General features: G+C 47.0%; 1 protein-coding gene across 1 annotated transcript; it reads right to left on the bottom strand.

Moving 5' to 3' along the window:
* Positions 1–18,219: 18,219 nt before the first annotated feature.
* PDYN (prodynorphin) lies at positions 18,220–33,398 on the bottom strand. The gene is made up of 3 exons (XM_045883831.2): positions 32,442–33,398; positions 21,648–21,795; positions 18,220–20,331 (listed from the first exon to the last, which is right to left on the bottom strand). Exons 2-3 carry the CDS (start codon positions 21,774–21,776, stop codon positions 19,690–19,692), a joined length of 771 nt encoding a protein of 256 aa, XP_045739787.1. The 5' UTR covers positions 21,777–21,795; positions 32,442–33,398; the 3' UTR covers positions 18,220–19,689.
* Between the last annotated feature and the right edge of the window lie 25,515 nt (positions 33,399–58,913).

Below are 58,913 nucleotides of genomic sequence, written 5' to 3'. Positions count from 1 at the left end.
AAATGTATTTGTAATTAAATAAGGAGGAAATACTCAAGACAATCATAGTCCTTACTTCTGTACCTGGATCTGCTGGATCAGATGGCTCAGTGACAGCTTTTTGCTCTGGACCCCGCTCAAAACCAGCAGCTTTTCAGGTCACTCAGTAAATAGGGTGGACTAACACACTCCAGTGAAGAATATGTTGCCTCTGAAATCTGTGGAGGCCCACTGAGCATTGTGCCTCTTTCTCGGCCATAGGAGGGCCAGATGCAACAACTTTACTATCACCCTGGAAGGGATATCTTGCCACGCCCCACCCCACCGGACCTCTAGAAATTTCACGTAGTTAGAAGACACCAAGTTTTCATCAGATTTACTTCCCACTTTGTGACACACACACGTCTTACCAGTAAGTCTAGAGTAGTGGCTGCCCCCTGCTTACTGCGTCCCATCTGCATAGTGTCATCCAGGTCAGAGACCAGCGTGATGTCTTGAGGAAAGGGAAGGTGATCAAGATCCCTGCCAACCAAATCATAATGTGGGTCTGGAGAATTGATGTACCCCCAAAATAGGACAGGGAAGGTGCATTGCTCACCTTGCCCGCTGAAAGCCAACTGCTTCTGGTGGGCCCTGTGGACAAGGATGGAGGAAAAGGCATTTGCCCGATCAGGAGCTTCACACCAAGTACCGGGGGATATGTTAATTTGTTCAAAGAATGAAACCACATCTGGCACAGCAGCTGCAAGAGGAGGCATCACTTAGTTAAGCTTCTGATAATCCACCGTCATTCTCCAAGCTCCATCTCTCTTCCGTACAGGCTAAATAAGAGTGTTGAATGAGGAGATGGGACTCACCACCCCCGCATCTTTCAAGTCCTTGATGGTGGCACTGATCTCTGCAATCCAACAGGAATGCAGTATTGCTTTTGATTCACTATTTTCTGAAGCAGAGGTGGTTCTAGTGGCTTCCATATCATAATATCCCTTTCTTACCATAATATCCCTCACTCCACAGGCCAGGGAACCATTCCGCCAGCTGCTGAGTCTGCTGAGTATGCCAGTTCCGATTATACATTCTAGAACAGGAGAAATGACCACAGGTTGGGTTTGGGTACCCACTGTGAGACAGATCTTCGAAAACCCCATTGATCACCTGACCTCCATAAGCCCCCACTCTGACTGGTGGGCCACAGCAACATTTTGGGTCTCTTAGAATTAATGTCAGAGCCAGTGTCCAATATTCCCTGCATGATCTGATTCCTTTTTCCCTAATGTACAGTTACACAGGTGAAAGGCTGTAGGTCTCTTTGTAGGGAAGACTGGGAAAAGATTATCGGTATAAATTTTGGGGAGTATATCAGGTCCCCCTTCCTCAAGGGGACCTGGCCTCCCCTCCATTTAAGGGGTGTTGGGTCTGTAAACTGACTCAAGTCTGGGGATCAGTTGAGGGGCCGTGACTCCTTTGTTATGATTTCAATTAGACTCTTGTTCACTTGACCTAGAACTCTTCTGCTTATACAGATCAAGTAAGAATTTAGTAGACTTCCTATTTCACTTCTAGGAATACCATGATTAATACCATGAATACCTGTTTCACTTCTAGGAATGCCATGGGTCAACATGAGTCACACTATTCTAATTGCTGCTTGGATTCTTCTGTCCATTATGGTCATCACACCATCTTGCCTTTGATGGTTGAGTGCAGCCACATGGCTCCTACCACCCCAGGACCCCTTTGCTCTCATTGCCTAATTTAGGTTTACCAGTTGCGTGGCTTCAGTTCCCACTGTGAGGTCTGACCTACAGAGAAAAGCGATCATGAAGTTCTTCAAGGATACTGGGACTCCTCTCACAAATATATTTCTCAGAGTATTTGGTGAAAGGTATGTCTTCTGAACCCTCTTCATGTAAGCTAGATCTTAAATGACAAATCCACTCTAACATTCCAGTCTCCCTAAGCTTCTGAATCCCTATCTGTACATTAAATCAAGGGAGGTTGGGCATTTCCAATTCATTCACAGTGGGCTGACCACCTTTTGGTCCATCCTTCAGCCAGTCAACCAAACAGTTAAAGCCTTTCCTAAGCTGCCTCATTAAATGTGGAACCCTTGCTTAGTGAACCCATGTCAATAAATTCTGCCTAATCTAGCTTTCTGTTTCTTCTACCATTTTCCTACTGCCTTAGTATTCATTCTCACACATGTTCCAGGGATTTCTGTCCATAAAAATTAGAAAACTCAAGTAGTTCTTTTGGATTGTAGCTCACCTTATACCTCAAATGTTGGGACCTACTGGGATTTGAGTCTAGTTACAGGTCTGGAAACAAAGAGAGGTGGTGGTGGTGGATCCTGGGAAGAATCAGCATTGTTTTGTATGGCAATCTAGATTCATCATATGTAACAAATGTACCCTCTGGTGGGAATGTTGATAATGGGGGAGGCTGTGCATGTGTGAGAGCAGAGAGTATGTGGGAAATCTCTATACCTTCCTCTCAATTTTGCTGTGAACCTAAAACTGCTCTAAAAAATAAAGACTTTAAATATAAACAAAAAAAGTTATAGCTAATAAACCAACAAAGGAGATAGAATGGAATCATAAGAAATAGTCAATCCAAAGCAGAAAGCAGAAAAAGAGAAAGGAAACAAACAACAAATGGGACAAATAGAAAACAAATAGCAAGATGGTGGATTTAAACCCAACCATACTAATTATCACATTAAATGTAAATGCTCTAAATGTCCCAATTAAAGGAGCAAACACTGTCAGATTGGATTAAAAATCAAGACTCCAGGGGTGCCTGGTTGTCTCAGTCAGAAGAACATGCGACTCTTGATCTCACGGTAGTCGTTCAAGCCCCACATTGGCTGTAGAGATTACTAAAAAAATAAACTAAAAAAAAAAAAAAAGACTCCACAATAGTTAGGCACTTGTGTTTGCTGCCCTTGTGGCAAAGACTCAGGAAATGATAACAGCTCTTATTGAACATTCGGTTTGCCTCATAGTGTTTTAAGGGCTTGAAATGTATTATCTCATCTAATCTTCTTAATGGCCCCAGAAGGTAGGTACTAATGTCACCTTTGTGTTATGGCTGAGGTTATACTTTGAGGCCCAAAGAAGTGAGGAAATTTGCCAAGGTCACCTCCTAGTTAGAGGTGGATCCCCAGGAGTTGCGCAGTAACATCCCACTCTGCCTCCTCTTGGACATGCGGTGCCTTCCTTATAGGGCCAAAGCAGAAGGCTGGGCCATCTGTCCCGGGGGCTGAGAATGGGGAGGACTTCCCAGCATGTGCTATAGGAATGTCAGTGCAGAGCAGCATCAAGTTAGCCTGGGGAAGCAGCTGCTAGCACCTTCGGATGAATCTTCATGTGCCACCGCCTTCTTCCCAAGGGCCTTGGCTCTGATTCCAAACTTCAGCTCACTGACAGCCTGGCAGCTGTGTAGTCTCTGGGTGGCCTGTCCCACCCTCAGAACATTGTTCTGCCCATCAGCATTAGAGATAAGATCTCTCTGGGAAGACAAGCCCTTGGAAGCCAGTTCCAAATGCCAAGCAACCAGATTGTCCTAGCATTTTTTCAGACCTTTGCCAAGGTTTTCAGAGCTGCTCCAATGGCAGGATAAATGGCCAGGCTGGACACACATCTCAGAGGACCCAGGAAGAGTCATCGGTCCAATCCAGACTCAGGCATCCATAGAGATATTTTGTTCATTCATTCATTCATTCTTCTATAGATTTATTGAGCACCTTCTGCATGTCAGGCACTATTCTAGGCTCTGAGAATGCAGTGAGGACTCTGAAAAGTCTCTGCCTCCCAGGGGCTCACAGTCCAATGGAGGGAGACAGACAGTTGGGAAAAAGTCTTTGCAGTAAAGCATGATGACTGGCGAAATAGCAGCCATGACAGGTAAATGGATGTACCCATCCATGTTTTGAAGGTGAGCAGGAGTCTTCTGGGGAGACAAGATAGGGAAGGCCATTGCAGGGGAGGGCCAGTGTTGCAGAGGCAGAGGTGAATAGGAGCAGGATGTGTAGGGGAGCTCCTGGAATATACAGGTAAGGAGGTGGAGTCAGGCAAGCCTGGAGAAATGGAATGTACCAGATGGCCAGGGAGTTTGGACTTGACCCATTGGCCTGGAACAAGGTGCCCTTGAAGGGTTTTTTGCAGGTATATGACATGAGGGTATTAGAGTTTCAGGCAGAGGAATGGCCATGTGGGTAGGGGCTCCAGGAAGCCACTAGAGTCAGAGAGATGAGAGAGGGGACTGGTAAAGAGATACTGGCAAGAAATAATGGGGGGTCAAATTAGGTAAATGTCAGTCTGGCTAATAATAAAAAGGTGGATGGGGTGAAGAGGTGAAATGTCAGGGCCTAGAGAATTACCAGATATGAGGGAGGAAGCGGAAACCAGGGAGGGCTGTGCTGGAGTGATCTAGAAGATAGAACCACAGACAGAGGTGAGGGCTAAGGGTGACTCTTCACCACCAGCTGTAACAGTGATCAGGAGAGGCGGGCTTTGTCACCAAAGACATATGGGGATGCCTGGATTTCTCATAGTCCTACAGGACTGTTCTCTCAGTGCTAATGAAGACCAGAAGGGGATTAGGGCAGACAAAGCTCTAAACAAGGCCATCTTCATCATGCACAAAACCAAATATCTAAAGTCAATGCCTGGGAGAGAAGGGAGGGTGGCCCCAGGCAGTCACACTCACCTTTGCTGCCTCCCTGCCCTTCCCTCTATTTGTTTCTAAGTTCCAGGCACACTTGCAGGCCCCTGCTCTGCCTCCAAGAATACATGTAAGTTATTCCCTCTGCCTGAAATTCCTATTGCCTCCAACATGCTCCAGTTGGCTAATTCTTTCTTTAGGACTTTGCCTGGTTCTCCTCCAGGACTTCTCACACTCCAGATGACTTAAGATTCCCTCTGTGCTCTGCCAGCCCCTTGTCATGCATGATTCTAATTACAGTGAAGTGTGGCCTTTCTTCTTATTCCCCACCACTGGATGGTGAGTACAGCAGAAGTTAGAACTGAATTTTATCCACTTCTTGATTTTTAGGATCAACATGAGGCCTGAAAGAATAGAAGTGGGTGGGTGGGTGGATGGATGGATGGAGTTATGGATGGATGGAGGGATAAAAAGATATGTGAGGGATAGGTGGAAGAATGGATGGATGGAGTGATATACAGTTAAGCAAGTATATGGATTAGTGAAGAGATGAGTAAATGAGGATTAGAGAAGTGAAGAGGTAGAGCAAGAGAAAGAGCAAATAATGAACAGGCAAATAAATAAATGAATGAGTAAATGATCCTAAGAATGAATGAGCAAGTGAATTGATGAGTGAGTGAGTGGATGAATAAGTAAAGGAGGAAATAAGAGAGAATGAATGAATAGATAAGTAAACAACTTGCATGAATAAAATTAAGAACAAGTAGATTGGTGGATGAGCTAATGAACAAAAGTAGAGAATGAGGGTAATCTGGGTCACCCAAACAATCACTGCTCGGAAGATGTCTGGTGCATAGTAGGCACTCAGTAAGCATCTGTTGAATAAAGGAAGAACACACACCAAAAAAAAAAAAGAATGTTGGGGGACACCTGGGTGGCTCAGTTGGTTAAGCGACTGCCTTCGGCTCAGGTCATGATCCTGGAGTCCCGGGATCAAGTCCCACATCGGGCTCCCTGCTCGGCAGGGAGTCTGCTTCTCCCTCTGACCCTCCCCCCTCTCATGCTCTCTCTATCTCATTCTCTCTCTCAAATAAATAAATAAAATCTTTAAAAAAAAAAAAAAAAGAATGTTGGTTGACCACTTGACCCAACTCTGGCAAACACTAGGGCTGCTACTAGAAGACTTTGGTTCTAATCACAGCCCTTCAGTTTTCAATTATGTTACTTTGAGTTCATCCTTTTCCTTCTCTAAACCTCTGTTTTCCCATTGGTAAGAGGAGATGATTGCCTTTATTTGTCACGCCTGTGATAAGGATGCACTAGTAAGAGCCACGTGGCAATAACAGGGGCTCAACAAATGTTAGTTCACGCCCGCACCCCCACTTTTTTGTACTACTTGAAGTACCCTGAATATTTTTTTAATATTACAAAGCCCCTGCTAGTGTCCCCTCTCACGGAAGCACACTTGCTCACTTACACATCTGAGCAGCTGAATTCAACCCATAGTGCCTCCCAGGATTCTGGTCTGTCTGTGCTCATGAAATGCTCTTCCACGCAGGTGTTTCAGTCTTCGTGGAGAACCCTCAGCATTATTATTGTTGCTTCTATCATCATCATCATAGCTTCAGGGCCAGGTGACAAAATAAATCGGTCCTGTTTTTATCTTAATTTTAAATTTTGAGTGGAGAAAAGATGAGGCGGGTGGAGAAAGAAAAGCGCTTTGTTCTTGTTCAATTTCTGAAAGCCAATTGCCCAAGCTCACTGTCCTCCTTGCTGAGGAGAGCCACCGCAAGCCTTACTTCCTCTTCTTCGCAGTGAGGAAATTGCTTCATCATTTCCAGCCAAGGAAAAAAGACAGCCATGAAGAACAGCCTATTTTAAGAGGAAGTACAGAGCATAATTCTCATCATAATGCTCACAAGCGCCCATTTATATTAAATAGGTCCCTGCGCTCTCACCTAAATTCTCATTTTCTGTCTACAACCGCAAGGCCCCACCCCCGACCTCGGGATGGAGGGAAAACCTCCCTCAACCTGTGTTGCTCTGTCTCGGCACGAGGGGGCGCTCCCAGACCAGACACAGGTGGCTCTAAGCCACCTGCCTCGCTGCTGCCACCTCCTGTGGATGCAGCAACTTTGCAGACCTATTCGGAAGAGCGGGACCGAGGAGTTCCTGCCCCCTTAAGATCTCCACGAAGACCAGATGCAGTCCTCAAGACTGAAGCAAGGTCACTACAGAGGAACAGGATGTTGCTTGAGACTTCCCTGGATCACCACAGAAGAGACTGGGCCTCTGGAGAGGCAACGGGATCTAAATTGAAGGCCTACCGTGTGCCAGGGCTTTCCATAACTCAAGTCATTCACTCCACAAACACTGAGGGCCTTTGGTGATGGCTATCCAATATGAAGAGGAGACTGAGGGTCCAGGAGGAAGCTTGACCTTCATATGAGTCTTGTTAACAGCCAGCACCACTTCCCATAGCATGTTGCTAAGCAAGAAAGTGGTCTCAGCTGTGGACTAGTTTCAGCCCCATCCCAAGTTAGCTCTGGAGTTCGAATCGCACCCACATGAGGGAGGGGATGGCCTTTTGCAACCCCAGGCATGGGGTGGGGGTGGATAGACTTGCTGAAGAGAGGGCACCTTTCTGGAGAAGAGAGCAGTAGGGTACACCAGCCAGAAATGGGGTATGGCTCCCACAGCCTTGACTACCAAAGTCGGCGATGGTCGTTTCCAAAATGTTATTATGTCCAGGAGTCATCCCTTCCCAGGCACAGAATGAGAGCCCTTGTCTTCCAGAGCTCCCCAGAGGACCTCCGTGTCCATCCTGACATTTTCATGAGTCCTCCCTCTCTCCAAAGGAAAGTCTCCAGTGAAGGTCAATGTGTAACCCTGGGAGTTAGAGCCCAGGGAGATGGGGCAGTGGGGATCTTCCCAGGGGCACCTGCAGCCTACCTGGACTCTGAGCACACAGCCTGTGCCCGACCTGCAGGCAGATGGTTCACCGTGGCTTTTCTCTCGACACCCCTCCCCCCACCGCCCTGCCCCACCATCCAGCCAGGTGCCACATCCTGCCAGTTCCATCTCCCTAATGTTCCCCACCCAGGCTGGCACCACTGTGTGGCCAGACCATAAGCAAGGACTTCGGGTCACCCAAAAAATCCCAATTTTGCTCTTGAGTGAGCTTGGGAATATCAGTGAGGGGAAGATTTTTTTTGTGTACAGAAAAGGTTCCTTGCAAATGCTTGTTATTTAATTAATATTCAATGTATTACAGTAGCTTTAAAAAAAACCTAGTTATTCTTAAGCTTTTAAGTTCAATTTACAAACCATTATTCTGTTTCTATACAGTCACTTTCAAGAGAGTTTTTGATTAATGGTCAATCCACTCATACTCAGTTAAATGATTCATCCCATTTGCAAACTTGGTTAATTAAATTATCTTCAACATTTTACACAGGACTTACTCATTTAACACATTCAATTTCCTTTTTTAAATACTCCCATTGCCTGATCTGACAAGCAAAACTTTCCTAAGCACTTAAACCACTTTGAAAAATCTAATTTAAAAATTTTTACATACAATGAATCTCAAACTCTCTTATACATTTTGGTATTATTTATAAATTTGGTGTAAGAAGATTTGTTTGCTTCTTGACAGAAGAATCACAAGTCTAAAATTCATTACACAGTTTAAATTGGAGTCACAAGGCTAATTTGTTCATACTCTAATATGCAAAAAAAAAAAGTCTCTTCAATGTTATGAATGCTGTAAAAACCAAATACATGATGATATGGGTTTGACTTCTAAACCCTTGTGGGATTATGAGCATTTGCCTAGTGAGGGGACAGTTCCACCTCCTATGTGAATTGGGGTGACTTCCTTCCGGGCATTGTATCACCTCAGGGGTAGAATTTCATATTGTGTCAGAAACTGCTGGGTCCCCATATCCATGCTCCCCTTTCTCCTTAGAAATAGACCCTTGGATTCTGAATGGGCATTTGGCCACCTGGAATAGAGATGGTAGTTTCCCACCTCCCTTGCAGGTACATGCGGCCACATGACTAAGACCTGGCCAGTGAGATCTAAGCAGGAACGTTCTGTGGCAACCCCCAGCAACCCTTCTGGAAAGTCAGCTGGTGTTTGTGTCCTTTCCCCCATCTTTCTCGTTCATTCCCCCAGTATCCCAGCTGAGCCACAGGTGTGGTGGGCAGCATCTAGCTCTTCTCTTGGACCTGGAGGACCCAGGGCTCCACTCGAGGGATGGGGGAGCGGTGAGCTGGAAGGACCCTAGGATTCGGATGACTCCGTGGAGCAGAGCATCCATTTGAGCCTGTGAAAGAGGGTTTGGAACGATCCCTCCCAACCCGATGCCTCCTGGCAATGTGCCTTTCCTCTCTCTTCCATCAGGAGATGTGTATTTCCCTCCCCTGGATCTGGACTGGTCCTGTGACTTGCTCTGATGGGTAAAATGAGGCAGAATCGGTGTTGGGGTGACTTCCGAGGCGAGCCCATTGCCATGCAGCTTCCGCGTGCGCCCTCTGAGAGTGCCGACCTGAGACCCTAGGTGAGGAAGCCAGCTCGGCCTGCCATGGGGTGAGGGTCTCAGGCGCCAGACAGAGGCCACGTGGGAGCAGTAGCCCGGACCAGCCTCCCGCTGACTTGGGAGCCCAGAGAAAACCAAGCAGGGGCGGTGCTCCTCCATCGCATAGAAGAGGAGAAATAAATTGTTGTTTTCAGCCACTAAGTTGAGGGGCAGTTTGTTTATGCAGCAAAAGCTAAATAAAACACAGCCTGAGGCTAGCCCACCTCTGATTTTTTTCACCAGAAGGAAACTTCATCTGGTTTAAGCATCGGTGTTATGGGCCCCGATGCACCCGTGGGCCGGAGATCTTGCTGGGATGTGATACCTCAGTGTCCAGGGTGATTCTCTCTTGCTGCTGATGGACCTGCTGAACCCCACCTTTTTTTTTTTTAATTGGTTGCCATGACAACAAGGGACTCCATTTCCTCTAAAGAGGTTGGTCTCCTGGGCAATTAGATTCCGGCCATACCCATTACATAATTCCTCTGTCTGATCTGAAACCACAACCCCCCCCCCCCCCACTCCCTGCCTTGCCCACCCCTCTGCCCTGGAGGTCAAAGCCGACTTCCTCCGCTAATCTCCTTAGAGCCTAATTGAATTCCGAAGCTGTCTGCTCAGGCTGCAACTGAGAGAGAGACTCAGAGGCTTCCCTTCCGATTCTGCATGTCTCTCTTCCCAGGCTCTGGGTGGCAGCAGCCCTGGAATTGAGTTAGACGGGGATGGCGAGCCTTCTCTGGCTCAGAGCCTCAGTTTTCTGATCTGCAAATGGAGACCGTGTTCTGCCCCTGTCAGGTGCTGGGAGACCCCTGAGGTAACGTCTACAAGCACCTTGCAGTTCTCAGCCCTGCACCCCCTGCTTTAAGGCCCCGCATGACTTCCCAGAGCACTGGCAATGAAATCTTGGACACCCACTGTGGCCTGCAGGCCTGCCTAGCTCTCCACCTCCTCCAACCAGCACCGGCCACACTGGCCTCATGCTGTTCCTCACACCCCAGTGTCTTCCCACCTTAGGGCCTTTGCCCTTGCTCTTCCCTCTGCTGGGGATGCTCTCCCCTCAGCTCTACCATGCGGGCTCCTTCCCACCCTTGAGGTCTTGTTTTGAAAGTCATCTTCTCTGATCATATTATCAAAAGAGCCAGCCCCTTTCATCTTACCCTACCGATCAAAGAGCATAGAAAAAAGAAAAAAAAAAACAACTTTAATAGTTAAATTGTAACTTTAATAAAAAGTAAAATTCTTGGTTGAAAACTTTTGCCCACACAAAAACCTGAACACAGGTGTTAATAGCAGCTTTATTTAGAATTGCCAAAGCATGGAAGCAACCAAGATGTCCTTCAGTGAATGGGTAAATAAATTATGGTGCCTTCAGACAACAAAGTATTATTCAGCGCTAAAAAGAAATGATCTACCTGGCCAAGAAAAGACATTGCTAAGTGAGAGAAGCCAATCTGAAAAGGCTACATACTGTACATCATACATACTCTATATACTATATAGTATGATTGCAACTATATGACATTCTGGAAAAGGCTCAACTATGAAGACAGTAGAAGAACAGTGGGCACCAAAGGATGGAGGAGAGGACGCCAGGGAGATAACAGGTGGAGCACAGGGGACTTTTAGGGAGTGAAACTATTATTCTATATGATACTACAGTGGAGGATGCATGTCCTGACACCTTTATAAAAACCCCTAGAATGTGCAGCACAAAGAGCGAACCCAAATAATAACGTATCGGCATTTGGCTCATCGGCTACAACAAATGCAAGATAGTAATAGCAAACACCGTCGGTACTGGGGGAGGTGAGGTGGTGGATGGGAACTCTGTACTGATGCTCAATTTCCCCGTAAATTTTAAAACTAAAAATAAAGCTCATTAATGTTTTAAAAAGTAAAGCTCTTACGGCATCTAACTTCTATAAAGATAAAATGGGGATTTCCCGGGTCGCAGTTGTCTCATCCTCTGGAGCACGGAGCCCAGGAGAACGGGCAGCTGGCCTGTGCGTCCCCGTAAGGAATGAACGAGCGAGCCAGGGAGTCGGGTGACAGCTCAGGGCTCAGCACAAAGCAGCATTCGGTACACGGACAGCCAGTAAAACCGCGCCACCGTCACGCCGACAACCCGTGCGGTAGATTCTAAGCTCATTACCACGCACAAAGCCATGATCTGAGGCTACCTCGGCCCGCAGTGACTAGAGCTCCCTCAGGTGATGCTGGTCCTGCTCTGAGCCCAGCCCCGCACCGGAACCCCAGAGGGAGATGAATCAGGGACAAACATTAAATACAGGGTCGCGCCGAGAGTGTGTCTGTGACAGGTGGTGGGTGGATGTCTGAAGTTTGAGGAATGCAACCAGGTGAATTCTGAGGGTGTTTTCAGCAAGGACTGGTGGTGACCCTCTGGTTCGTTTAAGCTGATTGGCTGAAACGCACATATCACGAAGTTCTGTACAAGGGCGGTACGATAATATTAATAATAACATGAGCAACTCAAGCGTCTATCCCCTAGGAAGGGGGATCGTATAATTTCTCACTCAGGATTCTTTTAAAACTGAAAGAGTTGCAAGGATGACAGCACAGCAAAGCCACAATCTCGGGAATATTCCATGCAGATGGGGATGTTCAGTCCTTCTACCCATCGGGGAATGCTTGGGTAAATTATGGTACATCCATTTTGTGAACTATTGTGATTATGTAGATTTAGAAATGGCACTTAGGAAGGATGTATAAAAAATGCTTAAGACGGGGGCGCCTGGGTGGCTCAGACGGTTAAGCGTCTGCCTTCGGCTCAGGTCATGATCCCAGCGTCCTGGGATCGAGTCCCATATCGGGCTCCCGGCTCAGCGGGAAGCCTGCTTCTCCCTCTGACCCTCTCCCCTCTCACGCTATTTCTCTCTCGCTCACTCTCTAAAAAATAAATAAAATCTTTAAAAAAAAAATGCTTAAGACATAGAGCGTTAAATGAGGACAGCATGTCATCCAGGGTTCAGAGATAAGCAGAGAAGCTGCCCTGGCTGGAAGTACGCTAAAACAGTAATCCAGCTATTTCTAAGGAGTGGGATCCAAGGTGGTATTGTTTTCTTTGTTGTAGGTTTGTATATAAATATTTATGCCTCACCTTGTTCCAGAAAACTCTGATTCAGCACACCTGACCATGTTACTTCATTGCTTGAAAGCCTCCACTTGCTTCCCTTGTTCTTAAAATAGAGCCATTGCAATGTGGCCTACAAGTCTTGCATGATCAAGCTCCCTCTCGGTATCCCTGCACGGCCACCCTGGCTTTCCTCCAGATGCTCGCCCACACAGGGCTGCTTCCACCTCTGGACCTCTGCCCTTGCTGATTTTCTCCTGAAAACCTGCCCTACGCTAACCTGCACTTCTACTTGGCTACTTCCTGCTCCTCCTTCAGATCTCAGCTTGGGTGGGGGGAGCGCGGCTTCATAAAGCCTTCTCGGTGCTGCCATCGGGCCAGGCCCCTGTTCTCTGCATCTGAAGCTCCCTTGGAAACACACTCCTCCCCGGAGCAACTCCTCATGTATTCTTCACAGTTATTTTGTTCCATCAGGTCTTCTCGGCTGAACTGGAAACTCCTTCAGAGCAAAGGTTACGCGAGTTTTGATCCCCACTGTGCCCGGGCCCGGGATGGAGGCTCAGTAAACGTCTGATACCTGAACCCTGACTCTTGGTGCATTTCACAGGAGCCTTCTTGATGCTTTTATGACTTGGTCAAATGTCTCTAAATGGGCAAGAGGCACTGTCGTAATCTGTAAAATCCAAAAGGAAATTGAATAGCAATATTCCCCCGTGCATTAAAATGCAATCCGATTTGTAAAAACTAGATTTATACACTTTCAAATGATTCACCTTTTATGTAAAGCAAGTCCCAATTCAGGGACTTTTCTCCCCAGAAGCTCAAAACTCACACCACTGAGGCAACATTTTTCAAAGCTGAGCTGGGGCAGGGCAGGTGGAGTTTGCTGTCAGCTGACTTCTGTCCTCTGGTTTCTTAAATGCAATCCACCAACACCACTGGCAGAGTCCTGATACCCCTATGCTCCCTGCAGCCTGCTCTCCACATGGCAGCTAGCGTTGATACCTCTGAATTTTTGTGTCAGGTAATGTCCCTCTTGTGCTTAAGACCCTCCAGTGCTCCCACCTCACCCCGAGCAAAAGTCAAGGTCCTTCCCGTGCCCATAAGTTGGGCAATGAGATGCTATATTACCCAAGACAGGCACTTTGAGAGTAAAGGAGTCTCTAGTAATTCTATGGGTAATGGTGCACACCGGGACAGTGCCGAGTCCTGGGGCGGGGTGGGGGGGCGGGTGTCTGTGACCTGTCCTATCTGCTTCTGCAGCCTGCCTCCTACCCTCTGCCCTCACTCCTCCCCTTGGCTTTCTTACTCTTTTCTACACAGTAAATATGCACCCTCCTCTTGGCCTTTGCACCACTGCTCCCTTGCCTGGAATGCTCTCCCCCAGATACACACAAGGCTCCCCCTCCCCACCTCCTACACACCTCTGGCCAAATGGGCTCCCCAACCAGAGAAGCCTCTGGGACTCCCCTGAGTAACTCCTCCCATCTGCCAACACTTGCATCTTGTACCCTCTAATTTCCTTCATAGCACCCATACCCCCCTGAAACATTGACCCATTGGTTAATCTATAGGTGATTGCTCTCCTCCTCCTAGAAAGTGAGCCCCATGAAGTAGGGACTCTACTTGATCACTGCTGAATCCCCTGCCCCTACCCCAGTGCAGGGTATACAACAGTTGCTCAATAAACATTCATCAGGTGATCGGATGAATTCAGATTGGGATGGTGTTAGCACTGTTCCTGTGTCTTCTTATGTGACCCCCACTACCTGCCAGGGTAGAAATCATCACCCCCATTATCAGACAAGGAAACTGAAGGTCATTTGCTTTGTTCATCATTTATTGGTGCAGGGCTTGATGCAGGACAAGTGTTATGTGTCAGCTTTAGAAAGGACAAAAGTCCTTACGATATTATCCATTTTACATTTTTCATGTTACAAAAGAGAAAACTGTGTCCTGGAGAATCCAAAGCCCACTCCCATTATGAGTTAGCAGAGCCTGGCCACACTCAATCAGCTGCTTAGGTCCCCAGACTCTCAGTCCAGTGCTCCTTCCTTCTCCAAGTCCAAACCCCGCATGGATCTTCCCAGGGACAGGAAAGCACTCCCAAATTTCACAGACACGGGGGCAAGCCCTTTAGGAGCTATGCTGGTGTAACAGGGAGGTTAAGAACGAGCTAGGTGGGCATTTTCCGATGGCAAACTTCACATCAAAAGCAACTAAGAATGAGGGGAGTCCTGGGGACAAGGAATAATGGGGCTTGGCTTAAGTTAGACAGGAACAAGACAAATAGGGTAGAAGTGCAACTTACGTACGAATTTACATATCAGAAGAATAATTATAAATCTTTGTTATAAACCTCCAGAGCTACAGTGGGAGTCCACATGGATGCAGCACATGAATCAAGAATGCTGAAATGACACCTATTAGGGAACCATTGTTCCCAGCTCTGTCGTGGGGATTTTTGTTGTCTTCACTTGGGGGCCCTTAATTAATAGATAAGCCCCATCACTGGGCCTGTTTGTGTGAAGGGCTTGGAGCTGGGGGTGGGGGAGGGATGATCTAAATCCGAGAGATCATTATGATTGTCATGATCATTATAAAAAGACTTTCCTCGCTGCGGATGGTGTATGGCGTTGTCGTGGAAACGGCGTGCTTATTAGTAACATGCTCTTCTAAGGTTACCGGGATGTTGGCATCCCTTAACCAATGACTGATCGGTGATTGCTGCACAGTGGCCTTGGTGACATGGACAGAGAATCAGGACTCTGCAGGGTCTGCGATATTTTTGTTCCAATCCTTCCTCTGGCTTGCTCTCCATCCCTCATAAAAAAGTGATCACCCCTCTGGGGTCCTGGAAATGTTTTATATTGTGATCGGAGTGGTGGTCACAGGGGTGTATACATATGTAAGAATCCACTGAGCTGCACACTTAAGATTAAGTACACTCGACAGCATGTATGTTATAGAGCAACAGAAAATAATTTTTTTTTTTTTATTTCATCCTTCTCTTACCATAGGGAGAATTTTGCTCTTTCCACAGGTGTCTGCCTCGCTCAGGTGACATCTGGAATACCGTCATCAGAGGCATCACCCTTCAAGATGAGGCAGCATCTCGTGTCATAAGCCTCTTGTGTGCCAGATGCACCTGAGACTTCCCATTACCGAAACCTCACCTTCGGTGAGGGAAGTCAGAGTTTTCCTCCCCAGTCGACAGATTGAAAACTGAGGCTCAGGGGCGCCTGGGTGGCTCAGCTGGTTAAGCATCTGACTTTTGGTTTCCACCCAGGTCATGATCTCCCTCTGCGCTCAGTGGGGGAGTCTGTTTCCCCTCTCTCTCTCCCTCTGCCCCTCCCCGCACTTGCGCGCATGCGCTCTCTCTCTCTCTCTCTCTCTCTCTCAAATAAATAAATAAATCTTAAACACACACACACACGACCAAGGCTCAGTGAAGTGCAGTGGCTCTCCCAGAGCCACCCAGGAAAGTGGGATCTCCGCCTAGCTCTCTGTGACCCCTAGCCAGGTTCTTTCCACCGTCCATGGCCATGCCTCATTGACCAAGTGAAATGGGTCCAGAAAAGGGAGTAGAGAGCAATAGCATTCTGGAATCATGGCATATGCAGAGAATGTAAAAACCCAAAAAAGAAGTGTTTCTTATTTAAAAAAAAAATATTTAGAGAGGTCACAGAACAGTGGTAAGAAAGTGATGTGTCTTGTCCCAAAGATGTCATTGTTTGTCCTACTCAATACTTCTTTTAAAAAATTACTTACATGGAGAAAAAGCAAAGTCAGATTTCCGTGGTCTCTTAAAGATCAAATCTGGCTACCCTGAGCCCATATTCCCCATGACATACACTCTCCAGTTTGCCCCAGGTCCCACCCAGCTAATTTCACTCACTGAGGTGGGGGGGGGGGGGTTGACAATCTATTATTTGGTGGGCTGGCATTTATTCTTTCTCCTACTGGGAACCATGCTCCAATTGTCCTCAGAAAAACTTCCCCTTCCCCACTTCTAGTCCAACTACTTTGAGTTGGATTGTTTTGTGTTTTTTTATTATTATTATGTTATGTTAATCACCATACATTACATCATTAGTTTTTGATGTAGTGTTCCATGATTCATTATTTGCATATAACACCCCATGCTCCATGCAGAACGTGCCCTCTTTAATACCCATCACCAGGTTAACCCATCCCCCCACACCCCTCCCCTATAGAACCCTCAGTTTGTTTTTCAGAGTCCATCGTCTCTCATGGTCTTTGAGTTGGATTGAATCGATCCCTGGCTGCCCATGTGGTTTAATCCTGACAATCAGAGCATCACATTAACCTGTCCATAATGATTGGCAAGAGCTCAGGACTGGACATATGACCCAATCAGAGCTAATGAGGTACAGTGAAACTCTGATGGGGATTTCCTGTGAAAATAGCATGCTAGACATGAACCTGCATGGTATAGCCTGGAGCTGTTGTCAGCAACTGAAAAGCATGTGGAGTCTGAGAATGAATCCAACACAGAGGAGAAAAAATCTTAGTGATAGAGAAGTGTCAGTGTTCTTTTTGAGGCCCTTGATCAAGCTGTACCTGAAGTAAATATCCTGTATTCATTTATGTGAGCCAACAAATTACTTAGTTGTTTTGGTTTTGGTTTTGGTTTTGGTTTTAGTTTTGGGTTTAGGTTTAGGTTTTTCTTTTCTTTTCTTCTTCTTCTTCTTCTTCTTTTTTTTTTTTTTTGTTATTGTTCATTTAACTTATTTGAGATAGTTAGGAGCCATTTGTTTGCAAGCAACAGAAAATTCTGAAAAGGTTCCTGGGCTGGTAGACAGCAAAATCAGGACCCAATGCATCAAAGTGACAAGAAACCTTAATTTCAACCCAACATAAAGATAGAACTTCCCCACACTGAATTATTAAGGAGTAGCAATATGTTGCGAAATCCAAGTTAAAAATTTATTGTCAGTGTGTCAATTTTGGCACAGAGTAGGTAGTTGGAGGAGATAATCCCAACCTTAGGCTCCTTCCAACTTGATGATCCTATGAACAGCAAGAATAGAATATCCCTCAAGGAAGATTTCCTGAACACCCTGGGGATATTCCTCCCCTACCCCTATTATCCATTATTACTAAATCCTAGTTGTTCCTTTCACAATAATTACCACTATTTTAAATTTCATTTATATTTAATTTTACATTCATTACATTTTTATTTTTTAAATTTAATTTTTAATTTTAGATTTATATTTTTGTTTACTTGTCTGCCCACCCATAGACTGTAAGTTCCATAAGAGCTGAGACCTTGTCCATTTTATTCTCCTGTACCTCCAGCACCTAGAAAAAGACCTACCACACAGTAGGCTTTCAATGAATTCTTTCTTGAATGAAGGAAAGAAGGAAGGAGACCGAACTCCCTGGCCCTGTGTTTTCTATAAAGTCACTCAGAAAACCAGTGGCCAAATGGGACCCACGAGGTCTGGAGCTACTGAGACTCTTCCACACCAGCCCTATGTAAAGATATCTCCTCGATGCCATTTAATAAAGCATGTCATTTTAGTAAAGGACATTATGCCACGCACTCTCTAGAGAGTTCACCTTTGTCTAGGAACAGTTGTCCCTCTTGCCTTAGTAATCCAGCATAGGAGACGGTCCCTGGGAGTCAGGGGGTCTTTCTTTTACAGGAGAGGAAACTAAGGCTCAGAGAGGCAAATAACTTACCCAACATCACACAGATCTCAAATTTAGGGTGAAGGCATTCTCAAGTCTGTGCTTTCTGTTATCCTACACTTAGTTTTCTGACATGAATATGTGGGTGTGTGTCTGTGTGTGTGTGTCTGTGTGTGTATTTTTCATTCCCCAGCACTCTTTTCTGCAAATGGTCTTTCCATGCTCTGGAGACTGAGGCGCACACATACACACCCCGAGTCATCACCATCTTTCTTTTATTTATTGCACTGGAGGAGTAGGAAATAACATAGGCCTGCTAAAGAATAAGCAAATTCTGGGTAAATTGCATAAGTGGGATTTTTTAAAAGCACACGAAGTTAACCCTACAACAATCCATACATTTCAGAACATCATGAGGGACCTGGGGGTTGTGCATGAAGAGGTATGCTCAGTAGCATCTTATACAAATTAACTGAACTCAAGACCCTTTCCTCTCCTATCCAGCCCAGCCTCCTGGACCCACAGACCAAACCATAGTGCCTGGGGATGAGCGAGCAAGAGCAACAGAGAGAGAAGACTTTGATTGAAACCAAGACATTGGGAGGTCTCTGCCTCTGATTCTGGGTTATTTGAATCAAGAGAATTCATTTGGCCTCAAGCACTTAATCACTTCATGCCTCTTTCTGGTTTTATTCTGAGAAATCAAGAGGAAAGAATCATCACAGGGGTTGAAGAAGGCCTTTTTGTCTTTCTAGCTGTTGCTTCTGGATTCCCTTACCCAATGCCCAATGCATATGTTTGGCCAGATGGCTAAGACTCTTGGCGGCCAATTCAGCTGCTCAAGAACATGGTTGTGCTTAACCTCATCAACTTGACTCAGCTTCAGTTCATCCTGGGGTAGGAGTGCTGCTGATCTGTTTAATTAGTTTAATGAGGGCGGAAGGAACTGGTCCACATTTTTAGTTTGCTGCACAGAGCAAATTGGTTTGTCTTGCTCCCTTCCTGATCATTTCAGTATTCAGTGGGAGAACTGCTCTCATTACCATTTTGGAAGGGGTTTTCATGCCCTTCCTCTCACGTGAGGAGTTGGGTGCTATCCAAGGTACCAACATGAACTGGAGTCCAGGAACTCGGTTCCTCGAGAAGTGAGTTTCTAAACGATGAGAACACAGAGAACACAACTGAACACGTGCCCACTGGAGGACTGAACGCTCTAGTGTAGAACTTCCTGCTCCAATAAAATGCAGCATTTGAGTGTTTTACCTAAAGCATGGTCTCCGAAGTGGGGAGCACAAGGAGGTCCTTTAAGGTTTGGGATAAAGTGTTAGGATTTCTATTTGTTTCTTTATCTTGTTTTGCTATTTATCTAGAGGGATGAAGAACAAGTCAGTCTGGATTCCTGGAACTGGGGAGTCACATTAATGGGGGGGAGGGGTTAATAGCAAAAGCTGCTGTTGGCAGTAGTTTCAATGTTCTAGAGTTGGGACCAAGCACTGAGCCTACTGGAGAGGGGAACCTCCATCCTTCCTCCTTGCTGACTCCAGACAAACACTGCACCCCAGGCAGAAAAGAGGCAGGCTGGGTTTGGATGTTTTGCAGACCTGGCTGAACTAAGCATGGGTTCAGGGGATGTAAGGTAGGATGGATGAGGGCACTCTAATCTGGAAGGGTGTCAGGGGGAGCTCCTGACTCAACTCCACGATGGGGAGGGGTTTACCCATCAAGAAGCTCTCCAGAGTAGGCATTGGGGTCTTCCTGAGACCGAGTCACCACCTTGAACTGGCGCCGGAGAAAACCTCCATAGCGCTTCTGGTTGTCCCATTTGAGCTTGGGACGGATGCGCCTCAAGAAGCCACCGTAGCGTTTGTACAGGTCCTCGTGGCCCGCCCTACCTCCGTCCCCATCCCCCTCCCCAGCCACTTCTGAGCTTCTCTTGGGGTATTTACGCAAGAAGCCCCCATAGCGTTTGACCTGCTCCTTGGTGTCCTCCTCATTGGAATCCAATGCCCCAGCCTCCAGGGCATCATCATTCAGCTGGGTGTCCCCCATCAGCTCAGACTCCCCTCCCTCACCCAATCTGCCAGAGAAACCCCAGAGCTTCTCCGCCAGGCTCCTGCTCAGGGCATTCTCCTCTGTCGGAGTGCTGAGGAGAAATCTGTTTTCCTCAAGCTCCTTCGGGAAGGGCCCAGAGCGCTTGGCCAGCTCACTATAGGGTTCCTCCAAAGCGGCCTTGGTCTCCAAGTCTTCTTTGCCATTGAGCCCGAAGGTGAAGGGGGTGAAAAAGGACAGAAGGCCTTGGCATGTCTCCCACTCCTCAGCCGGTAGCAGAGCGGACTGGCATTGCAGGGAACAAATCTGCAAACCCCCCCAAAGACCAGAGTGGTAACATCACCCCCGTTGGACCATCAAGCGCCATGCACTCCCCTGCCCCAGATAGTCCCTGTTCCCATGTCAGAAAATCAAAAGTAGCTGCCATTACTAAGCCCCAGGCTTCCCACTTCAATGCTCCCAGGGGTGCATGAAGGTAGGGGACTGTGCACCTGTGTGTAAGAGGAGGAAAGAGACATGGAGAGGTGGAACAACTTTCCCAGGGAAACGCGGCTACGAAACGCAATGCCAACATCCCAGGTAAGATCTTCCTGGAGTTCTCTGTGGTGTTCTCACTCATCCTCTGAGCTCCTGACTCCAGAGGGAGTATTTGGTTCTCCCCACCTTTCCCAAGTGTGAAGGATATTCTTGCCATGTGATAGAGAGACACGGAAGCCATGCAGGCTGGTGGAGAGAACACATGTGAGGGGTCTGAGGACTCATCAAACCCGGGGGACAAAAGTATCTCCTTCATAGGAGTGCTGGGGGAATTTGAATGTGAACATGATGATGGTCATGAGGATAGCAGTGACAACACTGGACAATTCTGGAACTTGGACCCAGGCAGGCTAATGCCACAAGCCCTGGTGCTTAACCTCTGTGCTCCCCTGTGATCATGTGCCTCTCGCTGAAGAGCGACTAGAACTGTGTGTTGAGGACTTTGCATTGTTATCTCATAGAATCACGCCCATTTTGCAGGTGTGGAAACTGAAGAGGCGGAGTTCCGGGGTCTCGGAGTGAGAAAGCGGCAGTGCTCCATCCACCACACCCTTGGGACCTTTACTCTCACCTGTCTGCCATCAAGGAAGAGACACGTGGGGGAGTTTGATTCAAAGCAAAGCCAACAAGGCCAGGCCAAGAGACACTAAGACCCAGGAGAAGGGTCAAGGCTTGGATCCTGTCCACCAGATCCTGGCATTTGGTGGTGGTGGAAAGATCTCCTTCCATGGGAATGACTAGACTGGGAGGCGCCCAGCAGCCTGGTGGTAAGAAGCCCTGGAAAGTTACCAAAAGGCTATCCACTCCCAAAGCCAGCACTGCCTCCTTAATGACCCTCCTTGTTGCCAGGCATCAGGCTCCCTGGAGACCTGAGTGTCTTTCCCAGAACGGAGCAAGCCGGTGGTGGTGGTGGTGGTGAGGTCCGAGGTGGGGATGGAGGTGGGAACCTGCGCCGGCCGACTCAAGGGCAGGATCTATCTGGCACAGGTAGGACGAGTCTACAGGACAGACACACAGTGGCCCAGACTCCGCACAGATGGCCCCTTCCACACACAGGCCCAGGACCTGGGCATCCTAAAACCTACCAGAGGGTCGACGGGCTTGGGCCCGTCCTGGGTCTTCACAGCACACAAGGAGCACCGGGACAGGCAGTCCGCCATGGCGGAGGGGAACACGAGGAGGTAGGCGGCCAGCACCAGCTCCTGCCAGGCCATGCTGTCTCTGCTCTTCCCGCTGGGGAGGGAGGAAGAGAAGAGGATGAATCTGTGAGCGCCTACTCTGTGTCAGTGTCCTGGGCCATCTCGCCAACCCCTGCGGAAATACTGCAAGGCCAATGTTCTCATTCCCATTTCACAGTCAGGAAAATAGAGGCCCCAGGAGGCTCAGTGGGTGCCCAAGGCCAGGGGTCAAGGAAGGGAATTGACGTGCTGAGTACCTGCCACATGCCAGCAACTTTTCCCCGAGCTCACATTCATCTGCGTAATAGCTCCGGAGGTGGGCTCTGCTATTTTTATCAGATAGGTGGGGAAGTTGAGGCTCAAAGAGGGCAAGTGATTGCCCGCACAGCTAGGCAGTGGACAAGCCAGGACTTGACCTGGGTCCGTCAGCCTTCAAAACCCACTTTGCCCATCCCCCAAGCCAGAAGACACTCAGCATCTGCTTTCCTGGATTCTTTGAGGCCCCATCACCTGCCTTTGTCCCCAGGCCTCAGCTTGTACCCAGACCAGTCCTTTCTGCCTTGTAAGTTCTCTGGAATTTGCCTTTTTCACCCCAGCATTCTACTTGCCATGGCCATCGTTCTACCTTCTCCGAGCTGGCCTCCCTGCCTCCAGTTCCTTCTTGGAACCCTCCTGCCCACCCTAAAATGTCCCGCTCAGCATGACAATTCTGCGTTCACATCTGTTAGGCTGGGTCAGGCCTGGCCCCTTTTCTAAATGACAGGAACACCCTCAGTCTCATCCCTACACCCTAACACTTGGTCCCAACCATATCCGGCTACTTGCAATTCCCCTAATAAATGTATCAGGCCCTGTCCCATCTCTAGGACTAGGCTTATGCTGTTCCGTCTGCTGGAAAACCCCTCCTCTCCTCTTCTGTTACCTGCTAATTTAGGCCCTACATTTGATATCACTTCCTCCAGGCAGCTTTCCCTGATCTCCGAGGCTGGAGAGGATGCTCCTCCTTTGCATTCACCCTGAAACTTGTGCTTCCTCCATCAAAATATTCCACTATTTGCTAATTATCTGAGTCTTCAGGCTTTGGCTCCATGAAGGCAGGAGCTGTGTCTTGTTTTCATCTCTCTCTGTGTTCCTCAAACCTGCAAGCTTGCTCCTACCCCAGGGTCTTTGCACTTTCCATCCCCCGCTCTGCAGTACTCTTAGCCCGATCTTCACAGGGCTTGCTCCTTCTTGTAATTAGATGAAGGCAATGTCAAATCACCAGGGAGCCATCTGCTGCCCCCTGCATTTAATGCCGCTTCCTGGTCCCTCTCCTGTCACGCTGCTTTGTTGGAACCAGAGCGCTCACCATCTCATAGGATCCTATGGATTTGGTGTCTGTTTGCTATTGTTCTTGGCGAGCATCGTCGCCCCCACTGGAGTGTTAGCTCCTTCAGGACACGGGCGCTACCTGTCATGGGCTGTGTCCCTGACCCGCCCATAGCAGGCACATGCAGTAAATGCTAGGCATGGGAGTTCATGCTTCACAAATAGTCTGTTAAAAGCTCTTCCTCTCATAATTAACTCTTATAAACCAAATATCAAGACTCAACGCCATTCAAAAGGGGGCACAGGACCTTTCTCCCAACTGGAAATGGGGAATTCCCCTGAGACACCCCACGCAGGGCGGGAGGCTCCAGGCTCTTCCCAGCCTCGTCTTTGCAGCCGGACGCCTGTCACACTGCTCACAAGGATGCTGTCCCTCCTCCAAGTCTCCTGCGCCTGCCTTTGCAGCAAACTGCCCTTGTTTGCTCAGGGGATTTAGAGGATACCTCCCATGGCCCCAGAGTCCCACGTTGTAGCCCAGAGACGGGTCTCCCCCTCGGGGCACACAGTCCTCTCCCCCCCAGCCCAAGTACACCTAGTAAGATCCCAGCCAGCATTTACGGAGCCCTCCTGTGCTCCAGGCCTTGAACTGAGCCCCTAGGCCCATCATCCCATCTACTCCTCCCCAGTGAGGTGGGCACTTCCGGTTCAGTGAATTGCCCAAGCTGGGGTGCAAGGCTGTTCTGCTTGACTCCCCACACTTGTGCCCTTAATGATTACAATTTCCAGAGCAACTTTGATTCATTACCAGCTGAACCCTCTGTGAGACCCAGAGGACCCATTGTCTAGGGCCTTCGACTTGTATATTGTCCTCAATCCACCCACCAACTATGGGAGGTTCGTATCACCATCCCCACTTTATAGATGAGAACACTGGTGCTCAGAGAGGCTTGGCAGATCTCCTGAGGTCACACAGCGATTGAAGGAGAGAACCCGGGCCTCTCTCGAGGCTGGGCAAGTTCTGCTCCCCAAAGAAGGGAGGCTCAGAGAAGAAAACCCAGGAAAGTGGACGTGGGTCCATCCCACCTCTCTTGCCCACCCTGGACATTCTCTCATGCTCTACCAGCTGCTGGGCGGCTTTGGGCTCCAGAAGAGTGAGCTATACGTCTTATATGCAGACACAAAGCAGCGAGCTCCTGTTTTCTCCTTTATCAGCGATGGCGATGTCGGGGCTGGCCCCTTAGGAGATCGGCAGTGATTTACCTGCTGGGGAGGAGCCTACACTACACATCTCCTGGCCCCCAGGCTTCCCACACAGCGCAGCTGCCAAGGTAGGAGGCCCGATTTGAGATCCTTTTTGTCCCAGGCAAAAATAACGTCAGCAGCCTTTCCTTTCATCCACTAACTTTATATTTAATAATAATCCTAGCTGATCAGATGGATATTAAGTACTCATGACGTTCTGAGCGATTCTCATGAATGAACTCATTTCTACTCATCATGACTCTCTGGGGGGGGGGGTACTATTGTCATGCCCACTTTACAGATTGGGAAACTGAGTTAAGATGCTTGACAAGATTCTAGAGCGAGTAAGAGGCGAAAGCAGGGATTTGCATCCGGGGGGTCTGCCTCGAGCCCACCTTCTTAACCAGGGGGTACTGGCCAGGCTCCCCCTTTCCCCCTCCCACCCCCACCCCCACCCCCAGGCTCCAGCTTCTCCCTTCCTCGCTCCCTCCCTCCCAAGCAGCCTCCTCCTGGCTCCAGAGCAGCCTCCAATCTTCCCAGTCTGACTGCACCCCTGCCCTGCATCCCAGCTCTCCACTGCCCTTGAGAGGAAGCTTGCCTCTTCCCCAGATGCTCATGGGCTTTCCCACCAAGCGGAGCTGACGCTGACTAGTGCTCACTGCGTGCCAGGCCCTTCTGAGACCCATCTGCGTCTTAACCCATCTGCCTCCTAACAACCCCATAAAACTGGGACTAATATACTTTCCATTTTATAGGTGGGGAAATGGAAGCACAGAGTTTATGTCATCTGTCTAAGGGATCCCAGCAAATGCACAGCACCCAGCCTGGCTGTGAGCTTTGTCTGATGTGGGCCTGACCACACCACCTGCAATTCCAACATGAATGCCCCATGTGCCCCATCTTCCAAGCTTCACCCAAGGGTTTCCCTCTGCCTGGAACACCTCTGTCACCCCACCCATCCACTCCCATCTCCCTCTGACCTGGCTAACTCTGACTTGTTCTTCAAAACTCAGCCTCAGTTGCCTCCTCCAGGAAGTCTGCCTGGATTAGGCCCCTCCTCAGAGCTCCCACAGTCACCTAGGCTGGCTCTATCACATAACTGCTTCTTGTTTTCTGAGTTCCCTGACCAGGGGGGACTTCAACTCCGCAAGTGAAAGTCGCTACGGTGAGGGTGTGTGGTGCGTGTGAGGATAACAAAGAGGCCAGGGTGGATAAGGGGCCATGAGGCAGGAGACTGGGCTAGAAAAGCAGAGAGATGAGCTGTGGGCAGATAGTGAGGAATGTGCATTTCACTCTAATGCTATGGGAAGACTAAGGCCGTCTGAGGACTGATGAATGAACGGATGCGTGAACGGTGTGCCCAGCACAGCACACAGGGCTCCAATGTGAACAATAGCTCCACCCAGGTTTGTTGAGTGAATACACAGGCCACCCCTGGATGTCTGGGAAGCCTAGTTTGAATTTTTCTGGATCACAGCTCCGTGCCCCCAGAGAAACCTCACAGGGACTGCAGTTGTCTAAAACCAACACTGCTAAAGGAAATTCAGCTAATGTTTTGGAAACCAGGGAGCCAGGGGAGGGGAGGGAAGAGGAGGTAAAAGAGGGCGGACAGGAAGGGGAAGGGAGCCAGAAGGAGGGATGAGGGGGTGGGGAAAGGCAGAAGAAGGAACCAGGTCACATGATGAATATTAGGGGCTTTATTCTGAGGCTTTGATTCTTTCCCTGACTTGCTCAAGGCGTGACCAGAGCTGTGGTTCCTTGGCCCTGGGAAGGGCTGAGTCCCTGTCTCCCAGCAAAGCCCCTCCCACCCCATCTCCCCCCCACAGGCACCCCCACGCCCCGCTGTCATAGCCTTGGCTCCCTGGGCCTCAGTGGGTTTCCCAGGAAGAGCTGGGGAGGGAGGTTAATGGCATGGGGAGCAAGCAGAGGGCTGCCTAGGGAGGATTAGGGCAGTGATAGGGGTCAGGCAGGGTCAGGCAGGGCTGAGGCCTCTGGCTTCCTCCTCCCCAGCCTGCAGCCCTCTCCCTGCACAAGGCAAACATCCAGATGCTGCAGACTGGCCGCCTGACTTGCACAGGGATTTTTTTTTTTAATTCTGTTGCCACCATTTTTAAATTGGGACATTTTTACATTTCAAAATCTTAATTTGCAGCTTATCTTTAAAAAAAATCAGAAGTTCTGGAGACATCGGGCCTGCATTGTAATATGGCAACAGTCACCCAAGGGACATGTGCAGCCTGGTCACCACTGTCCCCACCCAGTGGTTTCCCTCACGTCTGCTGCTGAGCATCTGATAGACACTTGACTCTGCGGCCCCTGCATTGCCTACTCCAACAACTTGGAGAAGCAGCGTGGGGTCAGAGAGGAGAGGGGTGCCTCCAATTCCTTCCTGACCCAGAAGCAGGGTCACCAAGTGCTTAGTTATGCGGATTCAAATCCCGACCCACCCCTTAGCCCCAGTCTGGGAAATTTACTTAACTTTGCTGTGTCTCCGCCTCCTTGGCTACATAATAGGGCTAATAATAATGCATCAGGGGGTGAGTGTAGGAATTAAGTAAGAGATCATGCACAGGGCACCCGGCAAGGTACCTGGCACATAGTAGGTGCTTTAAATAGTGGAGTATGCAGGCTCCATGCAACTTTTAGGCTATAGGAGGTGCGAAAAGAAGAAGGCAAAAAGGAGTGATAACAAAGGCCTGGAACACAGTTGAAACTCCAAAAAACAAGTTGTTGAATGAATGAACGGCCACATGCGGAGGGCCTACTGTGTGCCAGGTGGGACTGCGTGCTCCGTATGCATGGTCGCATTGGTCCAATAACAGCCACCACAGCTCAAGAGCCTACTAGGTGCCAGGCTGTGCATTCCCACTTTACACACATGACTCTAATTCCTCACCACAACCCGGGGGTGAATGTCTTTATACCCTTTGTACAGAGGAGAAGACTGAGGCTGGGGAAGGCGAAGTCGCTTGCCCCAGTTGGCTTGGCTTGTAAATGGGAGTTAGGCTTCTGACCAGATCTCTTTGGGTTAAAAGCTGACTCTAATAATGACACATCAGCCCTGAGATTTTCACCACGCAATCCTATTTCCTGCCTATTGTAGGATAAACAATTATTGTGCCATGCCAGATGGGTCCTTTCACCTTTGCTCGGGGGATTTTCTTGAAGTCGTACATCAGAAATAGCCCTGCCAGCTCATCAACTCCGATCCAGAAAGAGCTAAGAAGACACGGCACTTGGATGCTCATGGGCTGAGAAGTGGAAGCAAGCCCACTTGGGGGGCAGAAGGGCAGCGTCAGGTGCACAGACCCCAGTGGAGAGCATGCCTTGTCCCCCAGGGAAGGAGGGGCCCCCTTCACGGACTGGGTGGGCCAGGGGCCCTCCCCACAGCCCCTCCCAAAGAAAAACTCTCTTTACTTGCAGGTCTCTGAAGGACTCCTCAGCCACTGCCTCGTGGGCTTTGTGACAGCCCAAGGAGGGAAGCAGGGGCTGGTGAGGAGGAGGGGTGATTCTCCCCTAATGGGCAAGGAAATTTTGGACCCACCAGCCTCCATGATCAGGTGATCCAACCCTTTCTACTCCATCTCGTTCTCTCTATGCACACATCCTATTGTTTCTGTATCTCTGGAGAACCCTGAGATCGTCTCCAACACCCCTCCCCATCCCATCTGCTTACTATCGTAAGCGGAGGGTTGAGACAGGGACTGGAAGCCCAGGTGCCCCAAAATATTGACTAGTTGGTCTTTCATGGACCAAGTTTGCCGATCCCTGCTTTCATTTAATCTTATCACTGTTTTTCTAATTCAGATTATTCTCACCGTTTTGAAGCTTTCTTGGGAAAAATCGGAGGGGAGTCGCTCCCCTCCCCGAGCCTCGGCTTCTAACTTCTTGTCCATGAGGGGGCTGTATCACCCCCTGCCCTGCGCCAGGGCTGCCCCAGCGACACAGAAGTCCCCTCTCCCACCCAGGCCCCAGAGTTCCTGGAGAGGGAAGGGACTGCCTGCCTGCCCTCTCATCTCCTCTCGGTGATATTTCTATATTGTAGTCAGAGGGCTCAGAGGATTAAAAAGCCAGCATGGAATAATAATGGCTTGATTTAACATTGCAATTATCTCTCCCAGCACTTTATCGCATATGATTATCCCTATTTGATAGCAGAGGAAACGGGAAAAGGTAGGAATGAAGTCACTTGTTTAAGGTCACATCATGAGTCAGGAAGGAAGTGGAGACCGAGCTGGGACCTCCCACACCCAGGCGGTGACTCGAACTGAGGAGATGGCGTTTCAGTGACCCTCCAACCACCTGCCCCATGGCGGCTGAGGGGCGTGCCAGGCCCGTGGCCTCCTGTGGCCACTACGGGGGCAGCCACAGGCTTAGGCGGGAAGGGTGAGGACCAAGGGACCAAGGGCAGGCACGGCTGAGCTGGGCTCTCTGAGTCCGTAGCATCCCTGCCTGGCCCAGCTACAGGGCCAAACTCGCTTTCAGCTCCATTACTGCATGTTCGCCCTCAGGAGAATCCAGGAGGCTGGCGCGATGAGCCTCATTTTCCAGATGGGGAAAGAGAGTCCCAGAGAGGCAAGATCACCAGGTCAAGGCCGAGAGGCAAGGACATAGCAGAGGCAGGCTTGAAAGTCAGTCTGCAGCTCCACCCACAAACAGTCCCTGAGGCGTGGGGTCACGTTAAATGTCCTCCCACCAAATTCTCATGTTCCTGGAGATGAGACTGTTTCTGGAGTTTTACCACCACCACCACCCCCACCTGAAAACATATAAAGTTCACCTTTGAGGGTCTTCAGGGGCTGGCAAAGGGAGATCCTGAAAAGTGGAGGAAGATGTTCCTGTGAGGCCTTTAGGGTCATTAACAAAGAATGGATTATCACCTGGGGGGGATGGGGGGCTCGGATCCTGGATGGAAAGTGAACCCACCGTGTAGTCTGGCAAGAATCAAACAAAGCACAGAACATGTGGGATGGGGGCCCACGCACAGGGCCAGCCCTCTCTCCTGGGCCATTTGCTGTTCGAGGACCAGAGTGAAACAGGGCCCTGCACTCCGTGGTCATGGGGGTTATTCACTTTGTTTTTAAAAGAATGATTCTTAAGAGCAGGAGTCACATGAAACCCCCGCCCTTTGTTATTTGACGCAATTAAGGGATGAGGAGAAAGGCAAAGGAAGATGGGTCAGAGAGAGAGGGGGATAGAGATGCAGAAAGAGAGACAGAGACAGAGAGGAAGACAGAGACAGAGAGAAGCACGTGTGCCAAAGAGTAGCAGAGACCCTTGTGCACAGAGAAAGAGATAAAGACACCAGAGAAGCAGAGAGATGGCGCAGAACAGAGAGGGAGAGGTGTAGGACCAGAGGGAGAAGGTACAGGAGGAACAGAGGAGCGGGGGAGGGGAAAGAGGAGGAGGGGAGGGAACAGAACCAGAGCCAGTAGACTTGGATTCAGCGCATTGACCTACTGTGTAATCACAAACACCAGTTCCTCCTCCTGCCAGTGGACCAGGGAGCCAACCGCATAATAACTGCTCACTAAACCCTTCTCAGCTTAAACTAACTGTCCGATGACAGGTCAAAGAGCCAAATGACGGCGGATAAATATGGTGAACAGGCCTGGAGCCTCCCACTCTGGCCAGGGGGACAGCTGGATGGCCTCAGGGAGAAGCCTCCTGAGCCCAAGGCTGTGCCTTGTGGATCTGGGCCATTTACCCTCCTGCCAGAAGCATCAATCTGGACCTGGGCTGGGAGGGAGGGATTAATGAGGCCCAACATCAAAGGACCCAGGACCCCGCTCCATCTCCAGGGCCTGATCCTGGGCTTACTGAGTGTCTCCAGAAATATTTACTGCCCTCCACAATGGCCAGCCCTGTCTCAGTGAAATCATTTTAGCCCTTTGTCCGACGCAGTGAGATTAACCAACATTTATGGGCTGAGATGAGCGAAAACGGTGAGAGAAATCAGCTAGCCAACTGCACCTTCTCAGACACGCGTTGAAATCAAACCAACTATTGATCCCACTTAGAATGATGGAAGACATCTAATAAATACAAAAATTGTACAAGAATGGCCCAAGGAGGTAGGCAGCGGTAGGGGGGCCAGGGAGGATCGATCAGGAAGAGACTTCCTGATCCCGAGGCAATAGATGAAGAAATGGTCTTCTCTTGGTGTGGAGAGGACAGGATTGGGAGGGGAGGGGAGTGCCGGCCCCACAAACTGAAATACCAGATGTATTTCCTGGACGTAAGGCACGGCTCGATGGTGTGGGGGTGATGAAGACTGAGGGGGCAGGGGTCCAACTCTGCTGCTTTGGACAGTGAGAACTTGAACAGGTACTCTAGCATTTATTGAGTACCTACTGAATGCCAGGCAAATTACAGTATCCCATGGGAGTCTCACAATAACCTTTGGAGGTGAATACTATTACTAGTACTGCGTGGATGAGGATATGAACACTCGGCTACTGTCCCCAAATCACACAGCAAATGAGTGGTGAGACCTGGGATTTGAGCCCAGATCTGGGTGATTGTGAGACACACATTTAGACAATATACGGACCATTCCTGGCTCCCAGGAGTTATCTCAAGACCCGAATCCCCGTCCGTTTGCTTTATGATGATGGCAAATTTCTCAAATAGCTCCCGAGCCAGTCCCTTTGCCTGCTCTGCTAAAACATGCCGGGTTCCTTGGGAAGCACGGCGACATCTCACTCCCAGCTGCAAGCGGGGACACAAGATTTGCCTGCCACCCATCACACCTCTAGCTCATCTGGAGCAAAGCAGTGGGCTTGAGATCCCGTCAGCAAACGCAAACCTCCCCCAGGCAGCGCAGCTCACCCTTGGGCTGCTGCAACCGCTCCCCCACGCAGATCTCAGTGCCTGGAGATAAATGACCTGCAAAAATAGAACAAAAGGCAAGGTGGAGTGGGATTGAGGGGAGGAAGAAAGGGGGAAAAGAGAGGGAGATGTGGCGGTGGGAGGGGGAGGCCAGGGGTTGGCATTCTGAAACATTTGCCATGGATCTTGACTGGAACGCCTGTCAAATTAGAAAGACTTGTATATTTTATCAACCCTTGGAAGAAAGATGGTAATGAAGACTTTCAGTCTGTGGGAAGGGAATTGAAATCAGATCCAATAACCTGAAGAGCTTGTTTCCCCTGAGAAGGTTGGAGGCTTAATTAAGGAATGTTTGTAAAGCTTGGAGAGATTCTAGATAAAAGATACCCAGGAAAAAAGTACGAGGTCACAGAATTTACTATTCAACCTCCGTGTCGTCACCAGACTTCCACCCCCCACACCGCCTTTTTTTTTTTTTCCCCCTTTCTCTGAAGCTCACCAGCTTTTTTGCTGGAGTCAAACTTTGGGATTCTATAATACTTTCCTTGAATAAGGATTATCTTTACCAGGGAGCAAATCACTTTCCCATCTGAGCTGCTTCTTCCCTGCCCAACTTGGCTATGATTTACATGAAAGCAACAAGTCCTTTCAAAGTAAAATTGACAAGAAAAATCCTGCTAAGCCTGAGTCTCTCTGCATGCTGTCACTCTTTCCCCATTCCCTCCCACCAAAATAGCCCCAAACTTCATTTCTGTGTAAATTATGTCAAAGGAAACCACTTAAGCCAGCACCCTGTCAGCAATTAAACAGGATCCAAAAAAGAATGAGAAGGCTGAACTTGGTTGTACATTGATGTACATGATACCTGGTAAATGCCAGAGCCCCGAATCTCATTAACGTTCCCCCAGACCTTGTTGTCTAAGTCCGGTGAGAATCAGTGACCTTTAAAACCGCCCTGGGTGGCTAAACTCACTTCTTCCACCCAAGGTATCCCATCTTCACATGGGAACCGTGTATGCCGACTGCTGGGGAAGAAGAAGACCCTGGAGCTAAAACCAAGGGGTGGTCCTCTTGGGGGAGAAGAACCCTTCCACCTATTTAAGCCGGGGCTGCACCGAGGGGGGATTCCGAAGAACTGTCCATCTCACACGGACGGATCTGGCGTTTGTAAACTAGCTTCATAACTGTGACTCTATCTGCTGGATTATCAGACCCAGACCTGAAATCCCCCAGCCCGAGCTCCTACCACCTCCAGGTCCAGAGGACCAGGAAAAACAGATATAATCAAAAGAGAGATTCCCATGCCCCTCCGGATATTACCTGTGCTCTTCTTTGTCCCTGGGCAGCTTCTGGCTGAGCAGATCGGAGGGTGGTGGCAGGTGGCTGGGTCAGGACTCAGGCAGGGGTCTCCCTGACTCTGGCTTGGAAGGAGGTGCCAACGAGGCGGCTGTGAGCATCACCAAAGCCCCTCAGAATGGCAGTTCTGGTGCCTCGCCCCCCCCTTTTATGGACTAGAGCCTCCCCGAGTCGCTCAGCCCTTGCTGAGCACCGGCTGCTGGGAGCCAATGGGGAAGCAGCTCAGAGCAGTCAAAGGAGCAGACCCCCGGGCCCTTCAACTCCAACTCCCTGGGCCCCACACAATAGGCTTCTCTTCGTGACAGGGGATGTGGAGGAGGAAGGCAGCCGTGCAGGGAGGGGGCTGGATCCTGGGTGTAGTGCTGTTTGTCACTTGAAATCCGGCCACTTCAGTCTTTGATGCGTTTCCAGGAGAGTGTCACAGAAAAAAGAGAGAGAGAGAGGTAGGGAAGGACAGAGACAGAAAGAGTTGGAAAAAGAGACACAGAAAGAAAGAGATGGGCAGACAGAGAGATACAGAGACAGATGGAGACACAGAGAGAGAGAGAGTCAGACAGATCTGGAGACAGACAGAGGGAGTCAGACAGATCTGGAGACAGATGGGGACAGAGAGAGAGAAGCAGCGAAACAGAAGATTCAGAGAATCAGAAAGAGAAGGAGACACTGTCAGAGAGATAGTGTGTGACACAGACGAGAAAGAGTTGGAAAAACGGAGAGACGCGGAGTGCCAGAGATGGAGCCACCCAGAGAGACGGGGGAGACGCAGGGAGTCAGAGGAGGAGAGAGAAGGAAACTGGGCAAGAGGACAGGCTCTGAGCCTACAGGGATCTAGAGACAGCGGAAGAAGCAGAGAGCCCCCCGACGAGGGAAGCGACGAGAAGGGGGGCAGCCGGAGTCGGTGCCGTGTGATGTGGCGGGAAGAATGTGCTGGAACACTTCTGTGTGCAGACTTGCCTGCACCCACTGCCGACTCTGGGACATGCCTGGGCTGGTGCCAGGCACAACCAGCCCTGGCAGGAGCTCAGCCCTTCCCCGGCAGCCAGGAGCTGCAGTTTACTTTTCTCTGGTGGCAACACAAAATGAATACCATGAAATCCCCCTCAAAACATGGGCTCCGATGTGCCTTTGCCTGCATCCTGGGTGGGGGGGCATCCCTACTTCCTGGGAGCCCTCGGCCCATGCCAGCAGCAACTTGAAGGTGGGGGGAGGTCTCTGAGTTTGGAAAAGAACATGCTTCTCCTCTCAGTCAACAGCAGACAGGCAGTTTGGGGGGGGGGAGGCACGTCTGTTTCAGAAGCCTGGCAGGGGCTGCCCATTCCCTGGGCACCGATGCTGGGCCAGGCGCTCAGCCAAAGCCGTCGGGTTGAATCCTCACCACCTGGCCAGGTAGTGAATATTATCCCCATCTTGCAGGTGAGGAAAAAGAGGTTTCAGAGCGAAGAAACGTCCCCAGAGACAGACAGCCAGTTAAGTCATCAAGCTAGCTAGGAACAGACACAGGCTTATCTGACTCCAGAGTCCCCCGCTCACTCCCTCAGCCCTCCTGGGTGCGAAGGCTCCAATCTGCCAACGCTGAGGGGTGGGGGCCCAGGGCTGCCCTCTCTGGGGCTGTCTCTCTCCACCCCCCCTTCCCCTCCCCGCCTCGTCCAAGGTAGGACAGGGCTGTGGCTCAGAATATTAGAGACATGGTTTGCTTCCTGGCTCTGCCAGCTCACAGGTGGAGAGACCTTAGACAAGTTTCCAACTTCAGTTTCAGTTTGCTTATCTGTAAAATGGGGATAACGGTCTCTAGTTCGTTGGGCTCTTGTGGGGGGTGAAACAGAGGGTGTGGGCAGCATCACTTAATGCAGCCAACACTTAATGAGTGCTCCATCGCCATCTATCCTTGTGATTAATGCCATCATTCCCGCTCTGACACACCAGCGTTCTCCGTTCTCCAGGCGCTGGTCCTCTCCCTGCACCTGATTCATTACAAGGAGGAAGATGGAAGGAGCCGTCTGCTGGGCACCTACTATGTTCCACACACTTCCTCATGTTGCACTGTATCGTCACAACCAGCAGACGTGTGCATGGATGCCCCAGCCACACAGGGAGGGAGGAGAAGTTGAGCCCAGTCCTTTGGGCCCCAAAGCTCAGCTCTCCCCACCACTCCCCTCCAGCCTGGAGATGACATCTACCTCCTCCCTTTCAGAGAGGACTCTTCGGCATCCGAATTTGCCTTTCTTCTCCTCCTTGTCCGTGTTCTCAGGCAGCATGTGGGGTCTGATAGGCAGGTGCAAAGGACTTCGGATGTCAGTGTGGAAGCCCCCGTCCCCAGCGTCCGATGGCCACGGCCCAGGCTCAGTGAGTGCCTGGCCACACATCAGGCTGGCTTCCGGCCAGGGGACCCAGAGGACTTGGGTGGAGTCGACTCACTGCCACCCCGGGGATCTGGGAGCCTGGGGCTGCAGCTGCTTCTTCTTCCCTAAGCCCAACTTCATCCCCAGTCTCTCTCCAGCCTCCTTATTCTTCACATCGTGCTCAGCCTCCCCACCTCTACCTCTGTAAGCTCTTGGTAATAACCTTGGGATAGACAAAGGCTCTAAGAGATGGGGTACAACAGCTCCCATTCCTGGGAGTCAGCTGGCACCCGAATAGAGGAGTAGGGGCCTCTCTTGACCATTGTTCATCATAAAGAGGAGTAAGTAAGGACAGCAAGGGCAGAGACACTGCGGATAATCCCGATTCACACCATCAGGGTTTGGCATCCTTCACCCCTGGAGCCTATTGCGAGCCTCGAAAACAAACAGTTTATTCATCTGCTTTTCCTTTCCTTCTGCAGCGTCCTGTATGCGCATGCGCAGGACAAGGCCAGGAACAGCTTTCTCCCACAGTCCTAGAGAAGCTTGTTGTAAAGCTCACCCCTCTCCCAGGCTCAGTGAGGCTCGGGATCACGCCCCAGCCCCATGGGCAGTGGCACGTGGGTTGGGGACCCATGGAATCGCAGACTGGCTTGGGCTCAAACCCCGATGTTCCTACTTATTCACTGCGTGGCAGCTGATGGGTCCCTCGCCTCTCCGGGCTCCTGAGTCATCTGAAGAGAGGCGGACAACACTACTCCACGCAGACGTGGGGACTAATTCCAAAGCTCTGTCATACTCGCTTCCCTGCATGACGAGGCTCTAATTCGGATCTCGAAGTGGGCCAAAAGCAAACACTGGAGAGAAGAAAATATTTGCAACAACCAGCCCTTCAATCATTCTGTTAGGAAGGAACAAGCAAGAGCTTGGCAGAGGACTAGCAAGGAGAGCCAGCATTTTCTTAAGGCCTTCCCCCCGTGCCAGGCCCTGGGGCGAACCGTTCAGTTAGCGCCACGCCCGATTTTCCCAATACCCCTGCAATCAGCTGCACGCCGTAGCCCCACTTTACAGATCGGGAACAGAGGCTGCGAGAGGGTAAGCCGTTGGCACGGAGCCTTGCGGGGGGGCACGTGGCAGAGCACAGCCTGAAACCAGGCCGCTGGGTCCCGGGTGTGTGCCCCAGGCACGGGTCCTATTGCCTCCCAGCGTCTCTCCGCCCTGCTTGTGTCTCATCTCAAAGCCCTGTGTATTTTCTCTCTTCACCTGTTGCACTGGGAACGTAGGGGCAGCTGACCTGGATCACTCCGGAGCACTTGGGTGGGATTCGGTGCCTGTCTCCAGCTGGCTTCGCGTCCCCTGGCTGCTCTCGTGCCGCCGCACGCATGCGCTGCTGGAGTCCTGTCTGCGCCGGGCTGCCACGGGATCGGGGACCAGGAAGTCAGAAGGGTCCCCCTGCTCAATCTCTCCGTCTCTGTCTCCCCCCTCCCCCTCCCTGTCTCTCCTACTTTCGTATCGAAATGTCACCGTGAACCACTCTGTGCTTGGCCCTGAGAGGAAGTATGCCACACCCAACTGTGTCTCTTTGGCCTCATGGTCCAGGGTGGGGGGCGATGGAGGGGCAGGAAGTGCCCAGCAGTGTGATGAGGACCCGGCTGGGAGGGGACCTGGAGTTCCATGGGGACACAGAAGAGGGGCTCCCAGCCCAGCCAGGGGTGGGGTGGGGGGAGGAAGGGAGGAGGGGAAGGAGACAGGAGGACAGGAGAGCTAAGTGAGAAATGATTGGGAGTAGGAGTTGTCCAGGCAAAGGGGAGGAGAGGACGTCCAGACAGAGGGAACAGCTCAGGGGAAGACGGAGAGGTAAGGAGAGTAGAGGAGGATGTTATCCCCCAGAGGACTCATGCTTGACTCCCCTTGTCAAGTTGTCTCGTCCGCAGCCAGAGAGATTGTTTTAAAAATGTACCTACAGGGGCACCTGGGTGACTCAGTCCATTAAGCATCTGTCTTTGGCTCAGGTCATGATCTTGGAGTCCTTGGATTGAGCCCCATGTTGGGCTCCCTGCTCAGCAGGGAGTCTGCTTCTCCTTCTCCCTCTGTCCCCATTTGTGTGTGTGCGTGCTTTCTCTCAAATAGACAAAACCTTTAAAAAAATTAAAAAATAATAAAAATAAAAATGTACCTCTGATTGTGGTACACCCTTGTTTAAAACACTCCAGTGGTTTTCTTCAGCTTGGAAGAAGCTCCACTTTCCTTACGTGCAGGACCCGCTCTCCGCTGACCCGTCCCCAATTTACTGCTTCTGTGAGGCACCTGGAGCAGGCGAACTAGCAGAGACAGAAAGGGAAACAGATCACCAAGGGGCACTTATTGCTTAAAGGGCACAGAGTTTTTGTTTAGGGTGATGAAAACATTCTGGAAATAGGCAGCAGTGATGGATGCACAACATAATGAATATCCTTAAGACCGCTGAACTGCACACTTTTAAATGGTTAAAAATGGACGGCAGGACAGATGGAAGAAGGTGTCTATTTTCCTAGTTGAGGAGAGCTCTTGGGTAACAATGGGGGAGAAAGCAGTTGTTCTTCTCCTAGCCAAGAGACGCAGGCCAATGCCAACAGTGGATTTGATGAACTGGAATTGGAGAGAACTTCCCACACCCGGAGTCTGTCCTGACTTCTGCCACCAGTCAAACAAGAGTTAAATGGTGGGAAATGGTTTTGCCCAAATGAAGAAGAGACGAACCTTCCATCTCCAATCACCCAAATCTTATCACAGCCACCATATATCCAGGTTCCACCAGGTGTTAGGCATGTCTCCTAAACCACCACAGGGCCCCTCACAACCACCCTATGATGTAGAAACCATTAGGTCCCCTGTACAGATGAGCTCAGAGGAGTGCAGTCACTTGCCTAAGTTTGCACAGCCAGTAAGTAGTAGTAGAGCTGGGATATAAACCCATCTGTCTGTCTGGAAAGCCAGGGCACTGCACTCAGCATGCTGCCTCTCAAAAGCCTCCAGTTCTTACATTCCTCGGGAGCAGCCTGGGCACCAGTAGGAGGACAGATCTACCAAGGGATTCTGTATATTTGATCTGAAATGGGAGCCTTGACACAAGAGCTTCTCCTCATCATCCCATAAGCTCCATGAGCTCCATCACCCCTAATAATAGCTCTTAATGAGAAGTGAGTTTCTTTTTGCCAAAGGGGGAGATTAAATTGCTTTATTCTCAGTCTGTGAATCTCACAGTTTCGCCTAAATCCTATTAAACTGGCAAGTTGCTACCTTTTCTGTATTCATTCCACAAAATGCTCACAGAGTACCTGCCATAGGCCTGGTTCTCTGCTAAACACCTAGGGGTACAGCTGAGAAGACTCAGCCCCTGCCATCTGGGGATCACAGTGGGTGGGGATGATAGAAAGGAAACAGTTAATTTCAGTACCATGTGGAAGAGTCTGAGATGGGGGTGACTGTAGAATCACAGAGGAGAGGTACCTCAGTCAGCCTAGCTGGTAAAGGTAGTCATCCGAGAGCTGAAGGCTGAGGCTAGGTTTTAAAGACCAAGTAGGAGTACGCCATGCTAATCGGTCCAGGTTCAGGGCAGATCAAAGAAACTATCCTAAGCTTTCATCAACAGAGATTTAACGTAGCAAATTGGGGGATTTTAAAAAGGTGCTGTTGGCGGGGGGTGGGGGGGTGCGCATCTGCTGGAGGACTAGACTGGTAATATTGGAGTCCCCTTAGAGCCCCAGCCCTGTGGCCCACATAGTCTGAGCGGGAAAAACCTATCAAACCAGATGAATCCAAATTGTCATTTTAGTGATGAGGGAAGTAAGGTCCGGAGAAGAGGTAGTCCTGTCTGAGCTACCAGCCACTGCACGGCCAGTGGGGCCTGGAACTTGGTTATTCCTGTTGTATCACACCTGTTCTGCCAGCCAGCCTCAGCCCCTCTCCTTCCTATCCTGGGGCTCATCCTGCCAGGGCTGGGGCTTGGTTGGAGCTGGGGGTGGTGGCTGGTGCAGGCCAAGGATGGCCATCTGACATAGTGGGAAAAGCTTAGGCCCCGGAGTCAGACAGACCTGAGTTCTCTTCCTGGCCCCAGTCCTCCTAGCTGTGTGACCTTGGGAAAGTTACTTTACCTCTCTGAGCTCCAGTCGCCTCCTCTATGAAATGGACGTAATGGTAGCACAGAGTAGCCATGAGAACGCAACTAATGTATACTAAAAAGCATACAGTGGGTACTCTCTAAATGGAGCTCGTATGACTAGTTCTACAATATTATTGTTAATTTATGAACTGCTATTATTATTAATAGTAGCTCATCTTCCCCAGTTCAGGAGAAAAAAATACTTGAAAACTATCATCTATTTCCTTCTCTTCTCCTACATCACAGCAGCATCAAAACACCTGCTCTCTAAGTGCTTCCCCCATCCTGGCCTGCCGACATGTCAATTTCTAACCAAATATCCCCTCCTGGAGGTCCTCAGACACTTATGGCCAGAGACCCACAAGTACCCTCAGGCCCACACCCACAGATGCATACCAAACACACACTGATGCATACACATGGTTAAGAAGACACACACAAACAAAATCACATACACAGACCCTCACCACCACTTCGGACTCACACAAACTCACAGAAACACAACCACACCCCAAAACACCCACAGCAACCACAGGCAAACATACCTTCCAACAGGCACACTGCACACTCTCACAGTTGTGGGACACATCAGGGATATTGAAAGTTGCAAGAAATGGAAGATGGGGGGGCACCTGGGTGGCTCAGTTGGTTAAGCGACTGCCTTCGGCTCAGGTCATGATCCTGGAGTCCCGGGATCGAGTCCCACGTCGGGAATCCCTGCTCAGCAGGGGGTCTGCTTCTCCCTCTGCCCTCTTCCCTCTCGTGCTCTCTGTCTCTCATTCTCTCTCTCTCAAATAAATAAATAAAATCTTAAAAAAAAAAAGAAATGGAAGATGGGGAGCCTTGTTTCTCGACTTCCTTTGAATAATTAACTGGTTGGTGACCACTCAGGACTCCTCCTGGCCCTCGTTGAAAGGACTTTATCAGTCTAATTCTGAGTATGCAGCCTGGGTCCCATCTCTCAAAAAACAATTAATTTTCCATTATAGCTTCTCCCGCTCTGAGTCATCCTTACAGGTCCCTGGAATAATAACACTTAAGGAGGAAACATTCTGAACACCCCAAATCCCCACATAAAGGTTCAGCTTCCCCAGTGAAGCATTTATGTGCTGGGAAGGGTGCACAGAGAGACATGGTTTCCACATTTGAGAAAAGTAAGTGGGAGGGAATATCAGACAACTGCACAATGCAGATCATCATTTAAATAAAATCCCCATGGGACTCCTTGGCAGCATTAAATCACTCTGTGCTCCATGAAGGTGTCAAAGAACAGGCTCTCTCCTTTCTTCTGCTTTACCACTGAGAAAAGCAGTGTGGAGCAGTGGAAATATTCTGGAGTTTGATCCTGGGCTTGAGTTGAGCCATCATTTCTGGACTATATATAACTGGGCAAGTTGCTTACCTCTCTGAGTAATGGTTGTTTTATCAACAGAGTACGATGATTAAGAGCAAGGGCTCCAGAGCCATACTACCTGGCTCTGCCCCTGACCAGCTGTGTGATTTTTGGCAAGTTATTTAATCTATCTCTGGGTTTCAATTTTCTTATCTATGAAATGGGAATAAAATGGCACTTACTTCATACGTTTGTTGCAAATATGAAATTAGTATATGTAAAATGCTTAGGAAAGTGCCTACTACATACTTAGTGCTCAGTGAATACTAACTATTATCATTCTCACCACTGCTACCTTCCAACATTGCTGGGAGGATTAAGAAAGATTAAGAATGAGACTGTGCCCCATAGAAGGGGTTGAGATGTCAGGGGCTTACCATTATCAAAGTTGGTTCTAAATATCCAGGGGATTGGTCATTTTTCAAAAAAGCCAAACACGAGCTCCATGGTTGAGATCCAAGAACAGATTAGGACTGCAAATGGCTTTGGGGTCAGGCAGATTCAGGACTGAGTCCTATTTCATCTCTTTAAGCATTCTGTGACCCTGGGGAAGTCACTTAACTTTTCCAAGCTTCAGTTTCTCATTTGTCAAAAGAATAGATGTTACTCTGCCAATATCTCAGAGTTGCTGAGGATCCTGCAGCTACAAGGGAGGATGTATAAAATTCCTTTGCAATCTAAGACCAGTGAAGGACAGACTCTTCTTGTTTGGCAGGATTTATTTCAGGGACTTGGGAGTCTCCTGATGGGGGTGATAAGGAAACTCCAATCACCTCATGGAACCGATGTGAAGACTAAGTGAAATTCTTAGCAAAGATGTCTGAAATGTGAGCTGCTTTCCCTATGCTGTCTGACAAGAAGTAGCCCATGCTGCTTTACTTGGACTGAACCTCAGTGGTGGGGGCTTCTAAAGCATCTGTTTCTAAGGCATAACCTACTCTAGACCACTGTTACTCCTATCTCTCAAGAGGCCCTATTGGAGAATAGGTAAGTATCAGAGAGAAGTGGCTTTACCTCAGCCTTTTGCCATCTGGAGCTTCTTACCTGCCTTTGGATATTCTGGTTCCATCCAGTGATTCATTCCCTTTTCCCCAGTTCCTAGACCTGAGACTTGCATTAGACAGTGGTCTTTGGGTACATAGCAGGTACTCAAAAAATGTTGGCTAACTAAAAAGTACGTTGCTAATTCCCTCTGGCCTCCGTTTATTAGATCATTAGACATGGTGAGATCTATATAGGCAGGAGCTCTAATTATCCTTATATCTCTAGTGGCATCCAGAGTGTTGTAGTTTATCCATGGAAAGTGCAGCTACAACTGTCATTCTGTAAATGTTTCTTCTATTCTGAGCATCTTGCTTTTCCTCCTCGAAACATGGGATCCAGTTTCTGTGTATTTATCCAATGCTTTCTAACGTCCCCTTTGATAAATCTGCTCTGCTCACATTGACCTCTTTGCTGTTCCTTGAACATCTTCTTCCCACTCAACACTTTTGCTCTAGTTGTTTCCTCTGCCTGGAACACTGCCCTTCCCTAATATTTACATGTCTTATTCTTTCAATCAATTTACATCTATGCTCAGATTTCACCTCCTCAAAGAGGCCTCCCATGATCGTCTTACCTAAAAGAGTGTTCCTTTTCATTATCCTTCCTCTTGACTGGAATTATACAATGCATTCATTTGTATAGTTGTTTATTGTTTATCTCCCCCACTGAAATGTAAGTTCCAGGAAGCCAGGGCCTTGACTTTCTTGTACTTGACTCTATCTGGAGCTCCTATAACAATGCCAGGCCACGGTAGGCACACAATAAATATTTATAGACTGAATGAATGATGAACATATTATCACATAAAATACTGGTCAAAATGAATCCTTGGCTGATCGGAACACTCATCCAGCTCCAGACTATTAATCTCAGGCCTTGCCTCTCTCTGGTTTCCCTATGGCCAGTTCTGACTCAGAGCTTCCCACATTCCTGGGTGACAGACATGGGTGAAATCAACCGGGAGTGGGGGGCATCTGTGACTGCTGCCTTTTCCTTGCCCAGGAAGAGACTGGGAAAAGGACCACCAGTTTTCAAGAACATTTTCAAACAGTGCTTTATGGGGCTGTGGGCTCCCAGGTATTACCATGTGGGGTTATCAAAAAAAAAAAAAATACCTGTCTACCTAATGTTCCCAGCTAGCGAGAAATGCCAAATGGGGACAGCTGGAAAAAGAAATACCAGCTTTGGATTCCAAGATATGGCAAAATTAAGATGTCACTAATAGCCAGTGAGAAGTTGGCCCATTCTTCCCCCTCTCTATTCACTTCCCCTGGGCTCCATTTTCTGCCTCAGCACCTGCGCTGCCTCATGCCTACTAGCAGGAATTTGCTTTTCAGCACCACGGACAGCAATCGGCTGGCAGCCGGGAAGGCAGAGGGAGCCAGAACTTGGGGCATCTATGCAGCCAAACAAATATTTACTGAGCACATCCTGGGGCCAGGCACACTGGAGAATACAAAGATTTACGTGGTCTTGACCTTCAAATAGCTTAATACCTTCAAGTCATCAACATTCCTAGACTGATACAGCTGGGACAAGGCCCTGAGCCTCCAGATACTTGAAAAGTTGGAGAATCAAAGGGAAAATGTTTTATTTTTCAACGATTGTTGAATTTCTGCCTGTGTGTTGGCACATGTCATCTAAGTTTCTCACTAGACTGCCACCCTCGAGGAGAACAGGTAATGCGCCATCCTATGCGTTGTTATATTCCAAGTACTCCGCACAGTGCCTGGCACATAGTAGACACTTAGCAGTTTTTCAATAGGTGTGCAGACACAGGAACTCTTACGAAACCCTATTCTATACCTTGTCTTTTTATCCTTAGTTTATAGATGAGAAATCTGAGGCTCAGAGAACTGTCTTCTCATGACAGCTGTTAAGGGGCAGAGCTTGGATTGGAAACCCAGGACCTTCTGATTTCATGCTATAATGCCAATCAGAGACACTTACTATGTGCTGGGCACTCATAGAACCTAGAAAAAGTACCAACCATGGAAAGACTAGCTCTAACCTTAACATGACTTTAAATAAATCACAACCTTAGTATATCACATTTTTCTTTCTGGCATCAATTTCCCCATATGTAAAGTGAGGAGAGGAGGCTGGTATGGCTAAAGGCTCCCCTCCCCCCTGCACCTGGTTTATAAGCACCCCCACTCCCAGCCACCGCCCTCCCCCAGTTGAATCATGCACCCATTGCAGTTGAGCAAGTTGACCAGCAGGGGGCGGTATAAAATGAATTTAAAACCTCTTCCCCCAGCCTCTGCAGGGCGTCAAATGAGAAGTATATTGTTATCCCAACAGACCTTGGGCTCCCTTTTCATCTTCCTGCTATAACCAGAATGTGTGCACAAGAAGTACAGGCTCTTTTCTTTTTAGAGTGCAACAAATGAACTTCAACCCCTCTTGAGAAGTGAGTAAAGAGGCAGCCCCAGGACACAGAGACAGTGGAGTGAGGTTGTGGTGACTTATCGCCCAGGAACCCACTGGCTGAGTAACTTTGGACAAAGCCCTGAGCAAAGATAACTGTTTAAATGGCTGCAGCAGCGGAAAAATCAGTTTGGTTGATTGATGTCCTGGGTTTCTAGTTAGCGGGTGGCTTCCAGCCATGGCTCTGCCTCAGCTCCCAGAATTACTCCAATAAGTGATTTGCTCATCCCTAACTCTTCCTGGGAGGCAAGGGAGGGGGCTGAATCAGCTATCTCCAAGCCTGATTGGGATTTAATGGAGGCCAGTGGGTATGTGCACTGGGGGCAGCGTGGGGAGAGGAGGAACAGATCCGTCGGGCTTGGCAGAAGTATCTGGCTCCTGCCTGGAAGTGCAGAGGAGAAAATAAAATCAGGAAAGAACTGATTGCAGAGTGAATGTCTTTCAATTATCTGAAAAGGATGTGAATCTAATGTTTCATAAAGGCCGCTTCTCTAACCATATCTTAGTCATTGAAATGTAGATTGGCCAAGGAGGGTGTCCAGGTTGAAGAACAGTAATGCGGGACTTGGGAGATTTTGTCAAGGAGCCTGACTCAGTCAGAGCCGTCTAGAATAATTGGAAGAGAGCAAGCTCTACAATTAGCCAGACCTCAGTTCAGATCTTGGCTCTGCCACTGACTACCTGTGGGACCTGGATCAAGTTACTTCATCTTTTTGAAACTCAGTTTCCCCATCTGTAAAATGAGATAGTGATAATAGTACTTACTCTTTCAGCTGTCTATTTCTGCATAAGAAACCACATTAAGGGCGCCTGGGTGGCTCAGTTGGTTAAGCGACTGCCTTCGGCTCAGGTCATGATCCTGGAGTCCCTGGATCGAGTCCACATTGGGCTCCCGGCTCAGCAGGGAGCCTACTTCTCCCTCTGACCCTCCCCCCTCTCGTGCTGTTTCTCTCTCTCTCAAATAAATAAATAAATAAAATCTTAAAAAAAAAAAAAGAAACCACATAAATACTTTGTGGCATAACAAAACCACCATTTTATTATGCTCACAGATTCTTAAGCCAGGAGTTCAGACAGGACATAAGACTTATGGCTTGTCTCTGCTGCACGAAGTCTGGGGCCTCAAATGGGAGAACCCAAATGATGGGGGGTTGGAATAGCCTAGAGGTTTCTTCACTCATAAAGGCCTAGGCTGGGGTGACTAAAGGCTGAGTTCATCCGAAACAATGACTAGTGTCCTCTCTAGCATGGCATCCTCAGGGTGGTGGCTCAGGACCCAAAGAGTTAGAGTTCCAGTTAACACACTGAAGTTACATGACTTTCTATGATCTAGCAACTTCTTAGAAATCACATAGTATCACTTCCTTTGCATTCTATTTGTCAAAGCCATCACAAATGCACCCAGATGAAGGGGAGGGGACATAGATCCTACTTCTAAATGAAAGGAGTGTCAATTTGCAATCAAGTTTTAAAACCACCACACCTACCATGCATGGATGTTGTAACAATTAAAAGCATGCTAAATACTTGACACCAGCTACTCTTGTTTTCTCAGATGATTGACTAGTTCATTGTGAGAGCTCTTCATTATTCTTAGCTAAAAACTGTAAATCCCTACCGTGGTGTACAAGGAACTGTATGGTCTGGACATAATTTCTTCTCTAGCCTAATAATTCTTCTCTCAAATTCCTTGCCAGTTGCCTTCCTTCAGCAACTAAAAGGCGTCATGCCTCCTCCCATTTTCTAAGTCCCTTTGCTCTGTTGCTTCCTCTGCCTGGAACCCTCTTTGATCACTTCACTGCCTAGGAAAAAGCACATATACTTTAGGTCACTGCTTCAGGGAAACCCTCCCTGATTCTTGAGACCTACATCAGGTTCCCTCTTTATATGGTCTTAGAGTACACAACGCTTTCCTTCATAGCACTAATCACAAGGTAATTATTTAATTAATAGCCATTTTGGGTGGTGCCTGGGTGGCTCAGTTGGATGAGCATCTGACTCTAGATTTCGGCTCAGGTCATGATCTCAGGGTCATGGGATAGAGCCCCGCGTCAGCTCCATACTCGGTGCAGAGTCTGTTTATCCCTCTCCCTCTGCTCCCCGCCCCCCACCAGCTCTCTCTCAAATAAATAAATAAATAAACAAATAAATAAATAAATAAATATCTTGTAAAAAGCCATTCTTTCCTCATGCTCAAACTGACCACCATCATGATAACTAATGGACAGTGACCCTGTGTCTGTTGTATCCTCAGCATCTAGCAGAGAGACTCACATAAAGACTCAAATATTTGCTAAATAAATGAGCAAATGGGTGGCTGGACCTTTAAGGCTTTAGATGTGGGCTTGAATCACACTTACTAACAGTAATTAATTCATGATATTCAGAAGATCTGATTGGCTTTGGTGTCATCATGGGGCTTAGGTATCTTCAGGCAAGAAGTTTCCAGTATTGAAGATGATAAACTTTCGAGGGTTGGTCTCTTGGAGAGGCCTTAAAGATTCCTATCTCCAATGTTACACCTAGCACCTTCTGAGACAGCACTGGAGAATTTTGAGCATTTCCAGCTGGATTTTATAAGATGCAGTGAGAATGTTTCAACATTAACTCATTTGAGCTCAGCTTCTTTTCAGCCAAATAGTGCCAACAACACTGTAAGTATTAAACGAATAATTAAACCACAGAATTATATACACAACACACACAGTTGTATTAGACACTGTGCCAGGCAATAAGAATACAGTGATAAGGGGAGGGCAGACATGTTCCCTGTTCTCATGGGTCTTAAAATCAAACAGGCAAGAAATATTCCAAAATGGGAAGAGAAGAGAACAAGTTCTGTGTAAGAGAGGAGTTCCAGCGGCTAGTGAGAGAACAGGGGTGGCCCCAGTTCTGCCTGTGGTAGGAGTAGTTAGGGGAGGCTTTCTTGGGGAGCTGACATCCAAACAAAGAATTCATAGGTATTATTGAAGGGAAGAAGGAGGTGACACAAAGAAATTCCAAGAATGAAAATAGCATGTAGCACAAGGAAATAAAAGAGAAAAATAGCACAGCTTCTTCAAGGAGGTGGAAGACATGAGTATAAGAAAGGGAGGCACAGATGAGGCTAAAGAGCAGGCAGAAAGAAGCCTCAGGGTTAAGGACAAACTCTACACCATGTCAGGGAGCCTGTCCTTTTTCCTAAGGGCAGTGGAAAGTCGCTGAAGGGTGCTGAGTATGGGCCTGATAAGGCTTCCGTGTGGAGAGCAGATTATAAGGGGAGACACTGAGTATAGGAAACCAGTTGGAGAGTGATCACTGCCTCTGCAGGAGGTAATGGTGGCTTCTGCTTGGGTGTGATGGTGGATCAAGGAGAAATTAACAAGTTCCAGGGAATGTGGCAGGAATAATGGTGATTCACAAGAAATGAAGAGTGGAGGAGAGAGAAGAGTCAAGGAGACCTCCAGAGTTCTTTCCTGAGCACCTGGATGTAAGGGCAGTCAGAATCGCAAGAGTAAAAGCAGATTTTAGTAGAGGAAGATGAGGGGTTCAACTTTTGGTATACTGTGTTTATGTTGCCTGTGAGCATGCTTGCAGAAATCTAGTGCTGGTGCACTGGGATGTCTTGGTCCTGGAATTCCCAAGGGATTTGGCTTTAGTTAAGGAGTGGATGGAGTTATGAAAAGAGGGTTCCATCTCATCCAAAATCCCCCTTAAAATTAAAAATCTGAAAATAATAAAATAAAATAAAAATCCGACTTAATCTTCTGAGTTCCCCAAATCCAACCAGCTTTCCCACGGCTCAACTCAGGATGCATACAGTCTCCTGGGCATGTGTCTGCTCTGTGGGGTAAAGAGAACATAGTTAAGAAGTCAGAAACCAGGAAGTTCTCATCAGACCTGGGAAGTAATGAGTTCTTTCTCAGTAGTTGCATTTAAGCGAGGATTCAGAAAGATGTTGTATAAGAGACTCAAGTATTGGATAAGTAATTAGATCAAGTGACCTTCAAGGACCCTTACAGTTCTGTTCTTTACTTGTAATTTTATATCTGTTACTAAAAAAAAAAATCTAAGTATCTCATTGCCTCAATTTCTTCATTTGCAGAAGAGGGTATAGAGTAATGATTTCAGAGAATCCTCCTAGTTTGGTTAACTACAACTGTTTTGTCAACAGTCTCCTTGTTGGAGGATCCAAAGGGCCCTTCTCAGTCCTTATCTTGACTGATCCCCCATAAGTATTTTACACTGCTAATTCCTATTTCTTGACTCCACTCTCTTTCTGGAGCTTCTAAGACAAGGAACTCTCCTTTTCTCTTTTTGAGCACTCCTCTTGTGCTTTTTCATGGTCTCCTTTTCCTCTACATATCCCTTAAATGGGGCTCCCTCTTCACTCTCTCTTGACACACTCTTATTCCACACTCTCATTCACCACATGGCTTCCATACCCACTAGATGCTTATATATCAGTCAGAACTCTTTACTCAAAAGGAATAGAAAGCCCAATCAAACACAATTTAGGAAATATGGCTCACATGATTGAAAAGTCTGGAGACCGAGCACAGATTGACCAGGGGCTCAAACAGTATCCCCTGGACCCACTCATTCCCAGCACCCCTCAGCTCACATATTTGCAGATGATTCTTCCTTCAGGGAAGAAAGATGGCAGCAGCATCAGATTAACTTCAACTAGAAACAAAGTGTGTCTCCCCGAGATGATGGGACAGAAGTATTGGACCTTACTCTCATTGGCCAAATGTGGTTACAGGTTTAACCCTGAGCCAATTCGTATGGCCGGGAGGAATGGGATATGATAATTAGTTGAGTCTACTCAAAGCCCACTTCTAGAGTTGAGAGTGGGTTAGTCCCTTTCCTATGGCCAAGAGTTAGGGATGGGGTGCCAAAGGCCAACAGATATTAAGTGTCAAAAACAATAGATGCCAACTGCAAATGAGGAGTTCCAAATCTATCCTTCTGCCCAGGACCTTTCTCCTAACTTCAGACCCATGTGATAAACTGCCTTCTGACAGGGCACCTGGGTGGCTCAGTCAGTTAAGCATCCAACTCTTGATTTCAGCTCAGGTCAGGATCTCAGGGTCCTGGGATTGAGCCCTTTGTTGGGCTCCATGCTCAGGGCGGGGTCAGCTTGGGAATTCTCTCTCCCCCTCTCTCTCTGCCCCTCCCCTCCACTCATGTGCTTGTGCTCTCTCTCTCTCAAATAAATAAATAAATAAATATTTTTAAAGATTTTATGTATTTATTTGACAGAGAGAGAGACAGCAAGAGAGAGAACACAAGCAGGGGGAGTTGGGCAGGAAGAAGCAGGCTTCCGATGGAGCAGGAAGCCCGATGCAGGGCTTGATCCCAGGACCCTGGGACAATGACCTGAGCCAAAGGCAGACACTTAAAGAATGAGTCACCCAGGCGCCCCTAAATAAAAATATTTTTTTTAAAATTGCCTTCTGACATCTCCACTTGAATAATCCACAAGTATCTGAAACTCTGTATGTTCCAAACAAAACTCATTTCCCTGAGATCTGCTCCTCCATTTAAATTCACCCTGGTAGTGGATGACATCACCTTATACCCAGTTCCTGATCCGGAAACTTCAGTGTCACACTTAATCCTTTCTTTTTTCCTATCCCCACATTAAATCAATTGCCACATCCTCTTGATTCCAGTAAACTGTTAAAAGTCAAGTATATATATATTGTATTCCCTATATCAAGCATATATACTGTAATACAGCAACCACTAAAAACTGTATACAAAGAGATATGATAAATAAAAAGAGAAAATTTAAATAGAATGCTAAAAAAATTTTCAAAAAAAATCCAAAAGAAGTCAGGAAGAGGAAAACAAAGCAAAGAAAAACAGAAGTCAAAAATGAAAAATAAAATAAAATAGGAGACCTAAAGTCAAACTTCTCAATAATTACAGTAAATGAAAATAGTGTAAACAAGAATCCCATCTTAAATTCATGACATGGGTAGGTTAGAAGTTAAAGGATGAAATATAATATACCATGCAAATACTAAGAAAAATAAAACTGGGGTGGCTTTATTAATATTGAAGTGCACCTCAGAGAAGAGAAAACTACCACTAAATAATGATACAAGGGTCAATTCACCAAAAAAAGATACAACCTTCTTTTTTTTGAGAGAGAAAGAGAGAAAGGGAGAGAAAGAACATGCAGGAGCAGGGGGAGGGGCAGAGGGAGAGGGAGAGAGAGAATTCCCAAGCTGACTCCCTGCTGAGCATGAAGTCCAACAACGATGCAGGGCTCGATCTCATGACCCTGAGATCATGACCTGAGCCGAAATCAAGAGCTGGACAATTAATCAACTGAGCCACCTAGGCACCCCAAGATACCATTCTTACATGCATGTATATAACAACAGAGTTTCAAAATAAGTAAAAACTACTGAGCTGGAAGGAGAAATGAACACAGCCATAATTATATTTGGAGATGTGAATATTATTCTCTCAATAATTGACAGGACAAGCACAGAGAGAGTCAGCAAGGATAGAGAAGAACCAACTCCTCATCAAGGAACTGGATCAAATCTACTTTTGCAGAATACTTCATCCAAGAACAGTAGAATATACATTCTTTTCAAATGTCCAAGGAACATTCACCAAAATAGACCATATTCTGGGTCACAAAATAAGCCTTAATAGATTTGAAAAATTGAAAACATCCAAAAAATATCCCTGAAGATAACGGACTTAAATTAGAAACTCACAACAAAAAGTGATCTGGAAAATCCCCCAAATACTTAGAATATTAAAAAATGAAACAAGCAAACCAAAAAAACACTTGTAAATAATCCATGCATCAAAGAGGAAGTATCAAGGGATATTAGAACAGTTTGAAATGAAGGAAAATGAAAATACATCTCCACATGTGTGGGATATAGCTAAAGCAGTGCGTAGGGGAAAATGTAGATCATTAAATGCATGTATGTGGAAAGGTGTCATATAGGTGTCAAATCCACGATCTAAGATTCTACCTTATGAAATGAGAAAAGAAGGAATAAAATAAACCAGAAACAATCAGAAGGAAGGAAATAATAAAGATAGATACGATAATAAAGGTCAGAAATCAATGAATAGAGAACAGGAATAGTAGAGAAATTTGATCAAACCAAAAACTGCTACTGTGAAAATATCAATAAAATTGATGGATCTCTAGCCAGACTAACAAAGAAAAGACATGAATTACCAATATCCAGAGTGAAATAGAGACTATCACTACAGACCCCACAGATGTAAGTGGATAATAAAGAAAAAATACTGTGAACAACTCTATGCACTTAAATTTGACAACTTAGTTGAAATGGACTGATTTCTCAAAAGTGACAAACTACCAAATCTCACCCAAGAAGAAATAGATGACCTTAATATTCCCATGCCTAAGAAATCAAATAAGTAGTTCAAAATATTCTGAACAATATTAACTCCAGGCCCATATGGTTTCATAAAAATATTAGCAAACTACATATATATAGTTTATATATAGCAAACTATATGAGTGTGTATATAATGTATGTACGCACACATGTACACACAATATATCTTTACCAAGTGAGGGTTATCTGGGGAGTGCAGTCTGGGTCAACATTTGAACATCAATGTAACCCACCACATTAACATAGTAAAGAAGAAAACCACATGATCATATTATCTAATGAAGAAAAAGCACTTAAACTGCACCCATTATCCATTTGTCATTTTTTTTAAGGCTCTCAGCAAACTAAGATTAGAAGGAATCCTCCTTAACCTGATAAAAGGCCTCTATAAAACACTGACAGCTAACATCACACATGATGGTGAAAGGTTAAATGCTTTCCCTAAGACTGGGAACAAGGCAAGGATGCCCAGTCTCACTATCAACTCAGCATTGTACTGTAAGTCCTAACCACTGCAAAAAGGCAAGTAAAAGAAATAAAAGCCATACAGATTGAAAAGAAAGAAAAACTGTATTCACAGATGCTATGATTGTCCATACAGGAAATTCAAAATAATCTACAAAACAATCTACAAAAAAGAAAAAGCTTCCAGAACTAATAGGTGAGTTTAGCAAGTTTATAAAATAGGTCAGCATGTAAACTGTTATTTTTAAATATGATTATTAATCGTATCTATATATACTATCAATGAACAATAAGGAACTGAAGTTTTAAAAACAGTACCATTTATAATAAGTCCTAAAAAAGTAAAATATTTAGGTGTAAGCCTAACAAAACATGTCTGGCATCTGTATGCTGAAAATTCCAAAACACTGATGAAAAAAACCTAAATTAAAAAAAAAGACGCACCATGCTCACTGATTGAGAGACAACATAGTTAAGATGCCCATTATCCCCAAACTAACTGCAGCAGGAGCTTTTCTGTAGATATAGACAAGATAATACTAAAATTCATATGGGTATGCAAAAGAACCAGCCAAAACAATTTTGATGAAAAAAACAATGTTGGAGGGCTCACAGTAACCAATTTTAACATTTATTATAAAGCCACAGTAATAAAGACATTGAGGTGAGGTATTAACCAAAGGACAAATACATAGATCAATGGAACAGAATAGAGAGTACAGACATGGACGGACATAAACATAGTTGATTGTTTTTCAACAAAGTCGCGAAAGCAATTTAATAGAAGAAAGATAGTCTTTTCAACAAATGATGGTGGAACAATTAGACATTCATATGCCAAAAAATGAACCTCAACTTATACCTCACACCTTATACAAAAATTAACACAACATGATCATAGATAAAATGTAAAACATAAAACAGTTTGAAGAAAAGATAGGAGAGCTCTCCATGACCTTTAGTTAGACAGAGTTCATAGATATGACACCAAAAACATAACCCATTAAAAATTATTGATAAACTGGACTTCATGAAAATTTGAAACTTTTTTTTCTGCTAAGAGAATGAAAAAACAAGCTACATATGGGGAGAGAATAGTCGCAAATCACATATTCTGTAAGGGACTTTTTTTTTTTTTTTTGACAGAGAGAGAGACAGTGAGAGAGGGAACACAAGCAGTGGGAATGGGAGAGGGAGAAGCAGGCTTCCCATGGAGCAGAGAGCCCGATGCGGGGCTCGATCCCAGAACCCTGGGATCATGACCTGAGCTGAAGGCAGACGCCCAACGACTGAGCCACCCAGGTGCCCCTCTGTAAGGGACTTTTATTCAGAATATATAAAGAACTCTCCAAATTCAGCAGTGATAAGACAAAAAATGGGTCAAGTATTTCAACAGCCACTTTACCAAAGAAGATATATGAGAGGTAAATAAGAGCATGAGAAGATGCTCAACCATCATTTGCTTATGGAATTGCAAATTAAACCATCACCATTACACACCTAATAGAATGGCTACAATTAAGGGAGGGGAAAACCCACCTAACAATACTACATGCTGATAAGGATTCAGAGCAACTAGAACTCTCATCCACTGTTGGTGGGAAGGAGAATGGTATAGCCACTCTGACCTTCAACAAGTGATAAAGAAACTGTGGATCATCAACACAATGTAATACTAATAAATAATAAAAATGAAGTGTTGATACACATAACAATATGGATGTAATTCAGAAGCATTAAGCTGAACGAAAGAAATCAGAATCAAAAAGTTACATGTTGCGGGGCGCCTGGATGGTTCAATCAGTTGAGCTTCTGACTTGATTTCGGCTCAGGTCATGATCTCAGCGTCCTGAGATCAAATCCCACCCACGTTCAGCATGGAGTCTGCTTGAGGATTCTCTCCTTCGCCCTCTGCTCCTCCCCCATTCAGGCTCCCTCTGTCTCACTATCTCTCTCAAATAAATAAATCTTTTAAAAGGTTACGTATTCTATAATTCCATTATATGACATCTATAGGCCTAAATTATAGGGACAAAGAATAAATCCCTGGTTGTCAGAGGTCAGTGGATGGGGGAAGATTTGTCAAAAAGGGGCAGCATGAGGAAATTTTGGAGGATAACGGGACTGTTTTGTGGTTGTGGTTGTGGTTATGTCAACATTACATGCATTAAACTTCATGAAACAGTATATTGGAAAAGTCAAAGGCACTGTATATAAATTGTTTTAAACACCCAATGATAGAAAAACAGTAGAGCAAAACCCCATAATTTTATACCTAGTCAAGTTTTCGTTTGTATAAATGCAGCTGCAGCACATAGACATTTTCAAGTGTGCGTGAACCTAGGAGCAAAGACACATTGTAGGGTTTTTTTCCTTCAAATTTTTATTTAAATTCTAGTTAGTTAACACACAGTGCAATATTGGTTTCAGGAGAAGAATTCAGTGACTCGTCACTTATAAACCACACACAGTGCTCATCACAAGTACCCTCCTCATTGCCCATCTCCCATCTAGCCCATCCCCTACCCACCTCCCTCCATCAACCCTCAGCTTGTTCTCTATCTTAAGAGTCAAAGAGACATTGTTTTTTTTTAAAGTATTCATTTATGAAATCCAGCCAATAAAGAGATAAACCAAAGTAAAGAATTCAAGAAACAGACAGTGGTGAGCACAGAATTATTTAAATACATAATCAAGATTAAACCACTCCAGTAACAAGGAGGAAGTCAATGTTCTAAAATCTTGACAATATAAAAATAATTAACAAAAATCTGCAAGTTTAGGAGGAGAAAATGAAAGGATTTCTAGGGGTGCTAATGCCATCGTATTTCACGACAGGGAGTGTTCCATACCCTCTTGAATAAAAACATAATTAGAAACTACTCTAATCTCATATGTCAGTTGTAATTCAATAAGAAGCCTACTCTAATCTTCTGTTTTATAAATTTGTTTTCTTAAACTGAAAGTGATTTTTAAAAAATGTTTTATTTTGAAGTAATTCTAGAATTATGGAGAAGTTGGAAAAATAATACAGAGGATTCAATGTATCCTTCACCAGTTTCCCCTAATGTTAACATTTTACATGACCATATACAGTTATCAAAACCAGGAAATTGATACTGATATAATACTATTAACAAAACTACAGATCTTATTAAAATATTACCAGTTTTCCCAATCATATCCTTTTTCTGGTCCAGAATCCAATCCAGGATCCCACATTGCACTCAGTTGTCACATCTCCTTAATAATTTCCTTAGAAAGATCTGTTAAGACATAATATCCTTTGTGTGAAGAAAAAGTATTTGAAAATCAGCAATTACTTCAATTTCACTTCCATTTCTTCTTTTTCTTTAAAGTCGGGCAAAGTCAAATTTAATACTCTATTTGAAATGCTATTGCAATAATACCAGTGTCATATGACTTGAGTAAGAGATTAGTATCTCAATATTCATCAGAAAAAACTAATCAAGGTGCTGAGATGCTCTTTGAAAACCCTTATTTAGCCAGAAAATAACACCATGCCCGGGGTTGTTAGGTGATGAGAAACGTTTGAAAAGTTATCAGCACAGAAGGGAACTGATTTGTATGCTTCAAAACATACCTTTGGCAGCTATGCAGGGAATGAATTAGGGGGCTCACCCAGGGGGAGGCAAGTTGGCAAGTTGGGAAGCTGATAACACAACATGTAGACCATGTAGGAATCCATTTAGTTCTCAGTAACAGAAACCCCAAAAGACAGCAGCTTACACAAAGGAGGGGTTTCCTCTTCTTCTCACAAGAAATTTAGAGGTCAGCAGTTAGCTATTTCACCAAGGATCCAGGATCCTTTTTTTTTGGTGGGGTGGGGGGTTCTTTCTGTTCCATCTTATTATTTCATGGTTCCAAGATAGCTGCCACAGCTCCAGACATCACATCCATGTTTAAAAAAAGAAAAATTCAGGCAAGGTATAAGGCAAGACTCCACGAGACTTTTGTTTCCCTCTTCCTGGTCACAACTGTCACTCCTAAGTGCAAAAGAGCCTGGGAACATGAGTAACCTGAGATATAATGTACATTACAGACACAGTGATGCTTTCAGTGTAGAAGAAGGAGAGATTTACATTTTGGGTAAGCAATTAACAATGTCTGTCAGACACGTGTGACATCAAGAGCCCCTAGCTATGTCAATGAATGGGGGCTGGAGATGATTGGGTACATATGAGATATTTAGAAGTCAGGAAGGGCAGAACTTGGTGACCGATTAGCTGTCAGGTACAAGGAGAGAGGAATGAAAGATGCCCCTCCTGCCTCTGAGTTGGTAGAACAGATGAATGGCGGTGCTAGGACTGCAGGGGAAAATGCCACCTGCTACCTCCTTGGGGCATCCAGTATACTGAGCAATGTTAGGAATGTGTTCCTTGGTTAATTTTTAAAATAATAATCAAAACAACCACCAACTAATAAACATATACAATGGGCCAGGCATGGTATCAACTGTTTTATTTGCATTATCTCATTTAATCTTTATAACAACTCAGTGTGTTTGGTCTGTTTTGGTGACTGGAATATCACCAGCATCCAGAAAAGCGCCTGGGACATAAGAGGTGTTATTTAAATATTAAACAAAGGAAGAAAGACCAGCAGGATTATCATTATTTTAAGGTGAAAAATCGAAGACTCAGAGAAATTTTTTTTAAAGATTTATTATGGGGAGGGAGGGGCAGAGGAAGAGAGAATCCCAAGCAGGCTCCACACTGAGCGCAGACCCCACCTGGGGCTCGATATCATGACCCTGACATCATGACCTGAGCCGGAATCGAGAGTCAGACACTCAACCAACTAAGCCATCCGGGCATCCCTGAGGTTCAGAGAGGTTAAAGGGCTTGCCTCCAAAGGTCATACACCTGTAGACTGGTAGAGCCAAGAGCTCAGTTTAGCTCTGTGCTTTTCCACCATGGTTTACCACCTTCCTGTTAAACAAAGCTGTGAAACTCCCACTTCTTCAGAGAAAATGGAACCACAGGGAAATTGGAAGATTTCCAGACACGGACTCCTTCCATAGCTTCCGTATCAGACCTCCCAATGTCTCCCCAACCCAGTCGTTTGTCATTCTACCGTCCTTAACGCACTCCAGTCGCTCCTTGCTCACTCAGAGGTCTTCTCAACCTCAAAGCCATCCTCAGGCTCTTCTCTCTGCCCTGAAAGCTCCATTCAGCTCCCAGGTGGATGGATGGCTCTATCTCACCCACCAACTCTCAGAAGCCTTCCCTGACTGCAAGACTAAGTCAAGTTCCCCAGGGACAGGATCTCTAAGCACTACCTACCCCTTTTCTATAGTACTTCCTGGAGCTTATAACTAAAAAGATACAGGCAGGATTATCTGCTCATTTTCTGAACTCTTGCTAGAATGTAAGCTCCATGAAGGCAAAATATCTGACTCATTGACCATATTCCCAGTGTTCAGCACAGTGTCTGGCACATGGTCGATGCTGCGTACACATTCTGTGCCTGACGGGATAGACTCTGATGGACAGGTGGATATGATGGATGGATGGATACAATGAATGAATGAACAAATGGCTGGAGGAACACATTTGGATGGATGCTCTAGGTAAATAACAGTTGCTACATACAGACAGAAGGACAGCTGGGTGGATGGATGGATGGGTGGATGGGTGGATGAGAAGGTGTCCTACACCACCTATCCCAGAAGGGTCTCCATCTCACCTTCAGGCTCCTCGGGCTGTGGTTTTGAGTGTTCCTTCTTCCTTTGCCGACAAAGACTGCCTGGTTGGATCTCACCTGGGCCCACACTGCTGGGAAAGTAGCCAAGAGACTCCAAATCTGACTTGGGTATGCAGCAGCAAGAGACTAGGGGCTGGTATGGAAATATCCTCCTGGGGAGAAGGTGGGCCCATGGCAATTATGCAGCAGAAAGGGTTCTCGAAGTAAATCTCGAAGCACAACAGGTTAGAGTTAAATTTGACCTGAGCCATGAATCACACTGTCAGTCTCCCATTCAACCACATCACTGAGTCAGCAACCTTTGTGAGTGCTACTAGTTATACAGATACAAATACATGTATTTATACAGAGAGGGGTATGTGTGCAACTGAAGCATTCTGATTAATTGTATCCTTGGGGAGCAAGACTTTTTTTGTCACTCTTCCTTTCAATAGAGGCTGGTTCAAGAATGTAGAGATGGAGGGCCTTGAAAGACCAGGAGTGGGAGGTGTGGGAGATCACTGATTCACTCGGCAAACACTTCCTGGTGCCCACTCTGGAACGAGCCCTTGCTAGTAGGAGTGGGAGTGGAGTGGCAGAGGGTATGAAATTAATAAGATATGCTTTTCACCCCCATTGAAGTCTGGGGGTGCTGCTGAATGACAGGTGGAAAGATGGTGGGTGGTTGAGAATTTAGACTCTTGTAATCAAATAGATGGAGATTCAAATCCCAGCTTCACGTTGTACTTGCTGTGTGACCTTGGCAAGGTGTGTCAAGTCTCTGAGCCCAAGCTCTCTTGTCTATGGGTAAAGAGAGATATAAATTCTGCCTTCTGGAGTTTGTGTGAGTCTGGAATAAGATAATGAAGGTAAAGCCTGGCACAGACTAAACACTCAAGAATCTCCATCATCGTCCCCATTATCATCATAGCTAATACTTTTTCCAGCGTACTGTATGTGCTGGGTGCGTGTGCTAGTTTATTCCTCACAACGTCCCTAGGGAAGATACTATTACATTCTCTCCATTTTTCAAATGAAGAAAGTGAGACACACAGACATTAAGTGACTTGTTCAAGGTCACACTTCCACAAATCTGTGGGGTCAAGCCTCGAACTCAGAATACAAATGCAGACCCAGGGGGTCACAGACCCACCCCAGGATTTCTTTAGCACCCTCCCAGCACTCTTTACTTAACTGCGATGATCCTCCTGGGGACATTGCTTCTTTGATCATTAATCATTGCTAAGCGCCGGGTGTTTCCTAGGAGCAGTATTGTGTGATGCTTATGGTTCGAATCTGTGCTCTTCTCTCACGTTAGAGAAAAGGTTCATAGCAATAATGATGGGATGAACAGTCTAACTCGAAAGGCATTGTACAGAGAAAGGCTTTAACTCCGATCAGGCTCTGAAGTCACTCACCTGCCATCCACCTCTGGGCCACTCACTTCCCCTCCGACGCCCTCTCGGCTACTTTACTTCTTTAGCAAACACTTCCCTGGCCACTGTTTTGTTGTTTTGTTTTTTTGAGTAT

The sequence above is a fragment of the Mirounga angustirostris genome, unplaced genomic scaffold (genome assembly GCF_029215605.1).
Source record: "Mirounga angustirostris isolate CCGP_5_RB_7025 unplaced genomic scaffold, mMirAng1.0.hap1 SCAF_10, whole genome shotgun sequence".
Lineage (NCBI taxonomy): Eukaryota > Metazoa > Chordata > Mammalia > Carnivora > Phocidae > Mirounga > Mirounga angustirostris.
This window is presented reverse-complemented; position numbering and strand designations above follow the sequence as displayed.

Excerpts from the sequence above, each read along its gene's own strand:
- PDYN (XM_045883831.2), bottom strand. The coding sequence starts at position 21,776 with ATGGCCTGGCAGGAGCTGGTGCTGGCCGCCTACCTCCTCGTGTTCCCC. Across the intron at positions 20,332-21,647 it reads CCAAGCCCGTCGACCCTCTG|ATTTGTTCCCTGCAATGCCA; the intron begins GTAGGTTTTAGG and ends GGGGGTTTGCAG.